This window comes from Cryptomeria japonica, chromosome 1 (assembly GCF_030272615.1).
Source record: "Cryptomeria japonica chromosome 1, Sugi_1.0, whole genome shotgun sequence".
Lineage (NCBI taxonomy): Eukaryota > Viridiplantae > Streptophyta > Pinopsida > Cupressales > Cupressaceae > Cryptomeria > Cryptomeria japonica.
Window position 1 is genome coordinate 220,296,133 of NC_081405.1, and position 72,089 is coordinate 220,368,221.

Genomic DNA, 72,089 nt, shown 5'->3' on the forward strand with positions numbered 1-72,089 from the left:
AGACGGCAGATAATGCCTTCACCTGGAACAACAGAAGGCTTGGTTTATGTTACATTGTTGAGAAACTAGTTAGGTTCTTTATCCATGGAGGGATCTCAGAGCTTAACTTTACCCTAAATGCAGAACCCCTCCCTTTAGCAGGATCTGACCATTTCCCACTCCAACTAATCTTATTATCTGACCACTCCCCTGAAAAATGTCCCTTCAAATTTGAGAGCATGTGGTTCAGAGATGATAACTTTTTAAACTTAATTGAGAACTAGTGGAAAAGCTCTGTTTTCTCTGGTTTGAAGATGTTTATTATCACAAGCAAGTTAAAGCTTATCAAAAGGAAGCTTTTAGAATGGAACAGGACTAATTTTGGAAATATTTTTGATAAAAAACTCCTAATAGAAAATGATCTTAAGAATGTTAACATTGAGGTTCTTGAGAAGGGGATGGATGAACATCTCTTCCTCAAAGAAAATGCTCTATTCTCTAAGTATGAAAAGACAATCTCAAATGAAGAGATCTTTTGGAAACAAAAATCAAGGGAGACTTGGTTGAGTGATGGGGACCGAAATACTAATTTTTTCCACAGTAGTACTAAGTAGAGGCAATGGGTCAATCAAATTTCTAAAATTAAGAATTGCCAGGGTTCCATCCTCTCTGAACCAGATGATGTTGCCCCCGAGGCAGCAAGGTTTTTTGATAAAATCTTAAACAATATTGAAGGCTCCAACCTCAGAGGCCAACTCAATATTATCAAGAATCTTCCAAAACTCATTAACGATGACCACAACAAAATCTTGTCAAAGAAATTCTTTGAGGAGGTTAAATTTGTCCTTATGAAGATGAATCCCGATAAGGCCTCGGGCCCGGATGGCTTTCCCACTGGCTTTTTCCAAAAATGTTGGGGTTTTATGGGGAAAGAGATCATGGATGCCTTAGAAGGTATTAGGAACTCTGGTAAGATCCTCAAAGAAATCAACAATGCCTTCTTAGCTCTCATCCCAAAAAAAGAGAATCCTGAAAGCTTTAATGACTTTAGACCAATAGCCCTTTGCAACACTCTGTACAAACTCTTAACCAAAACCCTAGCAGCTAGACTCCAGAATCTTCTCCCCATTATCATTAATGAAGAACAAACCAGCTTGGTAGCAGATAGATAAATCTATGATGGGGATTATAGCCCAAGAAGCCATTCATTCGGTCCAGCTCAACAAGGCCCCAAGTATGCTAGTCAAATTAGACATAAGCAAAGCTAACGACAAAGTTGATTGACGCTTCCTATGCAAATGCTTGGAGGCCTTTGGATTTTCCAAAACCTGGATCAACCTAATCTTTGAATGTATATCCACCCCCAAATTCTCAATCTTGGTTAATGGTTCCCCAGAAGGTTTCTTCAGCAGCTCAAGAGGGCTCGGGCAAGGAGATCCTATCTCTCCCTTCCTCTTCATCATCCTGGTTGAAGCCCTAGGTAGATCCATCTCTAAGGCCAAAGAGGAAGGTGGGATCCAAGGAATCCCCATTACCAGCGACCTCCCTCCCTTTACGCACTACCAATTTGTCCACGACACGATGCTTTTTGGGCAGGGAAGTGTAAAGGAAGCAAGAGCCTTCAAAGGCATCCTTAATTCCTATATGCTAGCCTTGGGTCAAGAGGTGAATCTGGCCAAGTTTGTAGTTTTTATGTTCAACATAGACCCCTCCTTAGGAAAAGTGATCAGCAATTTCCTGGAGATTAGTGAAGGAACTCTTCCTTGCAAATACCTAGGCATTCCCCTTGACAAGGGTAGAAGACCCTCAAAATTATGGGACAACTTGGTGGATAAAATCAAGTCCAGGATTAACACTTGGAAAGGAAAATGGCTCTCATCTGTAGGTAGAGCAACCTTGGTTAGATCGGTCTTGTTAGCTATGCCCATTTACCAGCTCTCCTTTCAACATTTATCTTCTTCTAAACTTGTAGAGCTCAATAAGCATCTTAGGACTTTCTTTTGGCAAGGTGCAAATGACAATCATAAAATATCACTCATATCTTGGGACAAGATATGAAAACCTAAAGAAGAAGGAGGATTTGGCATTAAAAACCTTCGTGATCAGGGCAAAGCCTTGGGTGCCAAGTTGGTCTGGAGGATGTTCAGAACCCCCCACCTCAAATGGGCTCGCTTACTGCACCACAAATACCTTAATGGAGGGAATCCTATCCAAATATTTAGAGAAACCAACCCTCCCAGAGGGTCCTGCCTATGGAATTTTATGATAGACTGCAGGAGGATTATCTCAAATAGACTTACTTGGAACCTGGGGTCCGGGGATAAAGCTCTTTTCTGGTTGGAGTCATGGGGCGGATATAAGGCTATTGATAATATCCATGACTTTGGTGCTACTCATATCCTTCTTGAATCTCATAGAGGACCCCTGTTAAACAACTATATCTCCCCTTTAGAGAATGGGACTGGTTGGCAGTGGATCGAGAAGGAAGATGAGGATATCCCGGTAAGGGATAAACAAAAACTTATGGCAATTCTTAAATCAAGGAACATTGCCCTAGGTCATAATAAGGACAAGCTCATTTGGGATGGCTTCCTAAGAGGAGAATACAACTCCAAGGATGGGTACTTTCTCATCTCCAAATCATTTATAAGACCTATGACTGAGCTTCCCTTGAAACTTTGATGGGATAAATACTGTCTGCCTAAGGCAGGTATCTTCTCCTGGCTTGCGGTTCAGAACAAGCTCCTAAATGTGGACAAATTTAGAAGAATTGGGTATGAGGGCCCTAGTGGATGTCCTCTTTGCGAGGTAGATGAGGAAGACACCAATCATATCCTCCTTAACTGCCCCTTTGCTCACAAATGTTGGATCTAGTTCACCAACAAACTTGAATGGTTCGTGGCCTTCCCCCACACCATCTTTGGAATTCTCAAGGCTTGGCCTCTCCTCAGGCGTGACTGTCTCTTTGAAGGTTTATGGACAACTCTTCCTTCTTCCATTATGTGGGAACTATGGAAGGAGAGAAATAGATGTCTCTTTAAAAATGAAAAACTAGAGGTTCCCAGAATCATTAACAGGATAGAGTCAGCTATCACTGAGCTCATAAACAATCGACTGTCATCAGGCACATTGAAGAATGCCTCTATCACTTATTGGGATGAAAAGATGAAAAAATGATGGGAAGTCTTATCCTTTCCTCCCTTTGTAGGTGATGGTCCTATTGCAAGTCTTTGATCAAGGGATGCATGCAGGTGGCAGCCCCTAGGCAAAGGTTGGGTGAAGCTAAACTTTGATGGGGCACCCCATGGCAACCCAAGGCAAGCAGGGATAGGTTGTGTTGTTCATAATTGGGAAGGCAAGGAACTAGCAACCCTTGCCTCTTTGGTCGACATCAACACCAACAATTGGGCGGAACTTATGGCCCTGGTGGAGGGTCTGCATTTATGTAGGAAAGTAGGAGTTAAGAACTTGTAAATTGAAGGAGATTCGGCTATAATTGTCAATGCTTTAAGGAAAGGTAGTATGCCTAATTGGAGACTAAATACTTTGCTGTCAAAAGCTCTTGACTTATGCAAAGATTTTGATAGGTTCACAGTCAATCATATTTATAGGGAGGGCAATAAAAGAGCGGATGAGTTGGCCAACTTGGGAGCCGATGGCATCAATCTCCTATCTGTGCCACCTTAAGGCAACCCCCTCTTTTGTTTTCATGTCCTAAGTGGTCATTAGCATGTTTCTCCTTTCATCCCCTTATGTTTCTCTTGCCCAGACTCTGTTTTAACCCCCTTATTTATTCCTCGTCCTGCCCCCTATTTTTATGTATAGATACTCAAACAAACATTCAATTTAAATATGCCCATATATATGTTCTCCTAGACTTTAACTTAGGGAGTTAGGCTCAATCCATGGTCGAATATAATCATTAAAACACAAATCTCAATCATAGATTTTATTCCTTTCCTTCATACCCATTTAGTCTTCCATCCTTTAGCCCAATGACAGGCCCCTCGTCTAATATTTTTGTATATACTTATCTAGGAACTTTCATTTTCAGACCCTCACCTTGATTCAGTCATCCATCCTCATATTCAGCCTCTCATCGGCGCGCGCACACACACACACACACACACACACACACACACACACACACACACACATATATATGCAGGTTTTATCTTACATTCTTGTGGCCCAGGACCCTTTCATGAATTATCTGGGACAGATAAGCACTCTCAACACATGTATCCTTCTTTCATCGAAATATTGTATTTGGTCACTATGGTTGTTTCCTCAACGATACCTATCTGTTATCCATTGGGTTTTATTTCGAAGAAACCTCGGGCTTCGGTGACCTCCTTTATTTTTCCACCGAAACAATTCTTCCATCGAAATCATCATGCCATGTTAGTGAATGGGTCTATTGTCTCACCAAAGCCTTTCTTTATCCTCCCTTATCATCCTCCACTGATAAAGTCGCATCGATGAAATCATGCGTATCGGAGGCATGCCTTTTCGCTTCCTCGAAACCTATTTCCTCATCGATACCTTTTATCAATGTAGATTCCTTTGGTTTGATTGACTTTATTCTTTCGATGAGAACATTCCTTTTGGGGAGTCCTTTTTATGTTACATCGAGGGTACTATCTCCTCGAAGACCTTTTCCCGTCAATAAAAACCATCTCCGCTCTCCTCGATATCTTTTGTCAATGGAATTACTGTCTTCGATGAGTCTTTTCTGAAGTTCATCGGTGCTTCCTTTCTTCGATGCCCCTTTTATATCGATGAGACATCGTTGGGTCTCATCGATATTATTTGAACCCGGATATCTTAAATAGGATGCTTTTACACCTGCTTGATGACTTGTGGGCTACCATGGTATTTGTTTTCGATCACTATGGTTGTTTCCTCACCGACACCTATCCGATATCCATTGGCTTTTTATGTCAAAGAAACCACGGGCTTCGGTGACCTCCTTTATTTTCTCCACCGAAACACATCCTCCATAGATATCACCATGCCCTGTCGGTGAATGGCTCTATTGTCTCACCGAAGCCTTTCTTTTTTTCCCTTATCATCTTCCACCGATAAAGTCGCATCGGTGAAACCATGCGTATCGGAGGCATGCCTCTTTGCCTCCTCGAAACCTATTTCATCATCGATATCTTTTATCAATGTAGCCTTCTTTTGTCTGATCGACATTTTCTTTCGATGAGAACATTCCTTTTGGTGAGTCCTTTTTATGTTACACCGATGGTACTATCTCCTCGTAGACCTTCCCGTCGATGAAAACCATCTCTTCTTTCCTCGATATGTTTTGTCGATGGAATTTTTGTCCTCGATGAGTCTTTTCTGAAGTTCTCGGCACTTCCTTTCTTTGATGGCCCTTCTATACCGATGAGACATCGTTGGGTCTCATCGATATTATTTGAACCCAGATATCTTAAATAAGATGCTATTACACCCGCTTGATGACTTGTGGGCTAATGGATGTCTCCTCATCGATACCTATCTGATATCCAGTGGGTTTTTATGTCGAAGAAACTACGGGCTTTGGTGACCTCCTTTATTTTCTCCACCGAAACACTTCTTCCATCGAAATGCCCTGTTGGTGAATGGATCTTTTGCCTCACTGAAGCCTTTCTTTATCCTCCCTTAAAGTCGCATCGGTGAAACCATGCGTATCAGAGGCATGCCTTTTCGCCTCCTCAAAACCTATTTCCTCATCGATAGCTTTTATCGAGGTAGCCTCCTTTTGTCTGATCGACTTTATTCTTTCGATGAGAACATTCCTTTCGATGAGAAGTCACACCAATGGTATTATCTCCTCGTAGACCTTCTCCCATTGATGAAAACCATCTTTGCTTTCCTCGATATCTTTTGTCGATGGAATTTCTGTCTTCAATGAGTCTTTTCTGAAGTTCATCGGTGCTTCCTTTCTTCGATGGCCCTTCTATATCAATGAAGACATCATTGGCTCTCACCGATTTTATCACCCTCCCTTATCATCCTTCAATGATAAAGTCACATCGTTGAAACCATGCGTATTGGAGGCATGCCTTTTCGCTTCCTCAAAACCTATTTTGTCATCCATATCTTTTATCGATGTAGCTTCCTTTTGTCTAATCAACTTTATTCTTTTGATGAGAGCATTCCTTTCGGTGATTATGTTACACCGATGGTACTATCCCCTCGAAGCCCGTTTCCCATCGATAAAAACCATCTCCGCTTTCCTTGATATCTTTTGTCGATGGAATTACTGTCATCGATGAGTTTTTTCTGAAGTTCATCAGTGCTTCCTTTCTTCGATGGCCCTTCTATATCTATGAGACATCGTTGGGTCCCATCGATATTATTTGAACCTGGATATCTTAAATAGGATGCTATTACACCCGCTTGATGACTTATGGGCTACCATGGTATTTATGAAAATGACAATTTCTTTTAACAATAGGGGGCTTTTTAATTTAACTTCACAGATAATCCTTCTTTCATCGAAATACTATATTCGGTCACTATGGTTGTTTCCTCACCAATACCCATCTGATATCCATTAGGTTTTTATGTCGAAGAAACCTTGGGCTTCGGTGACCTTTTTTCCACCGAAACACTTCTTCCATCAAAATCATCTTGCCTTGTCGATGAATAGATCTATTGTCTCACCGAAGCCTTTCTTTATCCTTCCTTATCATCTTCCACCGATAAAGGCACATCGATGAAACCATGCGTATCGAAGGCATGCCTTTTAACGTCCTTGATACCTATTTCCTCATCGATATCTTTATCGATGTAGCTTCTTTTTGTCTGATCGACATTATTCTTTCGATGAGAACTTTCCTTTCGGTGAGCCCTTTTTATGTTACACCGATGGTATTATCTCCTCGAAGACCTTTTCCCATCGAGGAATACCATCTTCGCTCTCCTTGTTATCTTTTGACGATGGAATTTCTGTCTTCGATGAGTCTTTTTTTAGGTTCATCACCGCTCTGCTAGGGTAAGTTTTAAGACTAGAAGGAGGCAAGACCTTACATTAATGAGCATAGGTATATAAATGTGCTGGTATATCTCATTCTCGAATATATGTGATCACGAATATATAGGTATTATTATTTATGTAGATATTGCCTTCTTTTAGGACTAACACTTTTCGAGCTATCCTCATCTCTATTTTACCTTTTTTGGTCCCCTATATTCTTGATGTTTTGTCTCTTGTTTTGTTCTTAAGAAGCTTTCAAGCTTTAATGTCTCTATGCTGCTTTAACTTAGCCTCGTAATCTTGTTAAGCTATGTATATTCTTTGAGATGGTAGCTCCCTGCGATCTCTTTGTAGGCATACTTATGGAATTTGCCTCGTTAATATTTATTGATTTTATGCTCTCCAATGGGTAATCACTCTTGCATTATGTGCTATAGATTTTTTGAGACTAATATTTTGAGTTGTGTATCCTAACAGGGTGACCATCCAGGCAGGTTTGATATATTGTATAAGTTGACCTGTTCGGTTTTCCTTTTCCTAACATTCTGGTGAGAGATTTTCTCAAGATTTTGTGCAGCATATGGAGCAGAGCATGCTTAACCCTGTGTTTCAGGAATAGCAAGAACTTTCACCCACAAATGGTAGCAACACCCCAAGAAATGGGCAATCTGATGCTCAATCGTACACAGAGGATTTCTACAGACAATCTTCATTATTTTGGACAAGTTCCCTTTGTGATCTTGTATCTCCATTTTGTATCGCATTCTTAATTTTTTTTTATGATCCTTGAGGGATCTAGGCTAGACCGGAGGTTTTCTTTCCTCCATTCTTTCCTACTGGTGCCCACACCGAATGGAGGTGTAAATGTAATTCTATCTATTTTTTAAAATTAATAAAATTCTTTGGCCTCGGCCTTTTATCGATCAAAAAAAACAAAAACAAAATTAATGAGACATTTTTAAGTGTCTACATTTGCCCCTCTTTGACACAATATCGAGACGACGTTGTTTCAAATAAAATGAAAATTTTCTACCCCAGTATGCCCCTATGACGCTTATAGTGTAAATATTCCCCCTCAGAAAAAGTTCTCGATTTTTTTTGAAATTGAGATCATTTTTTCGATACCCTGCTAGTGAGAAATCGTGTGAAGTTTCGCACAATTTTGAGTTTGTTTGAATGGTCTACAAGTACTTTTAAGTTTAGGGGGACCATGACCGTCGGAGTGGTAAAAACCCTAATTTTGAGCTATAAATAGTGATTAAGTCCTCTAATTTATCTCATTTGCATTCATTTGATTTTCTTGAGTTCTTAGTGCTTTTCGAGCCTTCCCATGAGTTCAGAGTGTCATGGCAGGTCATAGAGCGAGGCTACATCTTTCTGATTGAGTGTGGTCATATCAAAGACTAGCTGGTACAGGCAGCATGGTACATATCCTGAAAAATTTGCTCATTTTTGCATGTTTTTCCAAGTTTTTCCAAAATGATGTCAAACCAAATTTTTTATGTAAATGCGCATTTGTATTTCAATTTATGCGCAATTGTTAATATAGATGTGCATCTGCTTTTAAAAATTCACTTTTGTATAAGTGGTGCGCAATTGTCTTTATTCATTCACAATTGTCATTTGGGATGCACATTTATTTATATTAATTTATAATTGTCATTATTGATGCACAATTCTGCTAAATGATGTGCATTTGTCATTAATGATTCACATTTGTCGTTAACAATTCACATTTGACTGTTATCATAATAACTAATTCACATTTGTTGATTTTGAGATTTTTCCAAAATACTTAGTTTGAATTTTCGTCGTGCGAATAGGTTAACTGACCTTTTCTTGCGTTTCAATTGCAAGAGAATGTCCATGTTTTGATAGTCAGATAGACGAGGCCTGATGGTCTCGATCGATGAGATGAGCTACTTGATGAGGAGGTAGCATTAGTCTGACATTTGGGATTATATCATATCTTGTATCTTCTAGAGGTTATGGCCAACATGGCCATGATCACTACTTTAGTTGAGCGGTGGCACTCGAAGACTTGTTCTTTTCATTTACCCACCGGAGAGGCATTAGTTACTCTAGAGGACATCTGGAGTATTCTTCATATTCCCATTTATGGTTCTAGAGTGAGGTTTGATCACAGAGATGGTATCAAAGGTTTGTGTGGTCTATTTGAGTGCTCTGAGCAGGATTTGCAGATACGAGGCCATTATGAGATACCATGGGAGCATATGGATTATGATGAACTTACTTTAGTTCTGTGTAACATAGTAGCAAGTCCTCTGATTCCTGATAGGACACATGGATTTCCAGTCGGATGGGGTCATGTGATCCATGATATGATTGTACACAAACATGTTTTTTTCTTGGGGTCCTTACTAGCCACTTTATATCATTAGATCCATGGTATTGTATATCGGGGACAAAAGTCCATTGGGTGCGGGATTACATTGCTCCAAGTATAGGCTTGGGAGCACATAGCTATCTTTTGAACAATTATTCATGTTGATCTTGTTGATGAGTAGCCATATGCATATAGGTATACCGTTGGTATTAGACGTAGGTCTACAAGGAATACCCTCTACTGGAGACATCAGTTGGATATACTTCACAATTTCTCATGGAGACCTTATCTTGATTGCCCTGGTTGGGCTAATGATGCATATCGTTTTCCTTATTGTTGATAGAAAAGGTATCTGATTGGTTGGGATGTGGATAGTCACAAGGTTATTGGCATTCATCTTCCTAGTCGTGTACTCCATCAGTTCAGGGAGGTACAGGGAGTTCTAAATGTGACAACTTACTTTGCTCGTAGATGTCGAGAGATTGGAGATTGGGGGGTTTGCATGCAGCCTCATGTTGCAATTTCAAAGTTTGATTCTCTTCTACCATTACAATGGGATTGGTCAGTTGGGGTTGCAGATCGGGGTGCTACTCCTCAGTATGATGCTTGGTGGGTGCATCAGATGCAGGTGCTATTGACCTATCTAATAGTTCATATTTCTCCTCACCAGATCTAACACTAGAGGTCGTAGAGATGAAGAGGGAGAGGATGAGGTGGAGGATGAGAGAGGGGGAGGACAGATTGCATTGATTGCTGCAGTAGTGGAGGCGTTGGTTGAGCGGGAGGAGGAGGGTGGTGAGGAGGTATACATCGATGGAGATATTGAGTTTCTTGGTAGTTTGGAGGAGGAGGGTAGTGAGAGTGATGATTCTGAGTCAGGATCATCCATCAGTGGAGGTAGTGATGATTATGATGATAATGGGGGTGGGCAGGACATACGGTTGCCCGAGATAGGAGGTGCACCTACTGCAGAGGGAGGTGAAGATGGAGGTCAGGAGTAGGGTGGGGATGGAGATGATGATCTGTAGGTGCTGATAGCTCAGATTAGGAGTTTGGAGGATGACCTGACCAAAGTGCGACAAAGATGAGCTAATGATAGGGAGGAGTTTCAAAGGGCACACACTTCCTTAGTGGGTGAGAGAGATCGGATTTTATGTGATGTGGTCAAGGTATGTGTGGCATTCACAAGTTGAATGCTCCTATCACATACACCCACTAGAGAGATTCCCCCAAAAATTCATTGGATCACACCACAAATAGAAAACAAAGAAAAGGATCATGCTCATCATAGCTCCTTTAGTCACTTGGACATCCTTGGGTAGTATAGAAACATGATCTTTGCCAATTGATAAAAGATAAAAACCAAATTAGACAAAACTCAACAGCTTTACTGACTGTGCATTTGCTTTGATTTGTTTGATGTGATGGTTGATAATGTTTGGTTTCAGAAAGTTGCAGACCTCGTTTGAGACTGATTTGTCTGATTTCAAGTGTATCCTCTTCTATTTAAGACAAGATAATGATCACTTTGATATGGATATTGAGGATTGATAAGAATTGATCAGTTTGGTTGCAGATGTTTGATAAGATAGTTATATCTTTTGTTTAACTTCATACGAAGTGTTTGTTGAATATTTGGTAGGGTATTTGTTTCTCGCGAGACATTTTATTGCAATTTTTTTATTGTTTTCAAATTTTAGTTCTTTTCCAAAAGCTTTTTCGATGTTTTTGGATTTTGTGGATCATTTTTGAATGATTTGTTTGATTTTGTTGTTTTTTGATTATTTTTGGTATTTGTTTAGGATATTTTTACGATTTTTAGAATTTTTTCAAGACATTATATGATTTTTAGGATTTTTTCATGACTTTATCTAATTTTTAGGATTTTTTCATGACTTTATCTGATTTTTAGGATTTTTTTAGTTATGTATGTAGTATGTAGACCTATTATGACATGATGATCTAAGCGATGCATATGGAGATAATGAATTTTTTATATGAGTTATGCTAATGCAAGCTGCATGATGAAAATACAATTCTTATTTGAACAAGGATGATTGTGTGCATCTGTCATTCTGAAATGCAATAATTGAAGTAAAGGTGTGAAACATTTTAGAGATAGGAGTTCAATCCATTCTTAGAAGAGTTTAGACCATCCAACTTAACACACTATGTAACCAAGATTTATGAATGGAGGCGCGGAAAACTTCTCCATCAATTCTTAAAACTTTGATCTTCTTTTGCCCATGTGTGTGTATTTGAGTTTATTCCTACCCTTATAACCATTAAAGACCCTTGGAATCATATGTGACTAGCTACATGAGGTATGTTGAATTCAAAAGCAACCTGGATAGAGCCTCACTACCAGCAAGCTTTAAGGGCTCTGATGAGGTTATACATCATAATCTCTCGAATATTGCTCCATTGTCAGCAGGCGTCCATAGACCTAATGGAGTTATTCGCATGTTCCCTTAGTCAATCTTTTATTGTACAGTTTTGCATGATATTTCAGTTATATATTTTTGCTCATTTTCCTTGAGATGGATATTGGCATATCTCTTTTCTTTTTTCTTTTTTTCTTGCCTTGACTTGTAAGTAATTAAACCTACTTGGGTATGACAATTACAACAGCACTAAAGTGGAATATTGGATTTTTCACTAGCCACATGACCAACTAGGTATCCATAATGACTTAGAGTATGTGATTAATGTGTAAGATATATAGCAATTGATAGATGTTGGGTAGCAACCCTTAATAGTGAAACCTCTACACAACCATGGATAAAGCTCAATCACAAGATGATGTCTAAGAAAAATGACTAAAGAGCTCCTTAAAACTTCATTTTCAAGTATCTAGGAAATGAGACCTCCTTATCTCCCTTCAGTGCAGACAGGTGAATGACTTAGACAAACGTCTTTTTTTATTGATGTAACTAAATATGCAGGCAAATATTATATGCTATGAATATTGCGAATGCGATGCATTTAGGAAAGAAACTATATGAGATGCAATGCATTAAGGAAAATGCTATGCAAGCGTGAAAAGTAAATGCTAAATTAACCCAGCCCTTATATGTAATATATTTTTAGGTGAATGATGTTCATAGGATATGGGAGTGGATCTCCCTCCATTGTTGTTATATGATAAGCACCATTTCCAACTACTCTTATTATAACAAAAGGACTTAACCAGTTAGGTTCAAACTTTCCTAGTTTTTTGCGTTCTGCGAAGTTGCTTTGATTATCCTTAAGGACAATATCCCCTACTTCAAAGGAATGTGGTCTTACTCTTTTGTTATAGCTTCATCTCATTCTATTTTGATAACCTTGCAAATGATTCAGATTGCTTTGTCATTTTTCATCCAATAATTCAAGTTCTTGCAAATGGGCAATTATGTAGTCTTTCTCTGATATGATGTGTTTCAAAGAGACTCTTAGTGATGGTGATTCTACCTCGATAGGTAAAATGGCTTGTGAACCATATACTAAAGAGTAAGGTGTAGCACCAGTAGCTGTGCAGACACCAGTTTGATAAGCCTAGAGAGCTAGATTCAGTTGAAGATGCCAGTCTCATCCAACGTCGTTGACAACTTTCTTTAAAAAATTTAATATGGTTTTATTTGTTGCCTCATCTTGACTGTTGCTTTAGGGATAATAAGGAGTTGTAAAACGTTGTTGAATGTGGAATTGATCACAAAGTTTACTCACTTCTTGATTTTTAAAGGGTCATCCATTGGCAGTAACAATGCACATGGGTACTCCATATCTGCAGATGATATAATTCAATCTATGAACTTAGCTATATGTTTGTCTATTGTGTAGGTCATAGGGATTGTCTCAACCCATTTGGTAAAGTACTGAGTAGCTCTGAGTATGAATTTGTGTCTGTTAGAGGAGGTAGGATTTATCTTCCCAACAAGATCCAGTCCCAATTGTGAGAACGACCATGGTGATATAATCAGTTGAAGATCTTGAGTAGGTGCATGGATCAGGTCTCCATGTATTTGGCATTGTCTGCATTTTTGGACATACTTGTAGGCATCATTTTCCATTATTGGCCAATAATACCCGATTCTCAGCAACATTTTTGCTGATGTCAGACCAAAAGAGTGTGCTTTGCATATCCCATCATGAACTTCTTTTAGGGCAGTTTGTGCCTCTTCCACATTGAGACATTGGAGTAGAGTACCATCTAGGCCTTTTTTGTATGACGTATCAGCAATGATTGTGTGTTTTGTAGCTTGACGGATAAGTGTCTTTCTTTGATTACATGAGAAATTAGTAGGTATATACATCTCTGTACCAAGGAGATTCAGATCCCACTATCATGCAAACATATTCAACAGATGGTATTTCATATAATGGTACCATGAGTTGTTCAACTATGAACTCAAAGTGAGTTCCATTGTTAGGCATATCCAAGAGAGAGCCTATTGTTACCATAGTGTCAACTGCCTTATTTTGTGCTCTTGGGATTTGCTCAAATGTTATATTGGTGAACTATTGCTTTCTTTTTTCCACCATTGTTTGTAAGGTGTTAGCTTGTCATCTTTTGTATTGTAATCAACATTGACTTAATTGATGATAAGCTGTGAATCTCCATAGACTTGTAACTCCATGATTTTCCATTGTATGGAAGTATGAAGTCCTATTACTAGGGCTTCATATTTAGCTATGTTATTGGTACAAGAGAAGTTGTTTCTGAATGATTTAGGAATGGAATCTCCTTGAGGAGTTATGAAGAGGATTCTTGCTCCAGCTCCATGATTTTTATAGTATCCATCAAAATAAAATTTCCAATTTGTCGGTGCTGAAAGTGTGAATACTAATTCATCTGGAAAATCTACCACCATTGCATGACTATCTTGTAGGGGTGCCTCTACTAGTTGGTCTAATATGATCTGTCCCTTGATGGCCTTTCTATCGACATACTCTGTATCAAATTCACTTAGTATCATGACCCACTTGGCAAGTCTTTCGGTTAATGTTGCTCTATTCAGGAAGTACTTGAGTGGATCAAAATGTGCAATGAGGTGGACTTTATGACTCAACATATAGTGTCTTAGCTTTTGAGATGCAAAGATCATTGCGAGATATGCTTGTTCTATTGGTGTGTAGTTGAGTTCATATCCTATGAGTGTTATACTAATGTAGTAGATAGCCCTCTCTTTGTCTTGCTCATCATGATATGCTAAGAGAGCACCTAAAGAGGAATTTGTTGCATATATGTACAAGAGTAATGGTTTTCCATGTATTGGTGGTACCAAAACTAGTGTGGAAAAAGGATATTCTTTTAGTGTTTGAAATGCTTCTTGGCATTGTTCTATCTATTTGAATGTTACACCTTTCTTCAAAAGATGTTGAAATGGTTGGAACTTGTCTACCAATTGTGCAATGAAGCATCTTATGGATTGTAGTCTCCCTTGCAAACTTCTTAGTTGCTTGAGTGTAGTGGGTGATGGCATGTCTAGTATAGCTTTGACATTTTTTGGATCCATTCCTATGCCGCAGTTTGATACAATGAACCCCAAGAGTTTACCAGATGTTACTCCAAACACACACTTTTGGGGATTTAGACGGATATTGTATTGCTCAAGTCTGTCAAATATTTTAGCTATAAGATATCCAAATGATCATCTCTTGTTGTGGATTTAACCAGTAAATCATGTACATAGTCTTCCATGATTTTATGTATCATGTCATGAAATAGGGTGGTCATTGCACTCTGATAATTAGCACCGACATTTTTAAGGCCAAATGGCATCACATTCCAATATTAGGTTCCCCACATATAAGTGAAAGTTGTTTTATGTTGGTCTTCTGGTGCAATCTTGATTTGATTATAACCAAAAAAACTATCCATGAGTGATAGCATTTCATTTCCAACTGTTAAGTCCACTATCATATCTATGTTAGAGAGTGGAAAATCATCCTTTGGGCAGGCCTTGTTGAGATCCCTAAAATCAGTGCAGATTCTAATACCTCCAGTATGCTTGGTTACTAGGACTAGATTAGAGATCCATTCTGCATAGTCTATGGGTCTGATGAAACCCACATCTAACAATTTTTGTAATTCAATTTTGACCAACAAAGTTATGTTAGGATGCATCTTCCTAAGTTTCTACTTGTATGGTTTTACTCCTACAAATAATGGCAGGTGATGCAAGACCAACTCGAGATCTAACCCTTGGATATCATAATAAGACCATGCAAATTTAATTGGCCCTTGTGTGAAAATTTGAGTGAACTTTTCTTTTTCCATAGGATCCAGGGATTTTTCCAGGTGTATCTTGTGCACTGTTTCAGCATCTCCAATTTGATTTCTTCGGTTTCTTCAACTAGTAATGCTAATTGTTCTTTGCCTATGGGAAGGTTGTCCAATCTATCATGGACCATAAATTCTACTTTATTTTCATAATCTAGATTAGAAGAGGGACTTGCTTCTCCAAAGTATGCAGTTCTATCTAGGTCTATGGTGAAGCCAACTTTATGATCATCATAAGGGAGTCCACCCCTTGCACCCAAGAATTTAGTTATAGCTTCATCATTTTGAAACCAATCTAATTATGCTTGTCCTTCTTTCTCCTAGTCTATTAGGTGAGGATACATGAGACAAAGATCTCTTTCTTCAATAGGAGGAGATGTTTTTGAGATCATGCAGATTTTGTTGTTAAAAACATACTTGACTAATGGTGGGTAGATTGGTATGTATTTATATTCAATGTCGCCATCCTTAATTGGTTGGTTATCATAAGCTCTAAATGCTGAAAATGTGTTGCAACTATGTTTCTCCATCTGATTCATATTCATCAATTTCTTCAATTGGAGAAAGAAGATTTTCAGTTGTATTGATGATGAATGGGAGAGTATCCTGACTGGCAGGCTCTTCTCTGTGATAGAAGCTTCATTGAGTGCTTGAATAAGAGATATGGGTAATATTGAATTACCATATCTTGTTGGTGTTATCCTTATTTCTGTACTACTTGGTGATGATGGTGTGGAAGTATCTGATGCTAGGGCAATTTTTGTTTCCATCACTGTATTAACATGGGATGCTAGCTGAAAGATTGTTTGTAATGTGTTGTTTTGTCTTGGTGATTCAAGTTCATGATCTTCACTTGTTATTATTGGGGTATCTGGTCTAGTTGTTCTTCTTTTTTGTGTCAAACCAGTGTATCCTAATCCCCAATTCTTTTGATTCTCTGAAGGTAATATGGGCTTTATAATGCCTTGTGCATGTGCCCCCAAGCCTGTGGTTTCATCATAACCATGTCACCATAGCATCTTGAAACCATTACCATATTGTTCTAAAGGGAGTTTGATGTTTGGAGTATCATTTTCTTCTTTATAAAACCATCCATTGACATATTCATCTAAAGATTCTTCATTAAGCTCTCCCCATTTGATAAATGAACAAGAATCAGAAAAGCGGGCAATTTCCTTCCCTTTATCTTTGTTGGTTAGACTTGGTAATGTTCTACCAAAGGATTTGAGAGATAGTCGTGCTACTGGAAATGGCTCAGAGCATGAGTACTCCCCACACCCTTCATCTTTGATTTGAAGAGGAGGTGATGTAGATGTGTGGGATGATGATGCTGGTGTTTCTGCAATCTTTAGAGATTCCATTTTTATGTGGAGCAGAGCTACCTGATTGATTGGTACTTGATTATATGTTCTTGCTCTTAGGCAATTGCGGTGTTGAAAAAGGGTTTGGATCGCCATGTATGGTGATCTCAATGCCATTGTAAGGGAACTTGACACATTGGTGGGACGATATGCATGGCATGTATCCATGGGCATCCTAGTAACATGGTGTACCCCAATTCTCTATCTAAGACTTCAAAAGTGATATCTATGGTAATTGGTCCTACTTGCACTGGCAAGGTTACTACACCCTTGGAAGGGTGTTCCTCATCACCATAAGCTTTGATGTTGATTCTCTTGGTAGGATCAATATGATGTTCAGAGTAACCTAGAACTTTGATTAGATGCAAAGTGCATATATTGAGCCCAGCTCCGCCATCTATAAGTACTCTTCGAGCCTTCTTTTTGTGAATAAGAGCTTCTAAGTGTAAGGGATTATTGTGCATAGGCATGTCTGTAGGTACATCCTCTTTAGTGAATGTTATATTGGAAGTTGCCAATTTTCCAACCATGGATTGAAATGTAGTCTTATCTATATCTCTAGCAACAATATATTCTTGTAATGCCTTGTCTAGGACTTCCTTATGAGCCGATGAGATGTGAAGCAACTCGAACAATGAAATTTGAGATGGAGTCCTTTTCAATTGGTCAACCATATTGTAATTGTTTGTCAATGGAGGGGGGTTTGATGGTACCTCTTGCAATGTGACCTTTGATCTTCAGGTGATAACAACACAATCTCCACTCCTTGTATTTACTTTAATTGTGGCCACTATGTCATCTCCTGCACCAATTGCATTGATTGCATAATCATATGCAACATTGGTATAATTTGCATTATTTTGTGCATTTGAACTAGAAGCTTTCCCTTTATCATGCTTAGCAAAAGGGTATTTGCATATGGTGTGGTATATATTATCTGATCCTTTATTGGCATCCATAGTGATATCCCTCTTATCAATAAGGTCTTGTATCAGGTTCTTCAATTTGTAACAACTTGTTGTTTTATGGCCTTTGGAATGGTGGCATTCACAGAAATCATTGTCATTCCACCAAGTACGCTTGAATGGACTAGGTTCATAAGGTCGAGCCTTTGGTAAAGTTATGGCACTATTTTGTATCAACTTCTTGAGTGATGACTCAATCGGTTCCCCCAAAGGTGTCAAATTTATTTTTGGTGCATTGATCCTTGGGGGATTGTGATTTCTTGACTAAGCTGCATTGGTATTTGCATTGTTGTTTTAGTTTGATTTCTATTGAAAGAATCAACTGGTCCTAGAAGTGATTTCACTGGTTGAGCTCTATTAATAAACATGCATCTACAACCCCATCATTTGTAACATTCTTGTTCTTAGACCAAAACTCTGGCTTTTCATTGCTTGTATTCATGGCTGGTCCATTATCCTTGTGTTGTTTTAGTATTCCTTGTTCTAACAAGCCTGTCTCACACTTTGTGCCTTTTTTTGTGATTTCTTTGAAAGTGCCTATACATTGCATTTGCAATGGATATTTCACTTGAGGAACAAGGTTCTCGGTAAAAATATCTACTTGCTTAACTTTGGGAATATGACTGAGACATTTGTGGTATAGAGCTCTCCATCTTTGCAAGAATGTAGCAAATGCTTCACCTTCCTTTTGTCTAGTTGCACATAGATCCATTAGGGTAACCGGATTTTCTATGTTAAATGAAACGTTTGTGATGAATAGCTCAGCTAACTCACCCCATGAAGAAATCTTAGGTGGTAGATCTGAAAACCATTCTAATTTGGTCCCTCCAAGACTTTTAGGGAATAGGCACATCAATTATTTGTCTTCATGGGCCACCTCTATACATGTTGTAAATAATTCTTTGACATGATCCTAGAGATCACCTTTCCCTCTATACTTGTTGAATCTTGGAGTCTCAAAATGTGGCGTAAAGGGTAGCATGTACAAAGTCCTATCAAAATGACAAGGATGGAGATCCTCCATAGTATAGCTCTTCTTGTCATTAATTATTTGTATGTTGGTCATCTGCTTTTGGATATTTTTCACTTGTTGAGTCGAGATCTCTGTTTGGGTCAAGGGTGTATTGACCCTATAAGTATTTCCCACAAACAAAATAGTTTTTTAGAAACTTGGAGATTGTTGAAATGTTGACTGACCATATAATTGTGTGCCTTGGATCCCACCAGGTGGTGTGAAATATGCAAATTGTATGTTGACACTTGGCTGACTTGAGCTATTCATTCCTGCTGACCCTTGGTACACATTCTGACCACTATATGTGGATCCAATGGCAATTGATACTGTAGGTTGGGTTGAAGTATTCAACATGGTTGACATTGTAACACTTGGTGTGGTTTGAGATGTGATAATAGTGCTTGAAGATGCAACTGTTGATTGAGATAAAGTGGTTGCACCTTGAGTTTGTGCCACACTAGGTGCTCGAGTCACATTTTGGGTCAATGTTACCCCTGGTGGCGAGATTGCCAAAACATCAACACCTGGGGGTATCTTGGCCCCGTTTTGAACTAAAAGTGCAAGATATCAATCTCTATCATTATTGATGAATGCATTCAGAACCATGAGAAGTGTTGGATCTTGTTGGGCTGCCTCCAATTCCTCTTGTGTTAGATTATGTTGGATTTCATCTATGGAACGCATCCTGTTGGTGTTTGTTGGTAACTGTATACACCTAAAAATGCTCTAAATATAATTAATTAAATAAGTAATTATTTAATTAATCCCCCTTCCTAATTTAATTGAATTCATTAGCTATTTGATTAAATTCTCCATTTCATCTACTTATTAATAAATCTAAGGATTTATTTAATAGGTTCATTTCAATAGTCCCCTTTGATTTATTAATCCAAATTAATTAATCCTCCCCCCATTTAATTTAATTCTTCTAATCCCCTAATTAATTAAAACAAATCAATTTTTGAGTTGTTGAAAATTAATTAGTCTTTTCCTATTATTTGAATTTTCAAATTCAAATTACCCACATGCCTCCTAATTTCTAACCACCTAGCCTAACCCATTCCACCAAACTTTGAGTCTAACTAACCCTATCCTATCTTGCACATCCTAACCTCCTATGGTGTGGATATTCTCCCTTTGAGACACGTGGCACTTTGGCCACATGTCTCCTCTCTTGGAAACTTTCTCTCTTATGAGCAAGGCTCCTTGACACTTGTCACCATAGAGATGACAAGTGTCCCTTCCTCCAACCTCTTCTCCAACCTCCTCCAACTTCACCCTTGATATCTTCAAACTCAATCTTGACCGTTGTTTCCTGCCACCTCACCCCTGGCCTTGGAAATCCTATAAATATCCCCCATTTTGGAGCACCAAGGATCCCATCTCATTATCAATTTAGGCATTGTTACTATAGGCATATAATTTGAGCATTGTTGTTATAGGAAATTGCATTATCTTAATTTCATCATTTTCTAGCATAATTGTTGAATCATGTAGCTTAATCAATCTCTTTTCTAGCTTAATTGCATCATCCTCATAGCTTAGTCATGCATATCATTAGCTTAATTAGACTCTTGGAACAATCTAGCATAATCAATCTCATCTAGTTTGCATATCATTATCATTTCAAATCCTTCATCCAGGTGTAGTCAAGTCACTGGGATTGCTTATCCAGATCTGAGAGCAAATCCATACTCACATCTCTTAGGAGACGATAGGTCACTTTGTCATGGTTTATCTTTCATTTACTTTTAATTTGCTAACCATGCTTGTAATGATCTATTGAGTGTTTGTGTTGCAGCTGTAGGTATCACACTTCATAGACACGACATTTTGGCGCCCATCGTGTTTTTGGCCTCTTAGAATCATCAAATTTTTAATCTAGTAGGTTTCTGGATGGGTCTGATTCAAAATTTTGTACGAGTTCTCTTTCTGTCTCGTACGTGTAATACCCTAAAAATGGTCATCTAAACCATGAGCCCCTAATCTCGACAACGTCACCAAGGTCCTAACCAAAGGCAATTAAATAAATCTTGAGCACACAATTAATTCTAAAATCATCAAATGTCGAATGGCAAAATTAATCAATCAATATTAATTAAATATTTATTTAATTAATCGATCATTCCAAGTAAACCATTTTAAACAATTATCTTATTTATTTTAATTAAATATCTTTTTTGCATATTTAATTAAATAAATCAATTTGCCATTAAATCATCAAAAAAAAGGAATTTAATTAAATAAATCAACTGAGCACAAATCTTCAAAAATGGAAATAAATCAAAAAAAAGAATTAATTGACCAAAAAAGAATTAAAAATTTGAGAAAAGAAATCAATTGGAGATAATCTTGAAAAACAAATTAAATATTGATAAATAATCTCAAAGAAAGCAATTAAAACAATTGAATATTAAAATTGAATGAAATAGAGAATAAATCAGTTTTTCTTGATTTTAATCTTAATTTTAGTTCAACTTCCTTTAAAACTAATAAAAGCATCCAATAACATCAATTTACTTGGATTGTGCTTCCTCTTGGAAAATCTTGACCGCTCATCCGATCCCGGACTACGTACCCTCCCTTATTAGCCAAACTGTATGAATGAATGCACTTCAACTGGCCCATTATCCAATCGAAGTGCGGTTCTCAGGATCCCACTATTATAGATCCCTCCCGTTGCCATACCCTGGGATTTGTTTAGCCCTCTATTGGCATGAGCATGAGATGATGGTCATGACCAGATAGAGGGGTACCGGCTATTGGGACCTTATTTCTGGGGAGGTTGAGCCTGGAACCTTGCCTAGTTATCAAGGATGATTTTATAGAGAGCCAATTCCAGTCAAGTCAGAGGGGCAGCTTAATCCCTTTTGTAAAAGGTCAAGTCATAGGGGTGTTGAAGCCCTTTTCAAAGGTGTGACGTACTATTTTCCGCACCCGTTGCCTTACGCGCTCATTGTTGATAAATAAATATCTCAGTATTGCAGCTGCATGAGTGGATCGCATACAAGTATAGTCATTTCATTCCTGAGACGACGACCAACCCAGGATCACCATGACTTGTTGGAACAACAGGACCATGACTTGTTGTTGGACGTTGCCTTGAAGTAGAGAGAGTCCGGCTATGTGGAGGACAGCCTGAGAATTACTCTAAAGAGTAAGACGTTATATGGATGCTATGTGGAGGACAGCCTGAGAATTACTCTAAAGAGTACCACGTACTATGGAGGCATCATTTGATCTCAGCCATTGGTTTCTTTTTGAATTTTCTATAAATTCAGGCTCATCTCTCATTCAAAAGGGAGGCTGGAGAATATATTGTTATTATGTTGATTTTGCTCTAGGTTCATTGAGAATATTGCATACATATTTAGATCATTTATCTCATTTATTGCTTAAATCTTGTTAGATTAATCTTCCATCCATCTAGCATTAATATCATGCTCATATAGATGAAAATCCTTCGTCTTGGTGTAGTCTAGTCACTGGATTGCTTATACAAATCTGAGAGCAATCTTATACTCGCATCTTTTAGAAGGCAATGATTCGATTTGTAATGGTTTTTATTATTCATTGATTATATCTATCTAACCATGTATGTAATGACTTAATTGAAGTGTTGTGTATTGCAGATACAGATACAGGTCAACTTTTCACACACACATTTATGGCACCCACCATGGGGCTCGAACCCACAACTACAAGATTTCTAATGTTTCTCGAACAAATTTAATGTTTGGTTTTTATAACTAATAAACATGTGTTAAATTTGCAAATAAAAATCTTTCTTTTTTATTGTTCTTTTATGACAGTCAAAAATGGTCTTGGTTTGGAGAGCATCACTTTTTATTGAACCGTTGGATCACAACCACTTTTTGATATGTTGTTTAAAATAACGTTTTCTACAGGTTCACTGAAGGGATTTTCCTAAACATTTTGGGTTTGAAAGTTATGATTGACAGAGTGCAGGACTATCATTTTACTTATTCTTCTCTGACAGTAAAAAATGGTCTCGGTTAGGAGGGTATAACTTTTTATTGAACCATTGGATCTAACCCAAATTTTAACATGTTCTGTAAAACCAAGTTTTCCAAATTTACACCGAAGAGATTTTCAAAATTATTTCTGGTTAAAAATTTATAAATGACAGAGTGCAGTACTATCAAAACTGTCATAACTAGGATAGTCATAAAAAATGGAAATTCTTGTTAGATTAGTTTAATTTATAGTTTGCATGATAGAATTTTCTTTTGATGATTTTTTTTAAATGTTATTTTGGCAACTAATTTTGGGCTTTTAATGTTTGCAAGACACTTGTCAAAGAATCTATCGATCAAACATATGCCTGCCAAAGAATCAAGAAGAAAATGACTAATGACATATTGGTTTTGCAGGTTGCCTAAGGAGAATCGACTAAACATTGTGTATTCATTTAGTATTTTCTTAGGCACTTAAATTGATACCTGGTTAAAGAACAAATTTGTCTTTCGTATTTTCTGAAAAAATCTAAGAGGTAGGAGAGTATGCTCTTGTCTTTTATAGACAATCTGAAATATAGACCCTCAAATCTTTTTTCTATGTTTTGAGATTTGTGTACCTTTAGCGGGCTTGTCATAGTGGGAAAAAGTAATCACCTTGTGAGAATGACCCAAGTGAGTACAGCTAGACCTGAGCATTCCAAATCACTATAATAAATAGGCCTCTGGTGATTAAAGTCTCGGAGGATGGGATTATTTGAGTTTTCTCTTTGAGATCTCTCATATCGAGCATTTTGTAGGGCTTCGCGGTCTCAATCATGTTTACGTGACTACAACTTGTTTTGGTACCTTGTCGGGCTATAGGCCTCAATCATGCTTGCGTGACTTCAAGGGGTAATTTCAAATGAAATTCCTAACTAAGAACTATAATATTAGAAGCTACCTGATTCACCTCCAAAAGGTTGATAATCTTTGTGCAAGAGAGATAGTAACTCTCCCAAGACACTTGCCATATTGTGCCCCCATTAGCGTTTGGAGTCGGCTAATATGGCATTGAGAATCCATTGTGTGAGACTCAATGGCCATATTCTGATTAGCTATTAGGTGTGTATTCTGATTAGCTATTAGGTGTGTACCTAAGTTAGCAAGCAAAGGTTTTCTTCTCTAAGCCAACTTCCATAGGGTTAGCGTGTTGTGATTGGAGTTACTATTTATCTTGCATGTTTTCTATGTTTTCATCCCTGAAACTGAAAATTAAATACCAAAACTAGAGAAAACAACAAACAAAATCAGTGATAAACTTTGTCTGTGTCCAAACTGGTCTCTGTCAGTCATTGAAACATTAGTCCTTATCAAAAACTAGTAGTCGTCAATCATTGAAACTTTGTCTGTCAGAATCTCGTCTCTGTCAAATCCTCTATCATATGAATTCCTGATCTTGTCAGTCAAAACAGTCAAAATTGCCCAGATCAGTCTACAACGAGCCTAAAACTGGTTATCATCGTCCGGAGCATAAACAACCTTGATAGTGTACCTCTGTCATTGCGTTGCACGATTTTGTCGATCATCTTTAAGCTAGTTCAAACAAATATCTTATCGAACCTAAGTCAAGTTAGATAGCGTCTTACATAGGATAGATCATTCCTAAAACCAAACCAGATCTTAGTTACTTCTCTCAATCACTACGTTAAATGAACTACTAGCTACAATTTGATCTTGACTTCTGCAAAACATTTGGCTCTCGGTCTTGTCGGTTACAAAATGCCTGTTCAAACCATAAATTCTCGCAGCAAAAGAGACAAAGAAAAAGAAATGCCCTTTTTGTCAAAAAACAATCCATTCTTTGTGGAAAACCCCTTTTACAATAAACCGTCCTCGTCACAGATACCAGTTTACGACATACCAATATTTGGTCACCCCCTATCTCCCACCATGTCTGGGGAAAGACAAGAAAGAGAAGCTAATAAATGAGATACTCACGATGACTTTAGCAATCATGCCACTGACAGCGATTCCTCATCGACTGAATCTGAGCTTCCTGAACCTCTCGAAGTCGAAGTACATAAATGTTAGAATGATAAACAATTTTGAAAAATGATGAAGGTCATCATGGCTAGGGAAAAAGAAGACTATTTCTTAGAATTAGCAAAGCAAGGCACCAAACTCCCTACTGGTTATAATGTGGAGGCCCTCGTCGCTAAAGAGGAAGAGACACCATGGGGAAAAATAAGCAAACAAATGCAAACATTACAAACTGTGGTCACAAAATTACAAGACAAAGATAAAATGCCAAAACAATATTCTTTGGACACAATATGCCCATTCCCATTTGACAAAAACCTTTACATGTCTCCATTTCCTTCATGAGTTGATATCCCAAAATTTGACAAATATGATGGTACCTCAAATCCTCAAGATCACGTCAGAGAGTTTTGTGCCGCCTGTATGGAGTTCATGCATGATCAAACGTACCTCATGCGCCTTTTCCCAAGGAGTTTAGGGGGTCAAGCAATGGAATGGTTCTCAAGTCTACCCAAAGGAATAAAAACGTTCGAAGAACTAATCCAACTATTTTTACAACAATGCTCATAAAACATTCGACATCATGTGACTATGATAGAGCTTTGCAATACCAAACAAAAGACAGGAGAACCCTTTCTCACTTTTCTCCAACGATGGAGAAAGATGTTCTCTAGATATTCACGGACTATCCCAGATCTTGAGAAAATGGATATCTTTGTCAACAACCTAATCCCTGAATTAAAGTATAGTGTCCAGATGCAAGTACATCCTTCATTCAACAAAATGGTAGATAACGCCCTCAGAATGGAAGATGTGCTTATAAACAAGGGAGATATATCACTTTGGAAAGAAACATCACAAGGTTCTAGCTCTAAAGAAAAGAGCAAGTACTGGAAATACGGCAAAGATAACAATAGAAACATTGTTAGTGATGGAGTGGTAGATACTATCCAAGCAAAAACAAAATCCACAATATTTAACTTGGCCAGTGGCATGCAAGCACTCAAGGCAACTGAAACTACAACAGAGAATCCCCCACAGAAAACAAGAGAATGGTTTAAAGAAAAGCCTTGAGTCTCAGAACCTAAGGGTGATTTTACTCCTCTAGATGAATCATATGAATCTACTTTTAAAGCCTTATTGGCAAATAATCTGATAACATTGCTAGACAATTCTAGACCATATGACACAGAAATTAGACCCAAATGGTGGAGAGAAAACGAATACTGTGAATATCATCAGAACAAGGGACATAACATAAACAACTGCATGAAACTCCGACATGAAATCCAAGATCTCATTGATGCGGGCAAGATCTTTGTTGGAAATCATGCAACTAGTGCTGATCGTAAGGCCTTTAAGGATCCCTTACCAACTTATGAACAAGGAGATTCCTCAAAATCCAAGGGAGGAGCTAGAGTCAATTATACCTACACTAACAATGATAATGTGATCAACATGATTGAATATGCTCAACCTGAATATTGTAATGTGATCATAGTCCCAGATCACCAAAGTCAAGCACAATCTGCTAATGTCGTGACTCGTGCTCAAAGGAAGATTACTCTCCCAGGAGCTAGTTCCTCAACTTTCGATCAAACAACATCAAATCTACCAGATAGATAAACAGACACAATCATGGCCAAATCAAAACAACTGGCTTCATCGTCTTCTCCTGGTTATAGTATTTTCGAACAATTGAAGAGAACCAATGCTCAAATCTCCATTTTGGAACTGCTTAAGATCTCTTCTACTCATAGAGAGAGGTCTTGGACAAGGCTCTACTTACCACCAGTGTCCCTAAATATTTAGACGTAGATCGGTTTCAATATATGGTGGGTCACCTAACTTCACCTCATTATCTCACTTTCTCTGAATAAGATGATAACTCATTGAGTCACTCACATAACCAGCCACTACACATTGAAGCCATGATCCATAAACACCGAGTTAAACGTGTTTTGATAGATGGAGGTGTTGGGTTGAATATCTGTACATACAATCTACTGACACAGCTGGGATTTTCTGAAAATGTTATTGATCCAACAAAGAAAATAACAATCAAGGCTTATGATGAAGATGAAAGAACCTCTAAGGGTCTGGTGCGATTGTCGATCAGGGTAGGACCTATAGAAAGAGATGTCATTTTTCAAGTCCTGGATCTTCATCTTTCATACAACATCTTACTAGGTAGGCCATGGATTCATGAAATGAACGCAGTACCATCTATGTATCATCAATGCTTGAAGTTTCCTTATAATGGAGTTCAAGTCAGTATTCCTGCCGATACAAGTTATGCCTGCAATGCATTAACGTGGAGTGTTGATGCTTTTGTTCCTCATAATAGAGCGGCCTCCACAACTGAAAGTTCAGAATCTTTGCTGAAAGATTTACAAAAGAAATTGAAAATCACAAACACTATCATAGATGGCTACAAAATAGAACCTATACTCTCACTAATGTCTCTTCCTCCATCACCAAGACAGTCGGGAAAACCATCAGAGGTTATGAAGCCACAAGATTCAACTCCAAAAGTCATGTATGATGGTGTCTTTATATAGTCCTCTACTTCTCTTGCATGTGAAATAGAAGAGGATGATGTTCTCAAGTCACTTTTCAAAGAAGACAGTGCAAATAAAGAAATACGACATTGGGAGATTTCTCCGACACAATATGGTCCAGACTATAAGATGCTTAAATGCATGGGATATTCAGGTACTGGTCCTCTTGGCAAACGTCAAAAAGGTATTGTTGAACCTATTCAGTTACAAACTAAGTCTGCCAATGATAAATCTGGACTGGGATATGATCCAAGAAAGTCATCAGATCAAAATCACACACCCCACCATCAACGTAAGTGGAAGAAAAAGGTACTACCTTTAACAACACAAGAAATTAATACTCAACAAACTCATGAGGAATGTGACGGTGAACAAAAAGAATTGCCCACCCAAAGAGAGGAAATAGATGGTAATAAAGTTCTAGTTATATCAGCTATAATACCACAGGAAGTGGAAGTCCCAAAGGATATGAGAGACGAAGTATACAGAATCAAAGAATTGTTTGCACCGTTGAACATTCCGGTCACATATACTGGCAGAAAACAAGTAGATGATTCAGAAACTAATTCAAATGAGTATGAATGGGGTCCTGACCATCTCTCAGATACATCTACTACAGAAACCCCTGAAGAATCCAGAGTTATCACAGATGATGCACAAGAGTTGATACGCCTAAAAATGCAAAAAGAAATGGAAGAAATCATACTAAAAAGACAAGAAGACTATGAACGACAGATGGAGGAAGAAAGGACACAAGCAATTTCTTCACCTACTAACTTTGCCTCTAATGAGGTAGGACAAATCAGTTACAAAACTACAAAAGAAGAATTAGAAGCTACAGAAATAAGAACCAGTCAGCAGTCCAGAGGAAGCTGAATGGAAGAGACGACAGGGATTAACAGAACCGTCAAAGTCATGTCCACAAGTGTGTCAAATACAAGCAATCAATGAACCAAATCATGAAGGAACTTGCAACATCAAAGATGTGGGTGTTGATACTATATATACCTTTACTAAGCCACTTGAAGATGAGTCGGCAACTTCATCCTATGACTCTGATGACTCAGACAGGAGCTCTATTTATAACAACAACTATTCAACAACGCATTATGACTACTCTGTCATGAATGATGAGATATTGTCTACTGTCACACCACGGTATGTAGTCCAGTTTGAAGTAGGTGACGACACTATAAGTAGGTCAGTTGGGTTAGGTCCAATAAATACTAACATGAATTTCGATAATCATGTCGTAACTCTTCCTGGTCTTGAGACACATACGCAAGGTAGTCTTCTGGAACTCGACTGGTTGGTCCGAAGCCATGATGATAGTACCATGAACTCCCTTGAGCCTATTCCAACCTTATCCTTAATGCATCCGGAACTGATTGATTGTACTCTTTATAACCAACCCTTGAATGTACCTACTTTTTCTAATGACTATACATTAGCCTATTATCTCAATGCAGTTGAAACCATGTACTCCACCAGTGAACAGAATGAAAACATGACCGAAGCGGATATCAAGTATCTTAGTTGAAAAAACAAGAAAAATAAAAATAAAAGATCTGATGGCAAAAACCACATTGTGGCGGTGTCAGAATCTAAAAAAGAGAAAATAAAGGACGTACCTAAAGGTGAAAACCTCTCTGAGGCACTTGAAGGTGAGATACTTGATATACTGCCAAGTCATTTCTAGGAAAGATCTTCCATATTGATTGAGCCAACTCAACCAGTGAACATTGGGAGTCAAGAGACACCACACATCATTCATTTAGCTCAATCACTATCAGCAGAAGAGTTAAAAGATTTCAGCAACCTTTTTTTAGAAAAGAAGATCAAATATGCATGGACATACTTAGATATGCCAGGACTAGATCCTAATCTCATCATGAATCATCTCTCTATTACACTAGGAGTTAAACCAGTTAAGAAAAAACTCTATAAGATGCATCCTCATGTGGCATTGCTAGTGAAAGCTAAACTAGAAAAATTGCTAAAAGCTGGATTTATCAGAGCTATAGACTACGCATAATGGATATCAAATATAGTACACATATCAAAGGTAGACAAATCTATTAGAGTTTGCATAGACTTCAGGGATCTCAACAAAGCATGTCTAAAAGATGATTTTCCATTGCCCAACATTGACATGATAGTAGATATGACTGCTGGATATGAGATGTATTCATTAATGGATGGATTCTCTGGTTACAATCAGACCAAGATAGCACCTGAAGATCAAGAAAAGACAGCTTTCACATGTGCATGGGGAACCTTCTGCTGGAATGTTATGCCATTTGGTCTAAAGAACACAGGAGCAACTTACCAAAGAGCAGTAACCACTATCTTCCATGATATGATGCATAAAAACATGGAAGATTATGTTGATGACACCCTGGTAAAGACTATGAAGAGATTTACGCATATTCAAGAGCTAGGCCTCATACTAGATAGAATGGAAAGATTCAAGCTCTGATTAAATCCTAAAAAGTGTACATTTGGAGTAACATCAGGAAAATTGCTTGGTTACATAATTTCAAAAAAAGGAATTGAGGTTGACCCTGAAAAGGTCCAAGATATAATGAAAATGCCTCCACCCAAGAATATCAGTCAAATGAGAAGTTTACAAGGTTGTCTTCAGTCAATAAGGTGAATTATATCTCAGCTAGCTGACAAAGCTCAACCCTTTATGAAGGTATTAAGGAAAGGGATTCAATACAACTAGGATAAATATTGTGAACAACATTTACAACATATCAAAGATTATCTTTCTAATCCACCCATATTAATGCCACCAATTCAAGGTAAGCCACTGGTCCTATACATATCAGCTACAGATACTTCACTGGGGGCACTTCTGGCACAACAGGATGACAATAAAAAGGAATGAGCTATTTATTATATCAGCAGAACATTGGTGTCATATGAAATGAAATACACTATAATAGAGAAAGCATGCTTAGCATTGGTCTTTGCATCACAAAAATTAAGGCACTATGTGTTGGCACATTCTATTAAGCTAGTAGCTAAGATTGATCTGCTCAAATATCTTCTCAGTAAAGCAACGCTTACAGGAAGACTGGCTAAATGGGTCATGGTTCTTATAGAATGTGATATCGAATATGTGGAACGTAAATACTTCAAAGGAAAGGTTATTGCAGACCAACTTGCTAATGCTCCACTTGAAGACAGTCAACCTCTGCATATAGAATTCCCAAATGAATCAATCATGCACCTTACTGAACAATCATGGAAGATGTTCTTTGATGGGTCTTTCATTCAACATGGTTCTGGTGCCTGAATACTTTTTATTACTCCTCAAAATATTTAATTCCGAAAGCTTACAAGATTCTCTTCCCTTGCACAAACAACATTGCAGAATATGAAGCTTTGGTAAACGGGGTCAAGTTGGCCATTGAGTGGAAGATAGTTTAATTACACATCTATGGAGATTCTCAACTCATTATCAACCAAATCAATGATCTATATTAGACAAGAGATGAGAAACTGATGCCTTATAAGAGAATGGTGGATGATCTCGAGAAATACTTTACCTTCGTATCATTTCAGCAGATCCCCAAAACAACAAATAGAGCAGCGGATGCAATGGCCACTTTGGCATCTATACCACAACTGCAGGAGTCTAATTTTCGCTTTGAATTCCTGGTGGAAGAGTTACATTACCCTGCCTATGATTCTCCTGAGTCCCGGGTAGTCTATTCTATTATTGGACATGACTCATCTCGTTATAGCCACATTTACTCTTACCTATGTGACCAAGTTGTCCCTGCTAATCTTTCCCGAAATGGAAAAAAGAACCTAATCTGAAATGCGTCATGGTATGTCATCATTGCTAACGACCTATTCAGGCGAGGTTTAGATAATACTTTGCTTAGATGTCTAGAAACTAAGGAGTCTCAACACGCATTATTCGAGGTTCATGAAGGTGTTTGTGGATCCCATTCGAACGGTCTAACTTTAGCACGAAAACTACTAAGGGTTGGCTACTACTGGCCAGACATGGAGAAAGAAGCTGTAAAATTTGCTAAAACCTGTGAAAAGTGTCAACTACATGGGCACCTTATCCATGCTCCTGCAAGAGATCTCCTACCCTTTGTGACACACTGGCCCTTTCAATAGTGGGCATTTGATCTAATTGGCCAAATATATCCTGCATCATCTAATGGACACAAATTTATTGTCACTGCCACTGAGTACTTCACTAAGTGGGTAGAAGTGGTTCCACTCATCAAGGCAACAAGCAAACAAGTAGCTTTCTTTATTCTTAATTATATCATCGTAGGTATGGTATACCTTCATCCATTATAACTGACAATGGAGGACAATTCAAGAACAAAGATCTAGACGAACTTTGTGAGAAGTTTAAAATCAAACAACACTGGTCCTCAGTATATTACCCTCAAGGTAATGGACAAGCAAAGGCATCTAACAGAAACCTACTGACTATCTTGCACAGAACAGTGAACAAATCCGGGAAGGATTGGCATCTACAGCTCAATCTTGCATTATGGGTTTATAGAACAAGTATCAGAACACCTACTGGGGCTACACCTTTCTCTTTGGTGTATGGGTCTAAAGCAATATTACCTATTGAAGTAGAAATACCATCTCTAAGAGTTTCCTTGCAAGGTCTTGTTACTGATGAAGACTATAGAATATCTAGATTGCAAGAGCTCGAATTGCTGGATGAGCGCCGGCAAGTGGCATTTGATCATCTCGGAGTGTATCAAAAGAGAATGTCCAGAGGATATAACAAAAAAGTTCGACACTGAGAATTTTAGGTTGGTGACTTAGTTCTGAGAGAAAATCCTAAAAATCAACAGTTTCGAGATAACAAAGGGAAGTTTGAACCCAACTAGCTGGGTCCCTATATCGTTACTGCAGCTTTTGGCTCTGGTGCCTATCAACTCTCAACATTGGAAGGAGAACAGCTCCACGAACCGATCAACACCATCCATCTGAAGAAATTCTTCACTTAAATTTTCTCTACTCTAGCAGCCTATACATTGAAAAAGTCTTGAAGAAATCCTAAAAATCAGAAAAAGTCCTGAAAAAATCCTAAAAATCAGAAAAAGTCTTGAAGAAATTCCAAAAAAAAAAAAAAAGGAAAAAAGAGAGAAAATGCTCTGGTGAAAACCTGATAAACAGGCACCTTGGTAAAAAAATATATGCATCTCTGCCAAGCAAGTGAAAACCTGGCAAACAAGTGCCTCTTGTGCTCGAGCGCTCCATCTATCAACGCAATGTTGGCATTCTCGCTTTCATGCATCTTTGCTTTCGCTTGTACATATCTTTTGGTCACTTTCATGACATCCTTGTTCATTGGAACCCTCGTGGCTTGAAACCGATCATTGTCCTAGTCTTAGGTTAATTGACAAGAGCACATTATATGTCCTAAGTAGTATCAACCAAGTCAACCTTATGTCAATGAAACCCGGTCGTCCACTACGAGTCAGTTACCTATCTCCTGACTACTGAAGAGTTTTATCACTGAGTTAACAAGCAAAACAACAAAACAGAAAACAATCACTAAACAGTTTGAGCTATGCATGGAAATTTTCTTTGTGTGTTGTCTTTTATATTGGTTTTTGATTATTATCCCTCTGAGTAACTCGAGGAATTCTATCTTGACTAAGAGAAGCAAGGATTGGGGGCATAATATTTTCTTGTGTTTTTTTGCTTGTAGGAATGATCCCAATGATCTGGAAACATCTAAATTAGCTGGGTGTCTGTGATAAGAGCCTTCACATCAAGGTGAAATCGCCTCACATACCTCTGTATGCGGGAAAAGCGGGTCGATAGAACTCAAAATGCGAAAAACGGAGCTCTATGGAGCCTTTCTCACACACCCATAGGACTTCTTGGTGCAAGCTATGGAGTTATGAAGCATAACTCAGCTTCCCAAGGATGGTTCCATGGTTCTCTATCTTGCACGGTCCCTCAAACCAATGTTTTTGCTCTCAGATCACTGAGCAAAATGGTTTAGGGATGGTAAATGGAAGAACGAGGGATGCTTTTGTTGATTTTAATATGAGATGCATCCTAAGCTATGCATGATTCTAGAAATGCAATAAACTAACTATAAGATGACAAGGTTAGTAAACAAACTATCCTAGCATACTTACTATATTAGTTAATGATTTAAACTAATGGTAATAGAAATACTCTAAAATGCATATTAGATTAATTTCTAGTTTAAAGAGAGGCTAAATGATGAGCATAAATGGTATATGAAAGCTTGAATGTATTTGAGCATAAGTATGATACTACAAACTTGGATTTTAAAATGGAGGAATGAGAGCTCTATTTATAGCAAAAATAGGGCAATGGATGGCCAGGATTGAAAGGTTTAATCAAGGGTTGAGTTTGAAAGTTGGGAATCCATGTTTGCAATTGGCACCAATGAAATGGTGACAAATGTCAACATAAGAATGGTTGAGAAAAGGGGTTGCAGACATTAAATGCCTAAGAAGACCTCATGGTTATCTTAGGGGGTAAGGGTCAAGCTTAAGTTAAGGTTACCCATTGGATTAAGTTTTAATCAAAGGATAAACTCTTGTACAAATGATTAAGGGATAACCATGGTAAAAGCAACGAATGCTTGATGAGACCCTTGGGTTACATGGAGGTTGAGTTTAGAGAAAGTCTCTAATCATGCAAGGGGGTTGAGTTAACCATTAATGGTTTGTAAGAGAAAGTTGTTGGAGACTTGGAGCCTTTAATGGTTATTGAAGACTTTGAGGGTTTGAGAAGTGACTTCCCTTTGTTTAGGGATGTGACAAAGTTTAGAAGATGGGTTAGGTTAATTTAGAAGTGATTAGAAGGGTCTAGAAGAAATTAGGAATAGGTTTTAGAATGCAAGTGGGAGATGTAGGAGAATGCAAGTGGATGGAGGGATAATAGGATTTACTTGAAATAAAGTTAATTTAATTCAATTTGGTTGCAATTGGGAATAAATTAGATTTATTCAATTTAGGATAAACTTTTTAATTAAATTTGAATTTAATTAAAAATGGATAGAAAGGGTTTAATTGAATAAAATGATTTATTCATTAAATGGTAAAAAGAAGTCTAGTGAATTTAATTTAAATAAATTGAATAATTTACTTAATTTAAATAGAAGAATGTGGGTGATTTAATTAAATTAGATTTAATTAAATAGAGAAATGAACATAAAATATTCATTTAGGAATATGGTCATTTTTATACGTCTACATTTTGCCCCTCTTTGAAGTGACGTGTGTGCACATGTTGATTCAAAGAAAATTTGTCGGATATGCTATCAAAATTTGAACGATATGATGTTGTGGATATGAAAAATTGATTTGATATAAAAAATCGATATGATGTTGTGGATATGAAAAATTGATTTGATATAAAAAGTCGATATGATGATATGATAATGCCCCCTCAGGAGATCATTCGTGCACACAAGGCATGAATGATCTCTCGAAAGAAGAAGAATGTTGTTTGAAAGATAGAAGAGTGGATAGTGATGACATGCATGAGTTTGATAAGATTGATTAGATTAATTGGAATGAGATCAAGTCTGGTTTCAGGTATGACACCTCCTGTATAAGACATGGATGATCGAGCATCTAGTTTTAAGAATGATACTGCCTGTATAAGATATGGATGATCGAGCATCTAGTTTCAAGAATGATACCACCTGTATAAGGCATGGATGATCGAGTGTCTGGTTTCAGGAATGATATATCCTATATAAGACTGATCAAAACACCTGGTTTCAGGAACAATATATCCTGTATGAGAGCTGATCAAAACATCTAGTTTCAGGAAAGATACATCCTGTATAAGAGCTGATCAAAACATCTGGTTTCAGGAAAGATACATCCTATATAAGACCGATCAAAACGTCTGGTTTCAGGAACAATATATCCTGTATGAGAGCTGATCAAAACATCTGGTTTCAGGAACGATATATCTTGTATAAGACATGGTAGAAGATAGTTTGGAAGAATGATAGAAGATAGTTTGGAAGAATGATGAAGCTATGAAAGTGAAGAAAGATTCCATGATGATGTGATAGATATGCATGCGAGGGATGCAATGATGAATGATGAATGATATTTTGAAAATGAGATGTATGATATGATATGCAACTAATTTTAAAATGATATGCAACTAATTGTAAAATGATATGCAACTACTTGTAAAATGATATGCAACTACTTGTTTTTGAAGCATCCTCATTCTGCATTTGTCATCCTGATATAACCATATGTTATTTGCTTTCGAGATAAGTATCATCATTGAGCATTGATTTGTTTGGGATATGTTGAAAATTTATACAAGCATAATGGTATAATTGAACCATAATGACCTAAGAAAAATTTACATGATGTTTGATTTTGCAAGATAGCACAAGCGTCAAGGTATAATTGAACCAGGACGACCAGAGTGCGGATTGCGTAAACATACAAGAGTTAACCTTTGTCCTGTACAAATTTGAAATGTCCTCAGTGATATGCCACCTGATTTCTTCATAGGACAAATTTGCATGGTAAAAGACTTCACTCACAGATAGAAGACAAATAAAACATCACATTCCTTCCTTGCTTCTCTAGTCGTAAGACATCCTTGAGTCACTTAGGAGATATGATAAGCAAAATTAACAACCATAAGTAAGCATGCATGCTATTTGGAATGTATTCTTGTTAATTAAAACATCTTGCAAATAGATCTTTGTTTAGGTGAAATCAGTTCAAGTCTAAGATGTCTAGCCTTCTTGCATTGGCATTTGTCATTTGTTGGTTGTTCTGATCCTTACTGTCTTGCTACGTGTTTGGTCTGATGTTGAAAATCTTGTAGGCAAAATGCCCCCAGTGAGGCCAGGATTTTGCCCCTTGTTATTGATACGACTTTGATATTGATATGTACACTGATCACCAAGCCATGGTGGGATACAATTTGGATAACTGATTCAGATAAACCAATGACAGTGACTACACTAAGTATGTCCAAGATTGATAAGCATTTGTGAGTTTCCGGTGATGCCTCAGATGGGTGGATATGATATGTACAATATGATTTGTGAAACATGTATTTCCATCAATTGATAAAGATAAGGCTAACTAGAACAAAATCCAGCAGTCATGCTGATTGATGTCATTGTTATGATTTAGTTGATGATTGATAAGAATGTCTGGTTTCAAAGAGTGAGTACCCCGTATAAGACCGATCTGTCTGGTTTCGAGTGTACCTATCTCTGTATAAGACATGTTGATGTTGATGTTGATTTTGAGTAATGAATTGATTAACAAGACATGTGATCAGTTTGATTGCAAATTTTGAGAGTTTTTTTTCTGTTGTTGAATTGATTTGATGGATGGGCCATGTGTTCATGCTTTGATTTTTTATTTTTTTTGGTCGATTTTTAGTTTTTGGATATTTTGAATTTTTTGAGTTTTTTTGGATATTTTGATTTTTTTGAGTTTTTTTTGGATATTTTGATTTTTTTTAGTTTTTTGGATTAGAAGAAAGATGTATTTGGTTGCCCCAATGTATAGCAAGACAAGGAATATTATGAATGGATGACTGAACCATTGAGGTGGAAATGAATTTTTTGTGTTCATAGTTTTGATCAAGATCAAGGATGGAAAAGGGGATATGGATGAAGATAGGATATGGATAGGAGAAAGAAGATCATATATAGTTAGGAAAAGGGATATGGATTAGAGGATATTGATGAGGTGAAGCAAGATCGTAGATAGCACTGGATGATAGAAGCAATGAATAGATAGGATAAGGGATATGGATAAGAGTGAAGCAAGATTGTAGAAATAATTGGATGATAGAAGATATGAATAAATAGGATAAGGGATATGAATTAGAGTGAAGCAAGATTGTAGAAAGAATTGGATGATAGAAGATATGAATAGATAAGATAGCGAAGCAAGATTGTAGAAAGAATTGGATGATAGAAGATATGAATAGATAAGATAGCGAAGCAAGATTGTAGAAAGAATGGGATGATAGAAGATATGAATAGATAGGATAGCGAAGCAAGATTGTAGAAATAACAGGATGATAGAAGATATGAATAGATAGGATAAGAGATATGGATTTAGGATATGGATGAAGGTAAGGAAGAATAGAGTGGATGAACTTTGCCCCCAAGCATAGAGGTTTCCATTTACAAAAAGGTGATATGTAAGATTGTCACAACATTTAGCACCATTTGAATAAGTGTTCTTCAACTTTTCAAAGATAGAGACCCAACCCACACTTAGAACCTTTGGAAATTTCAACTTAAACATTTCTAGCAATTAGGAAGTAGACTCAAAAGGGAAGAAGAATCCCAAACTGGATCAAGGTACTTAGTCTTTTATTACCCATATGTGTGCAAGTGGGTTCATTCTGGCTCATGTGATCATTGTAATCTTCAGAATCCAACATGGCTAGCTACACTAGTCACCTTGACTTCAAAAGCATCCTGGATAGAGCCTCGCTGCCAGCGAGCATCCATAGCCCCGATGAGGTTATCGCTATAATCTCACAAATATTTCTCCATTGCCAGCCAGGCATCCATAGCCCCGATGGAGTTACTTGCCTGTTCCCATAGCCAATCATTTTGATATTGCATTTTGCTTTTCTTGATATTCATTTTCTTGCTCATGCTTTTGATATTTTTTTTTTTTCTTTATTTTTCTTGCATTGGCTTGTAAGTGATGAAACTTACATGGGTCTGATAATTACAATGGCGATGAAGCAAGATTTTAGATTTTTCACTAGCCATGTCTTCAATTTAAGAGATCACAATGATTTAGAGCAATCAATAAAGTGTATGAGATATAGTAATCAAAAGATGTCAGTACCAAGATACGATAAGTGGTTCTTTTCTGGATTGAGTGTGTATCCCAACCAAAGAAAATGTTAAAGAGGAACAACCTCGGATTCTGAAGCATTTCATGAATAGATATCTAGGAAAAGGACTGAACATTAGATTCGAGCATGGGCAAGTATGTGACAAAATGACACAAACACCTATCTCACAGATGAAAGATTTTATGCGAAGGATTGAATGATAGGGATGGAAAGAGGTGTTGGATTATAGATAGAATGTTTTAAGATTTGTGCGAGGATAGATAGAAATTTTTTCAGGATGAGTGTTGGTACTTGAGAAGTGATGAAGAGATGGAGGAAAATTGAATTTTGGGACAGAAGGACCCAAAATAGATAGAGGAAATGATAGAAGAATAGTTTTGGAAAGATGTTTAGATAGAGGGTTGAAAGAATTTCAAAGATGTGTTCCTTTGTTGATCTTGCTTGTGGATCATTTGAGGTGATCGATTAGTGATTGAGGAAGGTAAGGACCCAAGATAGATGGAAGGGATGAAGAGTTTGATTGTGGAATGAAAGGACCTAAGATAGATTTGGAAGAAGAGATTGACTTTGGAATGAAAGATTTGGAGGATGAAGAGATTGAGTTTGGAATGAAAGGACCTAAGATAGAGTTGGAAGAAGAGATTGACTTTGGAATGAAAGGACCTAAGATAGATTTGGAGGATGAAGAGATTACTTGATCTTGATCTTGACTTGGAGTAGGATCATTTGAGTTTGTGCTTTCCTCTTGATTTTGAATTAGATTAGTGGACGATATGGAAGGGATATCATGCTTTTTCTTAAGAGATGCATGTTGAATGGGACTCTGCTCTTGAGATGAAAGGGGATCATCATGGATGGAATATCAAAAGATTAGGGGATCATCATAAGATTCTTGACAGGTGGGATCTTGATCGAAGATGGGATCAGATTGGGAAGTCATGATATTGTGATCTTGATTTATGTTAGGACTTATTTCCTTTGACTGAGTTTCCTTTTTTTTGGTTTGATAATGAATGGTCATATGAATGATCAAAGTTGATGTTTTTGATAGGTTGATTTAGAGAAATTTACTCCTGTTGATAAGGGTCTTAGGACTAGGTTGTCTCTTCTTTAACTTAGTTTTGTGATGAAGACTTGTTCATCTCAAAATATGAGGAGTGGTCATACATGAATGATCAATGCTTTCCTTTGATGTTTGGATTGAGATACTTCATTTGGAAACTTAAGTCTACTTTTATCAAATGAAGGTTTAGATGCCCCCTCACGACAAAGTGTGTCAAATGATATGGATAAAGTCTCCCAATATGGAAACTTGATTTGACAACTTAAGGTTTAAACTTGGTATGTTGTTTGATAGAATCCTTTAGATGATGGACCTTTTGATCAAGGTGATGATAATACCTGATTTTGATAGGATAAAGTCTTATCTTTAGCTAGTTTTGGATTTGACAACTTTTGTTCTAAGACTGACTTGTTTGATTTGGAAATGATTTCTCTAGTGTTTTGATTTGATTTCTTATGATCACGTTTGATATTGGACCTGAAAGGATACTTGAGAAGTTTGAAAACTTTTTCAAGAAAGGCTTGTTTTGCTCTTTGGTTTTCTGAGTTTTGACCATGCGCTAAGCCAGAGACTAGATGTGCTAAAAAAAATTCTCAACGCGCTAGAGAAAAGACTCCACGCGCTACACTGCCCCTTGATACGCGCTAACTGGTTTATTTTTCTATTGCCTTGGTTCAAGAAGGTCATGTGCCAATATGGGCCACCAATGCGCTAACTGTTAAACCCTATGCGCTAAAGTTTGGCTTCCACGCGCTAAGCTAATGCTTCAACGCGCTAAACTGTTTTCAAAACGTGCTACTTGAAACTGCTAGAATTGGATTTCTATGAAGTGCTAATGTTAAGACTTAATGCGCTAAGGTGAAGGTCTAATGCGCCAAAAGATGGTCCCCACGCGCTAAGAAGTTGTTCTCATGCGCTAAACTGCCCGGATATATTTTGACTTGGTTGTTTTTCTGCGATTTTTGGAATTTTTAACACTTGTGATTTTGATGGATAATTTTGTTTTTGGATACTCAAGCTTACTAAGTTGAATAGATAAAATCTTAATTACTTGGTTTTATATTCCCCTAATCTTGTTGGATGAAAGTCTTTCCTAAAGATAGTTGAAATGTTGATAACCATCTCAAAAGATGTTTTGTTGGATTTGGAAATTTTCTCCACTTTATGATTTTTCCTTGTTTGAACTGACTTTTGAGTTTGATTGTTGGATACTTCGCAAGATATTTTAACATTTGTGACAAGAATACATAGCACACATGAAGATAATGATCATCCTAATGCTAAACATTGAGTGTATATTCTTTTGAGGATGTGTTCAAATCCCCGATGTTATCACTGGTTTGATTTACAACAAAACGCACATCAGATAGACTCTTTATTCAAAGGTCATTAACAATATCATAGCCCACTAGTCTTGATACTCCCTCAGCTCAAACAGCCTTGTCACCCCCTAGGGGGCGCCCATTTTTTTGCCTTTTGCCAGAAATTAACTCAAAGTGAATTGCTTCACAATTGAGTAGCTATCTTGGGAGATATATGGTGAGTAATCTTGGGGGCGGATTCTTCTCCACCCTTGCACTATGATATTGCCAATTTTTGGCAACTGACTCGGTTCAAAGTTTCTAATGCTAAGGTTCTTAATCAGGCTTCCTTTTCGGCCATCAGTGATAAACTCCCTTAGGAGGCTTCCCAACCTTTAGGACAAAGGATTTACGTATCTTAGGGATACTGGGGGAAGGCTAATCACTACGCACAACCATTGAAAAGGACTTTCATCACTTTCCACTTTTGATTATAGTGGGTTGGAACACTTGGCGTCAAAGTCGTTCCCCACTTAGGTCGTTCCCTTCACACTGGCCATAAATGGCTTTAAGAGTTGATTTCAACTCCTCGAGAAAGCAGGCCTGCTAAAGGATGTAAATGCTTTGAAGGAAAGAAAGCTTTTTAAGAGAGGTCTGGCTTTTTTATCACCCAGTTAAGGGGAGAGCATATACCTTCCTCTTTCGATTCAAGGCAATCAAAAATTCTTTTTAAACCTTCAATTCAGTGATTTGCTAACCTCTACTTGGAGATGTTGCTCCAAGAAAAGCATGGTGTTCCTTTTAGTTCCTCAAAGCAATGATTATTTAATCTAGTGAAAGAATCGGGTCAACAAAGCAAATTTATCGATGTGGTCAACAAAAGAAAATCGGAAAAGGGGAATAACTTCCTTCTTTTGATCTTGAACAAAACTTCGTAAGTGAGGTTCTTTCCTTTGCAAAATTTTAAAAATGAATCCTTTTATGCACCAAAGGATGGTGAGGTTCTTTTTAGAGCTATGTTTGCAAAAAAAAAAGTTTGTGTTGTTCCTTTTAGAACCTGAAATAAAGGTTTTCTCCTATGAAAGCAAGAAATTTTTTGATAGTGGTTCTTTTTATAGCCTAAAAACAAGGTGAGTTCAATTTTAAGAAAAAAAATCATATTTTAAACTAACATATGTAAGTTAGTAAAAATCTAACTAGCTTAATCTTAAGATGAAGCTCCTATCTGCAATGAAGTTGTTAGAAACCTGCCAAATAACCAATTAGATACCTCGGTGGACTTCTCCAAGTCTAATTTCTAACTTTCGGTTACAATGTTTGTTTTTCTCATTTCGGTCTGTGATGTGCTACAGAACAAACTGTACGCGCTACAAAATCACAGTAATGCGCTAAAATAAATCAGTGATGCGCTATATTGTCTTCGGGATGTGCTACTTTGTGTACCAGAGACGCTACTTTGTTTTTCTCCTGCGCCGAAACCTACAAAAAAAATTAGTATTCTTATGAGCTGATAAATGGACTTTACGCGCTAGGTGATGGACCCCATGCACTGAACAGGGAATTGGATGCGCTAGGTTGTTAGCCAGATGCGCTAGGGAATGATTCCTACACGTCGATTTTTATTTTTCGCGGACCTGCAAAAGTGGATATATTTCAAAACCGATTAGATATATGGGGTAATGCCCCATGGTGGGTGCCAGAAATGTATGTGGGAAAAGCGGGTCGATAGAACTCAAAATGCGAAAAATGGAGCTCTATGGAGCCTTGCTCACACACCCACAGGACTTCTTGGTGCAAGCTATGGAGTTATGAAGCATAACTCAGCTTCCCAAGGATGGTTCCATGGTTCTCTATCTTGCACGGTCCCTCAAACCAATGTTTTTGCTCTCAGATCACTGAGCAAAATGGTTTAGGGATGGAAAATGCAAGAACAAGGGATGCTTTTATTGATTTTAATATGAGATGCATCCTAAGCTATACATGATTCTAGAAATGCAATAAACTAACTATAAGATGACAAGGTTAGTAAACAAACTATTTTAGCATACTATATTAGTTAATGATTTAAACTAATGATAATAGAAATACTCTAAAATACATATTAGATTAATTTCTAGTTTAAAGAGAGGCTAAATGATGAGCATAAATGGTATATGAAAGCTTGAATGTATTTGAGCATAAGTATGATACTACAAACTTGGATTTTAAAATGGAGGAATGAGAGCTCTATTTATAGCAAAAATAGGGCAATGGATGGCCAGGATTGAAAGGTTTAATCAAGGGTTGAGTTTGAAAGTTGGGAATCCATGTTTGCAATTGGCACCAATGAAATGGTGACAAATGTCAACATAAGACTGGTTGAGAAAAGGGGTTGGAGACATTAAATGCCTGAGAAGACCTCATGGTTATCTTAGGGGGTAAGGGTCAAGCTTAAGTTAAGGTTACCCATTGGATTAAGTTTTAATCAAAGGATAAACTCTTGTGCAAATGATTAGGGGATAACCATGGTAAAAGCAATGAATGCTTGATGAGACCCTTGGGTTACATGGAGGTTGAGTTTAGAGAAAGTCTCTAATCATGCAAGGGGGTTGAGTTAACCATTAATGGTTTGTAAGAGAAAGTTGTTGGAGACTTGGAGCCTTTAATGGTTATTGAAGACTTTGAGGGTTTGAGAAGTGACTTCCCTTTGTTTAGGGATGTGACAAAGTTTAGAAGATGGGTTAGGTTAATTTAGAAGTGATTAGAAGGGTCTAGAAGAAATTAGGAATAGGTTTTAGAATGCAAGTGGGAGATGTAGGAGAATGCAAGTGGATGGAGGGATAATAGGATTTACTTGAAATAAAGTTAATTTAATTCAATTTGGTTGCAATTGGGGAAATCAAATAAATTAGATTTATTCAATTTAGGATAAACTTTTTAATTAAATTTGAATTTAATTAAAAGTGGATAGAAGGGATTTAATTGAATAAAATGATTTATTCATTAAATGGTAAAAAGAAGTCTAGTGAATTTAATTTAAATAAATTGAGTAATTTACTTAATTTAAATAGAAGAATGTGGGTGATTTAATTAAATTAGATTTAATTAAATAGAGAAATGAACATAAAATATTCATTTAGGAATATGGTCATTTTTATACGTCTACAACCTCGACTCTGCTTATTTGAATGCTATAGGGAGGTTCCCATCATTTCTTTGTCTATTTTGAGGGCATTTCTTTATTGTGCAATCCGGGTCCGTGCGTAATTTGTCCAAGGATATGAACGAAAAAGGGGTCATTGCAGACAAGATAATTAATATTGCACATGAAAAGAAATGAACTCTATTCTGCCTGCTATAATTGTAAAATGCTCAATGATGAAAATTAAGCTTTTCAAAGTCCAGTGACTAGGTTTAGGATTGCATGTCATTTTGCATATCATTTTGCATTTTATTTCGCATCTTGTGAATTTAGAGTGATTTCGGTATGGTAACAATGATCTCCTTATTTTCTGAATGAGCGCTGGAAGCTTCATCATTTTTTTAGCTAAGTGGTCTCTTTTCATCATTTCTCTAATCGAGTACTTGTGTATTGAGATGTTAGCTGCATACATGAGCATTTTATATAGATTCATACATTTCATTTTATACTTATTTGCATTCATATTATTGCATGAAGAAAAATAAACATTTGCATTACTAGTTACTCATTCTCCTCATTTATTCACATTCATTTATTTACATCAAAAGAAACAAAAATAAACACCCATATTCCATTTGCATTCATTCATCTATACTAAAAAGAAATGCATACATATAGAAGAACATCTCATAATCCATCAACACAAGTACGATGAAATCAAATCACGAGCTTGTAAATTGGCTGTCCTGAGTCCATTTTCGGGATCGAAATCGAAATCTGATGTCAACTCTCTCATCGAAATTTCATAAAATTTGGACCACTTAGCGTTTTTCATCAAATGCTCTTTCTTTAACTTTGCGCTCAATTTCAACGCTGAATCTCAATTTAATTTCTACAAATCAACTTTGCGCTCAATTACTTATCAATCAACGCAAAATTTTAAAAAATTCCTCTAAATCAATTTATGCTCAAAACAACTTATTATTGCTAAAGAAATTGCCTATCATCATGTACCCTCGCTATCTTTCGATTTCGCTCCCGATGGGGCATACTCATGACCTTATGACCTCACATCTTCAATGTCAAGGAAAATTTTCAAATCTTCATTGAAAGTCAAGTAAAACATCTTTTTCAACTAAAGAAAATCAATCAAATCCTCATCGCTAGGGGCATCTCAACTTCATCGCTTTATATCAAGTTGAGATCTCTCGATCATCTGAATCAAATCAATCTCTAGGGGCATATCAGTTTCATCGCTTCAAATCAAGTTGATATTTGTCTTCATCTGAATCAGTCTCTTAACGTTAATCAGTTTCATCGCTTTTCATCAAGTTGATTATTCATTTAAACTCAATCAAGGGTTTAAAGAGTATCTTTGATCACACTCAATCTAAGCAGGTGTTCAGTATTCGTCGCTTTGGATCAAGATGGGCAGTTTATCTTCATCGTATCTTGATCAATCAAGTTCAAGATCGATTTTTATCATCACTCACTATGTCTAGATCAATCAAGTTCTAGATCAGTAAGATCCGCTTCTTGATCAATCAAGTTCAAGTTCGGTATCTTTTGTTTTCTATCATTCCTAAGTTCAATCAAGTTCGAGATCGGTATCGCTTTAATCAAACTTCATTCAGCTTCGTCGCTTCGAGTCAAACTAAACACCTCGCTTTTCATCTAGTTCGTGATCAATCAAGTTTAGAACTGGTATCTCCTAGACATCAAATTTTCTTTGACCAACGCGCTGCTCGCACATTGATTCAAAGAGGGGCAAATGTAATACCCTAAAAATGGTCATCTAAACCATGAGCCCCTAATCTCGACAACGTCACCAAGGTCCTAACCAAAGGCAATTAAATAAATCTTGAGCACACAATTAATTTTAAAATGATCAAATGTCACATGGCAAAATTAATCAATCAATATTAATTAAATATTTATTTAATTAATCGATCATTCCAAGTAAACCATTTTAAACAATTATCTTATTTATTTTAATTAAATATCTTTTTTGCATATTTAATTAAATCAATCAATTTGCCATTAAATCATGAAAAAAGAGGAATTTAATTAAATAAATCAATTGAGCACAAATCTTCAAAAATGGAAATAAATCAAAAAAAGGAATTAATTGACCAAAAAAGAATTAAAAATTTGAGAAAAGAAATCAATTGGAGATAATCTTGAAAAACAAATTAAAAATTGATAAATAATCTCAAAGAAAGCAATTAAAACAATTGAATATTAAAATTGAATGAAATAGAGAATAAATCAGTTTTTCTCTATTTTAATCTTAATTTTAGTTCAACTTCCTTTAAAACTGATAAAAGCATCCAATCACATCAATTCACCTGGATTGTGCTTCCTCTTGGAAAATCTTGACCGCTCATCATCGTTTGATCTCAGTCATTGGTTTCTTTCTGAATTTTTTATAAATTTAGGCTCATCTCTCATTCAAAAGGGAGGCTGGAGAATATATTGTTATTATGTTGATTTTGCTCTAGGTTCATTGAGAATATTGCATACATATTTAGATCATTTATCTCATTTATTGCTTAAATCTTGTTAGATTAATCTTGCATCCATCTAGCATTAATATCATGCTCATATAGATTAAAATCCTTCGTCTTGGTGTAGTCTAGTCACTGGATTGCTTATACAAATCTGAGAGCAATCTTATACTCGAATCTTTTAGAAGGCAATGGGTCGATTTGTTATGGTTTTTATTATTCATTGATTATATCTATCTAACCATGCATGTAATGACTTAATTGAAGTGTTGTGTATTGCAGATACAGATACAGGTCCAATTTTCACACACACAGTACGAGCTCCTTTGTGCCCTCGTACGAGTATATGAGAATTGTCGTACGAGCAGGTGAGAATTATCGTACGAGCAGGTGAGAATTATCATACGAATTTCTGCTTCCATATTTTCAAAACAAATTGCATTTTAAGGTTTTCATGCTTCAATTTGATTACTAATAATGCTAACCCCGGTTTGTTTGTGAGTTTTTCAACAGCCTAGTTGGTTTTTGTAGAACAATTATCAAAGATTATGCTTGTCAAAGCTTCATTTCATCAAAACAAACATGACTACTAACCCATTTGTTTTGCAGGTTGCCTAGGAGGACTCAACCAAACTTTGTGTCTTCTTTAAGTTTTCTAGGCACACTTATTTTGCTAATGGTAAATGAACATCTTGTTTTCTATGTTTGAGAAGTTGTCTAAAAGGTAGGAGAGTATGCTCTTGTCCATTTGGACAATCAGAAATCCCGACCCTTGAAGCGCTTCTATGTTTGAGATTTGAATACCTTCAGTGGGCCTGTCACCGTGGGAAAAAGTAATCACCCTGTGAGAATGACCCAAGTGAGTACAGCTAGACCTAAGCTTTCCGACTCACTCTAAAAAATAGGCCTCTTGGGATTAAAGTCTCGGAGGATGGGATTATTTGAGTTTTCTATTTTGAGATCTCTCATATCATACATTTAGCAGGGCCTCACGGTCTCAATCACGCTTGTGTGACTACTTCTTGTTTTGGTACCTTGTAGGGCTATAGGCCTCAATCGCACTTGCGTGAATGCAAGGGGTAATTTCAAACGTAAACCCTTACTATGAACCCTAAGATAGAAGCTACCTGATTCACCTCCAAAAGGGGGATAATATTTGTGCAAGAGATATAATAACTCTCCCAAGACACTTGCCATATCGTGCCCCCATTAGCATTTGGAGTCGGATAATACGGCGTTGAGAATCCATTGCATGAGACTTAACGACCGTATTTTGATTAGCTATTGGGTGTGTGCCTAAGTTTGCAAGCAAAGGTTTTCTCTCTTAGCCAACTTCCTTAGGATTTAGCGTGTTGTGCTTGAGATTACTTATCATATCACGTGTTTGTTGTGTCTTCATCCTTAAAATAGAAAACCAGACATCTAAAACTGGAAAACATAAGCAAAACATCAAACTTCATTGATCAAAAATATGTCCAAACAAAAATTTTGTCTTTGTTCTGTCATCAGTCGTACGAGTTTGTTAGTTTGTCATACGAAACATCTAGTTTATCGTTTGGTCTAGTGATAATTATCGTACGAGTCAGCTAAGCAGAGAATTTTGTGTCATATTTTATCGTGTGGTCTAGTGAGAATTATTGTACGAGTCAATTTAGTAGAGAATTTTGTGTTATATTTTATCATCTGGTTCTGTGAGAAAGCTCGTATGAGTTTATACCTTTGTCATCCAAGATTTCTAGTTTGTCGTATGGGCCTGTCTAAATTGTCATCCGGGGTTGTATAAACTATCGTACGAATTTTTGTCTCTGTCAGTCCAGAGTTGTCTTCTTGCATGTCTTTTCAGATCTGTAATGTTTGCTTGGTTAATTTACAATGAGCATAAACACTTGATATTTGTCATTATGTGCTCGGATTGTATCCTTGGTTTGCTTGGTCAAGTTATCATCTGTCAAATCGGATTCTAGGAATAGACACCTCAAGATTTTCAGGTATTCACCTTCAACAAGTTCAAGATCTGAACATCTCAAAGTGCATTATCACCCTCTTTGATAAACTGATCACTCAAAACATAGTTTCTCATTAGGATCTATCATCCTTTATCACAAAACTATAATGTTTGGTTAGGACAAACTTGTCCCACATTGTAGGATATATTGTTCCTATTGGAATTGGTTTTTATCAAAATCATCATCATTACACTCCAAAACCGAAGATCGAAAAAACTTGCAAACTTTTAAACACTTGAATCATCTTTTTGTGTCATATCACTTTATCACATTTACATTGATAGTTGATCACTTATCGAAACAAATTTTAGACAATCGAATCTTAGCACAATATCTAAACACACATGTATGCCCGTTTTAACTAGAGTGTAGAGACGAAAGATCATAGAAACAAAAATCGAAACATTGGAAATAATTGAAGATTATAGAAACATGGAACCCGAAAATGAAATACAAGAAGAAGGGAAAATAACAGAACAACATCTCCGAGAAATCAAACAAGATCCTAAATTCGATAAATTTATGGAGAAAATATTGGAGAGAGAAAAAGGAAAATACTTCCTAATGTTAGCTAAATCTAGTGCTACACTCCCCCAAGATTTTGATGTGAGCAAATTAGCAAAAAAGAGAAGTGACTCTTCCCCTGATAACAAATGAAATGAGGATATTTTTGGTCTCAAAATTAATGACACATCAATTCTTGATAACACAAGAACTAATAAGGAAACCTCCATTCCCAAAAGGGATGACGTAGAAATTCTCAACCATGTCAAATCTAATGAAGACATAAGAAGGGGTCGAGATGACACAAGGAGAGATGAAGATAATACTAGAACACACACAGTCATGGTCATACAAGGACAAATCATATTGATAATCCTATCATAACTCTTACACAACAAATACAAACGCTTCAAACACAAATTCAAGATATGCAAAGAGGAACTGTTAGAAGATACTCACTTCAAGAAATCTATCCTTAACCCTTCGATAGAAATCTAAAATGATACCATTTCCCACAGGTTGTGAAACTCCTCGATATGATAAATATAATGGAAGCATTGATCCCCAAGATCATATACGATAATTTTGCACGTTGAGTATGGATTTTGCACATGAGGATACCTACCTGATGAGATTATTTCCAAAGAGCTTAAGTGGACTAGCTATGGAATGGTTCTCCAAACTTCCACCTGGAATTAGATCATTCACAGAATTGGTGGATAAATTTGTTTCACAATACTCTTACAACATTCAACATGAGATAACAATGCTCAATTATGTAACACTAAACAAAAGAGTGGAGAACCTTTCATGGCATTTCTACATAGATGGAGACAATTAGCTTCACGATATCCTCGAATGGTGCTAGAATACGAGAAGATGGACATATTCATTGACAACCTAAATTGACAAATGAGTTATCATATAAAAATGCAATGCCATCAAAATTTTGAAAAGATGATTGATAATGGTATCAGAATGGAAGAAGATATGGTAAAGAAGGGTGAGTTGAAGCTATACAAAGAAGGCGTTAATCCTCCTAACAACAATGTTAGCAACAATAACAATGATAAGCCTAAATTTTGGAATAGAAATAGAAATGTCGTCACGATGGAATAGTGGATAACAACAATGTAAAACCAAAACAACTAGTTTTCAATTTATCCACTCGCTCAGCAATAGCTCAACAAAACAACAATCACCAAAAATCAAATTTCAACAATTTCTTTTGAAGGAAATTTACAAACATTGGTGAGCCAATTGGGTCAACACTGAAGACACTTCTCGCAAACAAATTGATTACTTTGCCAGAAGGAAGGAACTATGAACCTCAAGTAAAACCCTCTTGGTGGAATGATAACCATTATTGCGATTTACATCGAAACAAGGGACATCACACCGATAATTGTCAGCGGTTGAAACATGTCATCGAAGATTTGATTGATAATAGAGTAATAACTGTGGATGAACATACGACAAACGAATCTCATACATATTTTAAAAATCCACTTCCAAACTACGAGAAGGGTGAATCATTAGCAACACATAATGGTAAGGGTAAAGCAAAGGTAAACTATGCTCATACATATGATAATGTGGTAAATGTGATTGTAGCTAAAGAAAAACAACATCAAGAACCTGCTCATGCTATCACAAGAAGCAAAGCTAAATTTCTTTTGCTGGGTCCTACCACTAACATATCATCCACTGCAAAACAATATAATCTAGTGGAGAAATTGCAAAAAAGGCCCGCGCAAATATCCATCTTAGAACTTTAAGCTTTCACTTGCACACAAAGAAAATTTTGAATGAGCATTAGTAGATACAACAGTGTCTAAAGATCTTGATATAGATCAATTCTAAACCATGGTGGGGCACCTCACAGCCCCTCATTGCTTATCATTCACTGAAGAAGATGACATGTCCTTGCAACATCCCCATAATGCTCCCTTGCATATTAAAGTCATCATTCATAAGATGCGAGTTAAACGTGTCCTAATAGATGGAGGAGCTACCTTAAATATTTGCTCTTTGAGTTTTGTCTGTCATATAGGTTATTCAGAAGATGCAGTCGATCCCCACAAAAAGATCACCATCAAAGCATATGATGAAGAAGAGCATCCCTCTAAAGGAATTGTGATGTTACCCATCAGAGTGGGACCTTTACAGAAAGACAACATGCCAAGTTCTAGACTTGGACCTATCATACAACATACTCTTGGGAAGACCCTAGATACATGACATACAAGTTGTTCCATCAACATATCATCAGTGCCTAAAATTTCCCTACAATGGGAAGGAAATCACGATCTCAATAGATTAAAATCCATTTCAGTATTGTAGTAATCTTAAACCAATTCAAGAGGTCATTGTTCCTCATAATAGGGAGACATCATCTTCAAACACGCAATCCAAAGAAAAATCATTTGCCTCAATTTTGTGAAGTATGGAAAAACAAATTCAGCTAAGAGATCGAGGGAACAAAGAATATTCAATATAACAATTACCACTCTTTCCTAAGTCCTATGGAAAACCATCAAACTCTAAACAACAACCAATTATGAAACATCTTCCAATATTTGATGGAGCATTTGTTAGTGTTGGGACCTTATAAGAGGAAATAGAAGACAAAGATGTACTACAATGGCTATACAAAGATGAAGAAGTCCAACAAAAGATCAACAATGTTTGCATACCTATAGAAAAGTATGGAAAAGGATTTAACATTCTTCAAAAAATGGGATACAGTGGAACAAGCCCTATAGGAAAAGAAAAGAAGGTATCTCAGAACCTATCCAACCTTACACTCAGCAGGCTACAGACAAATCAGGCTTAAGGTATGGTCAAGTTACTCTACTAGAAGACACATCTTCTAGCCAACAACATGAAGAATATGAAAACAGACAAGAACAAATTGCAATTGAAAGGGAAGAAGCATCTACCAAGAAACGAGCACATGAAAACATGAAATGACAAAAGAAACAAGCTTCAAATCAACAGGAAAAACAAACTAACAACACCTCCCAAGCAACATTAACTCTCAATCAAAACAAGCACGAACCTAGTATTACTCAAGGAGAACTCATAGCAAGGTTGATAGAACTCAATCTCAGTCCAGAAGAGGTTGAATATGAAAGAAGAAAAGATATAGCAAGAAAAGAAGAAGAAACAAATCAAACACTATATGAACAAATCTGTAGATTGCAAGTTGCAAGTAAGACAAATTCTAAAGAATGGGAATGGGATTCCTATCACTCTGAAGAATCAGCTGAAGAAATTTTCTTTGAAGAAGATGTAGGAGTCGATGTAGTTCCCACGTATGCAGGGAAAATGTTAGGAACTAGCCCACTTGAATTAGAATCACATTCGGCTAACTTGGACTTAATCGAGGATGATCAAGAGCTCCTTGTGCGAGGTCATTCTGATGAGAGTACCATTCTAGACATTGACATACATATCAAAAACTTTGATAGATCTATCATGACCCTTGATACCCTCAAAAATTCTCAACCTGATGACCCCCTACCTCTAATCCACCGTGAACTTATTGATTGGTAAAATGATAGACATATTGCCATTGATACCTTTCCCAATGACCATGCCATATCTGTATATCTTAAAGCAATAGAACTCGCAACAACTTTCACCAAGAATTTCAACAATGCATCTTCTAGTCAAGTGGGTGCCAAATCTCCCAGTTGCAAAATTGAAAATAAAGAAAACAATATCAGGTCTAATGCTGAAAACCATTTCTTAGCAACATTAGATCTGGAAAAAGTAAAAATAAAGGACGCATCTAATAGTGAAAACATCCTCGAGGCATCGAAAGATGGGAGATTTGACACTTTACCTGCGCACTATCAAGAAAGGTCACCCATTTTGATCAAACCAAAAGATGCAGTACAATAGAACAACGAAAGATCCTACATCCAACAACTTCTCTGACAAAACAAGAAATGCAACAATATATGGAATTCTTCAAGCGACAAAAAATCAATTTTGCCTGGTCATATGCAGACATGCCAGGATTGGACCCAAAGATTATTATGTATCACTTAAATGTCAGTCCAGGAGCCAAACCAGTTAAACAGAAATTAAGGAAGATGCATACACATATCACTATCCTGGTCAAAGTGGAACTAAAGAAATTACTGGATGTAGGATTCATCAGATCTGTAGCATATCCTCAATGGGTATCCAACATTGTTCTTGTTTCCAAACCAGATAAAAGTATCAGAATATGCACAAACTTCAGAGATCTTAATAATTCATGTCCAAAGGATGACTTTCCTTTGCCTAACATTGACATCATTGTAGACTTAACTGCTAGACACTCCATGTTTTCTCTAATGGATGGTTTCTCCAGATACAATCAGATTAAAATAGCATATGAAGATCAAGAAAAGACAACTTTCACATGTCCATGGGGTACTTTATGCTGGAATGCCATGCCTTTTGGACTAAAAAACGTGTGTGCTACATATCAGAGAGCTATGACAACGATATTCCATGGCATGATGCATATATTCATGGAAGATTATGTGGATGACATATTGGCAAAATCATACAACAAAGAAGACCATATAGGAATACTAGAAAATATCTTTGACAGGTTAGAACAATATAAGCTACAGCTCAATCCCAAGAAATGTGATTTGGTGTTACTTCAGGCAAGCCATTGGGATACATTGTTTCAGCTAGAGGTATCGAAGTAGATCCAGCTAAGGTCAAAGAAATCATGGAAATGACATCTCCTTGGAATATCAGTCAACTAAGATCACTTCAAGGAAGACTACAGTCAATCAGAAAATTTGTTGCTCAACTAGCAGATAAATGCCAATTATTTACTCATCTGTTACATAAAAATTTTCATTTCAAGTGGGACCATCAATGCGAGGACGCATTCAATAAGATCAAGGCCTATCTCATGCAACCACCCATCCTAATGTCACCAATTCTAGGAAAGACATTGTTACTCTATGTATCAACCACTGAAGTATCATTAGGAGTTCTTCTCGAACAAAAAGATAATGAAGGAAAAGAACGGGCCATCTACTACATCAGCAAAACACTAGTAGGATCAAGCTCAACTATTCCCCAGCAAAAAAAGAATGCTTGGTGGTAGTTTTTGCTTCTCAAAAATTAAGACATTGTCTACTATCTCACTCCATCAAGTTGATAGCTAAAATCGATCCATTGAAGTATTTGCTCAGCAAGGCAAGATTAACAGGATGATTAGCAAAATGGATCATGATCCTAAGTGAGTTTGATATTGAGTATGTAGAAAGAAAAGCTATCAAGGGGCAATTCATTGCAGACCAACTAGCAAAGGTACCACTTCAAGATGATCGTCCTTTACAGATTGAGTTTCTCGATGCTGATATCCTAATGGTCACCACAAAAACATGGCAATTATACTTTGATGGTTCATATACACAGCATGGATCAAGAGAAATTATTCTATTCATCACACCACAAGGTCATATAATTCTAAAAGCATACAAATTAAGCTTTCCATGTACCAACAACACAACAAAATATGAAGCTTTGGTTACAGGTATCAAAATGGGTATAGAATGGAACATTACACAACTTCAAGTCTTTGGAGACTCTCAACTCGTCATCAATCAAATCAATGATGATTATCAAACAAAGGATGAAAAGTTAATGCCTTATAAGAAGATGGTTGATGATGGCAAGAAATGTTTTGTAAAAATAACTTTTCAGCAGATTCCAAGGAATGACAACAAAGCAACAAATGCCATGGCAACACTTGCTTCTCTCCTTCAGACACAGGAAAATCAAGAGCATTATGAATTCCTGGTGGAAGACTTGTTTTACCCTGCACATAATTGTCCGGATTCCCAAACTATATGTCACCTTTTTGGGCATTATTCCTCATGCTATGGAAAAACTTACACATACCTGAAAGATAATATCCTCCATCCTGACTTATCAAAAAACCAAAAGAGAAACTTTATTTGTTGATCCTCCCATTATACTCTTGTCGTGGATACCCTTTTTAAACGAGGTATGGACGATACTCTTTTAAGATGTCTCGAACAAGAAGAATCTGAGAAGGCCTTACATGAAGTCCATAATGCCATTTGTGGCACTCATTCAAGTGGTCTTAATCTTTCAAAAAAACTCATACGCATGGGCTATTATTGGCCAACTATGGAATGAGATTTTTTTTAGATAACTAAAACATGCAAACAATGTCAGATCCATGGAAATTTGATTCATGCACCATCACAAGAACTTCATGCTTTGGCAAAATCTTGACCTTTCTGCCAATGGGGTCTTGATCTAGTAGGAAAGATAAATCCTTCTTCATCCAATGGTCACAAATTCATCCTTATAGCTACAGAATATTTTACAAAATGGATTGAGGCAGTACCTCTCATCAATACCACATGAAAACAAATTGTTGTATTTATCTTGAACTACATCATTTGTCGCTATGGAATACCCATGACCACTATCACTGATAATGGGTGACTATTCACGGATCAAGATGTTCAAGAGCTATGTGAGAAATTCAAGATCCAACACATATTTTCCACACCCTACTATCCACAAGGGAATGGGCAAGCGGGGGCATCAAACAAAACCATTCTGGAAAATCCTCAAAAAGATAGTGAATGAGGCTGGAAGAGATTGGCATATTCAATTGAACCTTGCTCTATGGGCCTACCATACCAATATCTGCACACCAACAGGTGCTACACCTTTCTCTCTTGTCTATGGATTAGAAGCAATAATACCAATAGAAGTAGATAGACCTTCTCTACGAGTATCATTAAAAGGCCTTATCCCAAATGAAGAACAATGAATATATAGATTGCAAGAGTTGGAATTGATCCAAGAGTTGGAATTGATCCATGAATGAAGACAACATGCCTTTGATCATTTAAATGTATATCAGCAAAGAATGTGTCACAGTTATAATCACAAGGTCAAACCAAGAACATTTCAAGTTGGAGAACTAGTACTAAAAGAAAATCCACGCAACCAGGCAGATCGAGAAAAGAAAGGGAAGTTTGAACCAAACTGGTTAGGTCTGTTTGTGGTCACAACAGTATTTGGGTCAGGAGCATATCAGCTATCAACACAGGACGAGGATCAACTCGAGGAACCCATCAATAACATGAATCTGAAGAATTTTTATGTCTGAAAAAGCAGAAAATCCAAAAACAATGAAAAAACAGAAAAATCCAAAAACAGTGAAAAATCAAAAAATACAAAAATACAAAAAAAAAAATTTTAAATGAGAAAAAGTGCAATAAAAACAGATGGTGAAAACCTGGTGAATAGGCGCTATCTGTCAGCTAGCTCTTCCATCTATTAGTTCATGCATCCTTCCACTTGCATTCATTTTTCATCCGTGTTTTTCATATCCATAATAAAGCCTTTGTATATACGCAGGCATCCCGGGTGATTTCTCATCATGGTTTGGATCATTGGGTATATCATAATGACTTTGTTTCTAGGCTTGGGGCAGAATCCTATACCTAGCTGGGGGCAAAAAATTTCATCATTTTGAGCCTAATCAAACAGGAAGAACAATAGTCCAGCAACTCTTATCAAGCGAAAACTGAGACACATCCAATGTTGAACATGAGATCAAATTGTCAACCATCAAACTATCACATGTCAGTCTAAGCACATCACACACTTTTTAATGGATGATATCTTTTGGATAATGATTTTAACATGCTTGTTCAACTTTTCTATGTTGATTTTCGCTATAATGATTTCTGAGTGACTCCGAGATGTCTCTGACTAGAGGAACAAGGAAGGAACATGATATTTTTTCTTGTATGCTTTCTATAAATTAATCATTAATATGTATAAATTTGTCTCGGGACATGATCATCGGAGTATCATCAAAGACATTTTCGATTTGTGTATAAAAATGGTTAATACTGCCTATTTTACACAAGCAACGCTCAAGTCATCTTGGTTCAATTATACCTCGATGCTTGTGCTAACTTGTAATTAAAAAATCCAGGAAAGTGGAGCTCAGGTCATCATGGTTTAATTATACCATCGATGTTTGCACTCACTTCCCACATTTTAAAATCAAAAGCTCAATGATGACAAAACGCAATAACCTAGTGACTAGTCCGGTCGTAGCTTTGCATTTTATTTGCATTTAGCTTGCATTTCATTCTTGCATGGGATCCTACAAGCTCATCTTATCCAAGATTAAATCTATCGCAGGAATCATCAAGGTATCATCATAAGTGCATACACAATCAGACTGATGACTCATCTCTCTTCAAATATTGTTGACCCAGCGCAAATTTTATGTTACCCCCTCAACAGAACCAACATCAACATATTTGAATCTTCTTGCAACCTAATATCAACTAACTGTCAGTTCTTTACCCAACCAACATTATCAATTCTATCAATCGATCGCATCTAAATCTATCCTATCATGTCTTATACAGGATGCATCTTTCCTGGAACCAAACATTTTGATCAAGTCTTATACAGGATATATCATTCCTAAAACCAAACTCTTTGGTCATCTTTGTCTTATACAGGAGGTGTCATTCCTGAAACCAGACTGCATCTTGATCTTATCAATCTAATAAATCCAACTCTATCAATCATCACAATGAGAATCACATCACCGTGGTCATAAATCTCACACTTTCATCAAACATAGTTGCAAAAATTGAATCATTTCTAATCGGGATATCAATTTTGCACAAATTCATACACTCCAAAGGTCAATTATCTCAATTGATCTCTCGAGGGGGCATCATCGTACAACAATTTATCAATCAATGTCTGGGGCATCCTATCGAACCAATATCATCATCAAAATGAGGTTATTCTTTGAATCAACGCATCATCACACCTCGCTTCAAAGAGGGGCAAAATGTATACACCTAAAAATGGTCTAAAGATAATTAATTAAATAAGAAATAATTTAATTAATCCCCCTTCCTAACTTAATTGAATTCATTAGCAATTTGATTAAATTCTCCCTTTCATCTACTTATTAATAAATCTAAAGATTTATTTAATAGGTTCATTTCAATAGTTCCCTTTGATTTATTAATCCAAATTAATTAATCCTCCCCCCATTTAATTCAATTCTTCTAATCCCCTAATTAATTAAAACAAATCAATTTTTGAGTTGTCGAAAATTAATTAGTCTTTTCCTATTATTTGAATTTTCAAATTCAAATTACCCACATGCCTCCTAACTTCTAACCACCTAACCTAACCCATTCCACCTAACCTTGGGTTTAACTAACCCTATCCTATCTTGCACATCCTAACCTACTATGGTGTGGATATTCTCCCTTTGAGACACATAGCACTTTGGGCATATGTATCCTCTCTTGGACACTTGCCCTCTTATGAGAAAGGATCCTTGACACTTGTCACCACAGAGATGACAAGTGTCCCTTCCTCCAATTTCACCCTTGATATCTTCAGACTCAATCTTGACTGTTGATTCTTGACCATTGATTCCTGCCACCTCAACCCTAGCTTTGGAAATCCTATAAATATCCCCCATTTTGGACCACAAAGGATCCCATCTCATTAGGCATTGTTACTGTAGGCATATCATTTGAGCATTGTTGTTATAGGCAATTGTATTAGCTTAATTTAATCATTGACTAGCATAATTGTTGAATCATGTAGCTTAATCAATCTTTTTTCTAGCTTAATTACATCATCATCATAGCTTAATCATGCATATCATTAGCTTAATTAGACTCTTGGATCAATCTAGCATAATCAATCTCATCTAGTTTGCATATCATTATCATTTAAAATCCTTCATCTAGGTGTAGTCAAGTCACCGGGATTGCTTATTCAGACCTGAGAGCAAATCCATACTCGCATCTCTTAGAAGGTGATAGGTCGCTTTGTCATGGTTTATCTTTCATTTGCTAACCATGCTTGTAATGATATATTGAGTGTTTGTATTGCAGTTGCAGGTATCACACTTCACAGACATGATAGTAACATTGCAGGTATTCTACCTCATGATTTTTGATTTGTAGATAAATCCACATTCCAAGTGGGATTGACCAAGGGATCATTGTTTGGACCCATCTTATCTTTTTGTGATCTTTTTAATGGTATCAATGTATCTCCAAAGTGATCTTGACTCTCTATGACTCACTATGACACTCTAAAATGTAAATGGTAGATTAAGATACTTATACAATGATTGACTATATATGTATGCAATTTATAAATGATGACCCTCTACTAAGTTCTCTGACAAAGGATAGGACTATCTACCATGAGTTTTTCAACAAATTGTCAAAATTCTTCTTGCTCTCTTTGTTTCTTGATTTCTTTTTCTAGTTTTGCATCGAGGCGCACAACTTTTCAAATTTCATTATCTATGACAACTTCGACTTCCTCATATTGGGGAAGATCAATTCTTACTTCCCAAGCAAGATTATCCAAACCATACATTATTTATAATTGATCATTGTTTGGCCTAAGATTGGGTTGTTTGAATGGAAATTCGCCATCTCCTTTTAGACCCATGCAAAGGATATGCTCGTAATACTTCTATTGAGTGATGAACCAAACACAAACTATGCAAGGGTTGACTTTGAAACTAAGATGGTAGATGTGGAATCTAATGTACCATATTGTGATATGCAAGACCAAGGTGGATCCTAAGATGGGCTTAGATGATGATAATGCAATGATTAAACGGATGCAATTTTTGACTAAGATTGAAGTTATTTCTACGTGAAGTGAGGAATATGAGGACACTAAAGAGACCATGCATGGACTAAATGCCTAGGACCTAAGATCACTGAAAGTACAACTTTCTCCATTTCTTGAATGGTGTAATGTTTGATTTTGATTTTGATGTTGATGTTGATGTTGATGCTTGAGGTTTCCTTTGAGTTTTGAGATTCTTATTGATGTTTTTGATAAAGTTGATATTCCACTTTGTAACATTTGATTATGTAGCAAAGACACAACAACAAAGCAATGGAAAACAACTTGACATAACCAAAAGAGAGCACCATTTAAAGGATTTTTTCAAACGCTTGTGGATGTTGAGATCTTTTTCAAAACCTCATTTTGTTTTCGATAAAATTTTGGTCATTCGATAACACATCATGTAGACTCTCCTATGGTCAAGAGTTCATGAATATTACCACAACCCACATCTTGATACTCCGTCAGCTCAAACAACCCTGTCACACACTAAGGTGTGCTCATTTTTTTGCCTTTGTCCAAAAATTAAACCAAAGAGGATCGCTCCTCAATTGGCTTGTTATCCTGGGAGATATATGGTGAGTGTCTTGGGGGCAGATTCTTCCCCACCCTTGCCCAGTGATAGTATAAGTATCTGGTTACTGACTCGGTTTGGCCTCTAGATCCTAAGGTATTTAATCAGGCTTCTGTTAAGGTGGTCATAACAAATAGCATGTTACACTCTGTTAAGGAGGTCTCCTAGTCTGTAGAGGTTACACTCCATAATTTTTAACGTACCATATAGGCACTGAGGGAGGCATAATGTCGTTATGACAACATGTGTCACCTAGTGTTTACAATTTTCATTGCAAACACATTTATTTATAATGGTTTAGAATACTTGGTGTTAGTCGTTACCACTTAGGTCGTTCCCTCTCACTTGGCCTTATGGGCTCTTCGGGAGGCAGGCCTTCTAAAGGTTTTATCCTAATGCAGAATTGACAAAAAGCATGAAAAAGGTGGGTCTGGATTTTTGGTCACCTAATTAAGGGGAGAGCATATACCTATCACCTTGAAAACACGGAAAGCAAAAGTTCTTTTTAAACCTTCATCGCAAAATTATCTATGCTACTTGGAGATGTTGCTCCAAAAAGACATGGTGTTCATTTTAACTGATATAGCAATGATGGAATTTGTGTTGTTCTTTTTAAGAGCACCAAAAGAAATATTAGCTAAACTATGTCCAACTATCCCTGCAAGAAACCATGAGAATTGTTAGCACATTGGGGGCTCACAAGCCTAATTTTTCTTTTAGTTACAATATGACTTCTCTTCCTATGGGAACAAAACACTTTAGTCACAGAGCATGCAAAGAATACAAAGAAGTAATGCTTTGTTGATACCTGACAAATGTGAATTATCATGTGAACAAATGCAAACTGAAATCAACATAAGTGTGAATTTTTTGTGCATACAATTGCGAGGTGATCTCTGAACAAGTGTGAATTTTCCTCTGCACAAATGCAAATTAAAACATAGAAATAAAAGATTTGACATGAACTGAATCCATTATTAAGTTTCCCATGATCTCAATGTCATCAAATATGTTAAATTTGTCCAGGTACTTGTGCACAATGTGATAATATAGGGATAGTGTAGTTGTTTCTTCAAGATCTTGAAATCTCTTTTCTACTTTAATCCACTATTGATGGGCTCTTATTTGTCTTTTGTGTTCTTTCCTCTTTCTGGAACCTGAAATTTTTAAGGTTACTCTTCCTGCCACGAGGTTAGATACATTTCATGCATAAAAAACAAATTTCCCAGAATTGAAAGAAATTTATGGGTTTGCGTCGCAAATGAATGAATAGCAGAAGTGACAAATAAAATTGAAATTTTGACCCTTCCCTACAAATGTGCATCAGTTAATACAATTGTTAATTACTTTAATAACAATTGTGAACGAATCTGATGACAATTGCGCATCAAAAAGAACAATTGTGAATTTTTATCAGCACAACTGCGCATCAAATTTTGTTGTTATGTACAAGACTTGCAAATTACAAGAAAAAGTCATTAGAAAGTTAGGTTCACCATTTTTTTCACGTTTAAAAGTCATATGAGCTAATTAGGAAATAAGGACGAATCACCAAATCCTTAACTAATTAAACAAACTCAAACATAAACCAATAGAAATTAGATGCAAGAATTGAATGAATAAACTATATAAAACTCCCTAATCTGCATCGTGGCTTCCATTGTTCTTCTCCGAATTGTGTATGAAGGTTGCTCTTAGGTATTGCATTGAGATTCTTGCATAAAGTAGACAATTATTTTGAAGACTGTGATTCTAGCTTGATTTGAGAAATTGATGTTGTTTATATAGATTTTCAACACCGATGAGGTGAGAAAATGAACTCAAGTCCTAATTGGGAGTGAACTGATTTAGATTGATCAGTCAACAAAGTTGATTGATTTGTTAACTCAGTTTGATTGAGTAGTCAACTAAATAGATTGGATAGTGAATTGAATAGATTAGCCAGTTGATTAAGGAGATGACTGATTTGATTGATTAGTCAAAAAAGGTGATTTAGAGTGAAAAGGGGAGATTGAAGAGTTAATTGATATGATCAACTAGTTATGATTTTCAATATGTGTTGTAGGACTTTGAATTTGAAATTCAATTTCTTTCTTATTTGGATTTGAATTTGGGTTTTCGAATGTTGAAATGCACATAAGATTAACTAAAATTTATTGAAATGTAGATTTAGTTAAATGTTAATTTGATGATTTGGAATTAGATGAAATTAATTGAAATTCACATTTGGGGAATTGTGAATTTGAGAGAAATGAAATTAGATGTAATTATTTGAAATCCACATTTGGGGAATTGGAGTAATTAATCAATTAATTTAAATAAATAATATTTAATTAATATTTGAGATAGGGTTAAGTGATTAATTAATTAAAGGATAGAAATTCAATAATTAGAAATGTTGAATGTGATGATTGTGTAGACACCTAGAATTAATATTTAATTAATTTAAGCTTGTCAACATAATTAATTGATTTAATTATGTTATACTATTCTTCTCAGTGTTAATTAAATCCAATTTAGTTAAGCATGTCACTATTGTCCAATAATTAATTTATCAAATAAATTAATTATTCCTCTATTCTTCTAAATTCTCATAATCCCACTTACCATTATTCTCCAATTTTTAAATTCCCACTCATGTCACATCAACATTGAACCTCTCAAAGACATTCAAATTTCTTTGAATCTCCCCATGCATCCTTTATTTTGAAATTTTTAATTCCTGTCCCCTTTCCCCAAGGAATTTTATATTCCTCTTTATTCTCCCAAGACATCCTTGATCCATGTCCACTATCTTGAATCAATCTTAGCCCTTCATGATCAAATCAATCTTGGCCCTCCATTGGCCTCCTCCAATCTATAAATTGGAGCCTCTTTTCCTCACAAAGGGGGTCTTCCATTCTTCTATCCTTATGCTAGCAATTTCTCCTCCTATCATACCTTCCTTCTAATCATCTATCAAATCCTTTTATCCTTCGTCCAAATCAAATTATCAATCCTCATCCATCAATAATCCATCAATTCAAATCCTATCAAATCCTAATCTTGTGAGAAAAGGAGAGAAATCCACATCCACATCAAGCAAGGAGCAAATCAAGTGGAGCATCAAAAGGGGCGCCTTCACTTCATCAAGTTCAATCTGAGAGAGAGGTGAAAGACAAGGTATAAATTTGGTTATTTGCATTTGTATTATGTGTTGTTTGATTTCTTTGCATTCTAACCTCATTTGTCCCTTTTGCGTCTTTTTCTCCTCTTCATTTTGGCACGCCCAGTGGGACCCACGTCCCTAAATTTAATATTTTTTGTGAAGTTTTTGTAAATTTTTAGTCACGGGTATTGGAATAGTGCAAGCAACTGCAACCTAGCACAATCGCCACAAGATCAGTGCGAGTGCTACAGACTTCGACACGTATGCACGCGCTTTAGCACATGCGATTTAAATTTGAAAATTTTAACTTGCCCTTTTGTAGGTCTGTAGATTAGTGTGAGTGTTGCAAGAACAACACATCTACCCATATCATCATCTCATCCATTTCCCTCTCTTCTATTCTTCCACATTCTATTTTTGTTCTATAATTAGTGATTAAAAACACACTAAAAAGGGAAAAAACTTTTAAAAATAAAAAAAACTAGTTAGTCTTTTGTATCTAATCCTCTGTTTTATTTTAGAAGTATCGCTTTAGCATGAGCACTCTGCGAATAGTGTGGGTGCTTTGTCAGATCCCGCTCTTATTTAAAAAAAATTGAAAATTGAAATTTTTGTTTTGTTTCTACTAGCCTCTTTCAGCGTGAACGCACGTGTTTCGATGTGACTTGCATCAGAACAGTGTGTCTGCCTTAGGTGTATTTTGCATTTTTTGAAATTTTCATACTTTTATGCATGTTTTTTCCATTTTCTGCTTTTGGGCCCCTTTGTAGCGCATATGCAGATATTTTAGTGCTTGTGCAGGCACTTCAGTGCGACTGTCTGTAGAACAACGCAAGCATTGTTTCTGCAGACTTTGGTTTATTAATCCAAATTTTGAGTTTTGCGGGTACTTTTCAAGCGGTCCAAGACATAATCCAAAAACTACTAATCCATTGTTTTTGTAGGTTGCCTAAGGAGATACAAGCAAACGTTGTGTTTTCCTTTTAATTATTTTCTTAGGCACTTAGATCTAATTAGGGGTAAAAGAACAATTTGCTTTATGTGTTTGAGGAAAGTGTAGAGGTAGGAGAGTATGCTCTTGTCTATATAGACAATCAAAAATCCAAACCCTCGAATCTTTTCTAATTTGTTGTGTATACCCTTAACGGGCCTGCCCTCCCGATATGGTGAGAGGGGAACGACCCAAGTGAGTACGGCTAAAACCCAAGCATTCCAACTCACTATAATAAATAGGCCTTTTGAGATGAAAATCTTGGAGGATGGACCTATTTGAGTTTATACTCATATCGAGCACTTTGTAAGGCCCCTTGAGGTCTAAATCACGCTTTCATGACTACATCTTGCTTGGTACTTTGTAGGGCTATAGGCCTCAATCGCGCTTGCGTGACTACAAAGGGTAGTCTTTGAACATAAATCCTCACAAAGATCCCTAGGAATAGAAGCCACCCGGTTCACCTTCGAAAGGTGAATAATCTTTGTGCAAGGGAGATAGTAACTCCCCCGAGAGACTTGCCATTTCGTGCCCCCATTAGCAATTGGAGTCGGCTAATATGGCGTGGAGAATACATTGCGTGAGACAACGACCGTATTCTAATTAGCTATTGAGTGTGTACCTGAGTCAGCAAGTGAAGGTTTTCCTCCTCATCTAACTTCCTAGGATAGTGTGTTGTGTGGTCAACATGTATTCATTGCTTGATATCTCTTACCAAGTCCATCTTTCCTCAAACCAACCAACCTTTCCTCTTTCAACCATCAAAACAATCCCCAACCAATATATCCAAGTAATTCTCCAATCCCCAATCCACTTTCATCCATTCAAGCAATCATCCTTCCATAACTAATATTTCTATCCAAATCATTCATCCGAGTTTGGGTAGCCTTTCCCTTTCTCCTAACTATTATCTATCCATTCTTACATAATCATTCTCCTTCTAATCCAATAAAATCTCAAAAATTCTAATCAATCAATCAATCCATCTTTCTAATCCAGTTATCCAATCCCTCATCAATCAATCATCCAATCCTTTAATCCAATCAAATCCAATCCATCATCAATTCCCATCTAAGTCCTAATCCAAGGACCAATCCAATCCAATCCAATCCAATCCAATCCAATCAAATCAAATCAAATCAAGTCCAATCAAATCAAATCAAATCAAATCTAACCAATTCTCAATCCTATCCAAATTTGCTAAGTCCTAGTCCGCATCTTCATCCAACATCACCACCTTTCTCACATGGCTACCCAAAGTTCACATCCAAACTTCAAGGCTTGGTATGAGTAGATGCTCATGGAAGCTCACGAACCACCTCAACCTACCTACCAAGTCAATCCCATAACCTCCCATCCATCTATCATATCCCCATCCATATCATCTCAACACACTATATCCAATCCTTGTCTATATCATATCTCATATCCTTCCTCTACCTTTGACAAGGGAAATCCATCTTATTCCCCATCCATATCTCCATATTATTCCTCATCCGCTTACCCCTCTAATCCAATATGTATACCTTCATCTCCCCTCCCATCCATATCCCAATCTCCATCCTTTTACAACACCTTCATTACCCCTACTACCCATCCAAATCCTTTACTCCATAATCCTCCAAGCATTAATCATAATTCCCCAATCCTCCATCTAATCCTAATCCTCCAAAATCCATATTATCCACATCCTCCAAGTCCATCATCCATAATCTTATCCAAGACATGCTAGCAAAGGAGACAAAATCCCCACCTCAAAAAAAAGTTGTCAAATCTCCTCAATTCCTCCATCCGCCCCAATCACATCCACCTCAAAATAAATCCCAATCCTCTGCACTTCATGATACCCCATTCCTCCATCTACTCACATTGAAGCTTTCGTATCCTCCTCCATCATACAATCCCCACAACCCTGAACATGCCAAGGGCTTGTTCCAAAGAATGCTATCATAGAATCCTCTCCATCTCATGATGCATCTCCCTCCACTCCATCTAATGATCCCATCCCCTCCACTTCCTCTCATGATAATATGATTCCTCCATCCAACCCTCTTCCATCTCATGATCCAATCACCCCTTCCACTCCATCTCATGATAACCTTCCTAGTCAAGATAAAAGTATCACTTCATCTCCATGTCATGATCCCAATCCATCTAAAGATCGAAATCCTCCTTCTACATCTCATCCCCCTCAAAATGGACTTGCATCTTCTTTCTGAAATAATATATCCTATTGGGAAAAGAAATGATCAAGATGTTGGTACATCTCCTATTCCTCCTAAATCCAAAGGCCCTTCATATAAATCAAAATCCCACCATCCCTCATCTTCCACATCCATTTTGGGACCCTATATTCCAAAGCTAAATCCTCCATTCCTTCCATCCATTTTGGGTCCTTACATCCCTCCATCCACCACCCCATCACCTCAAATAATCCCTAAGAAAGATCAAAAAAGGAACACATCATCGAATCCCTCCCAGAACTCTCCTTCCATCATCCCACCATCCATAAAATTCTTGTCATTCATCCTCATGCACCCATCCCATTGCAATTGGAAGCAATTTGGATGCCCAATCTAAAAAGCTTAAAGCTCAAAATCCACAAAAATAAAAGGATCAACATGTCCCCTTAAAATTAAATGCTTAAAATAAAAATATGATTCGAAAGAAAGAAAAATAAAAAAGGCCGCAAAGGCCCCAAAAGAAAAAATCAAAAACTACGTGGATTCCCAAGCTACTTCTAGAAGTAAACTGATAAAAATTGGCATCCAAATTTGCTAATCCAAAAGTTCCATCCATTCATAAGTCCTCCAATCCTCCATCTTCAAAATCCATTTTGGGTCCGTATGTCCCAAAATCCACCATCCCAACCCCATCATCCCCTTCTTCTATTTTGGGTCCTCATTTCCTAAAATCCACACTTTATCCTCCATCTAATTCAACACTCTCCTCTACTACTCCACCACCCTTCAAGGTGTGTGCCAATTTTGATCTTCCACAAATTCTTCAAAACCCCATCCATTATCCATCATCCATTTTTCACAATCCCATTCTGTTAGTCCAATCCTTTGTAAATTATCATCTTCCATCCCCTACCCATTTCATATCTGCAATTAATATTACCAACATCTACGAGCATACCTCTAGTTCAAAGCAATACTAAGGGATACCATCCATGGAGTTAGATTCTTGAGTCCTCCCTTCCTCCTTCATGCATCCACTATCTTCCATATCCACACATCCTCATCCTTATCCATCCAAATTATTCCAAAAATTAAAAAAAATTAAAATAAATACAAAAAAGAAAAAAGGCAAAAAAGTAAAGAAAAATCATTTCATCCAATGGTTAAAACCACTTCTTGTGGTGCCTTGCATAATTACCATGATGAAAACTTGGCAAACAAGCGTCATGTGTAATCCCCTCATCCTCTTGCACTCTACACTTGGGGGCAAGCTTTATCCATGCAATCCTACCATCCACATTCCTTATCTTCTATCTGCATCCTATCTAAGTCCATCCTCCTTTCCTATCTTTTATCTTTACTATTTCATCCATATCCTCCATCTCATATCCCTCATCCTATCAAAATGAATCCTCCATCCTTATCTTTGGTATTGATCATATAGAGGCAAAACAATGTATATGCATGCATGCTTTGGAAAAACAGAAGCCCTAAAACCTCTATCCATCCATATTGATTACACATTATCCTTCCATCCATACATCTTTATCCACCATATTTGCATACTTAATTCCACTACCCTTAGTGGGTCATTTTCCTCCTTTGCAATATAGTCCTTGGGTCTCCATCATCTTACCCTCCATTCCTCTATATCCTATACATATCCATCCACTCAATCCATCTGTCTCCTATCCAAACAATATCTCTATCCATTCATCCATCCTTTTATAGATCTTTGGTTCTCCCTTGTCATTGGTTCTAGTCCATCTATCCTATATCCACAGTCCCATTCAATCCAATCTAATCATATTACTCATCTCATCCAACTCAAACCATTCCAATCTGATAATATCCCCATCTATCTACTTGATCCAAACCCATCATATCATATCACCCAATCCAATCCTATCTAATCATTTATCCTTCTTCCATCCTATCCAATCCATCAAACTGAGCTTTTCTCATCTACCTGAGCTTACATTGACTTGTGCCTAATCCAGACACCAATCCATACTGTGCTAATCAAATCCAAGTGGCAATCCTCTCATCTGCAGACCTTGCACATCCAACTTGTCTTTTGTCACCCATTAATCAATCCACACCTTGCCCATCGGGATGAATCCTTCCCATGTCTGGCAGTTTATCCAAATCCATCACCTGCCCATCGGGCTGCATCCTTCCCTAGTCCGACAGTTTATCCAAATCCATGTCCTACTCTTGGAAAGATATGTTAGTTGATCATGTGCATGTTGTTTGCATGCTTGAGCTTTTCACTTTAATGTTCATCTTGTTTCCCAGGAGTATACTTCCTCATGGATGCCTTGATCATCCTATATCTTGGTATGTCTTGGTTGATGTATAATGGGGCATAGTTTTCATAGCATGGTGTGTTTGAAGGCTTTCCTTGTACGAACTGACACCCTTCATTAGTGTTTACCAACACTTGCATGATTATGTGCAAGGCATACTTGTTTGACTGAGCGTTAGTCCACGCCTCGGATCTTCATATCATCCTAGTTCTTATAATCAGTGGTGTAGACTATCCATGGCAATATCAAACCTAGGTTTTCTCTCTATATTTGCTCAACAAGAAATCCCATCCATTTATCATTTATTTATCTCATTTCATTCACAAGAATCCAATCCATCCTCGTTCCCTCTTTCATCATCTTCATCCTTTTACCACCTAGTCTTCTAATCCATTTTGAGAGCACACCCATGTTCTTCAAACCCGCATGTCCTCTCGAGGGGGCATACAACTACTTCCTTGTCATCCTTCCTCCTCGTCATTCTTTCTCATCTTATGACTGGGGCATCATGCTACTAGTCCTTATCCTTTTCTTCCACTATGTTCTATTCTTCTTTGATATAACATCATTTCACGACGCTATATCAAAGAGGGGCAAAATGTAGACACCTAAAATTAATATTTAATTAATTTAAGCTTGTCAACATAACTAATTGATTTAATTGTGTTATCCTTATTCTTCTCAGTGTTAATTAAATCCAATTTAATTAATCATGTTGCTATTGTCCAATAATTAATTTATCAAATAAATTAATTATTCCCCTATTCTTCTAAAGTCCCTCCAATAATTATTTCCTCTAAACCCACTCAGTTAATTAATTTTAATTAATTAACCTAGTCCTGTGATTCCTACAAATCACTTTTCCTAATCCTCACTCAACCTAATTAATCCTTTTAGAATCTCTCATAATCTCACTTACCATTATTCTCCAATTTTTAAATTCCCACTCATGTCACATCAACATTGAACGTCTCAAAGAAATTTCCTTTATTTTGAAAATTTTAATTTCTCTCCCCTTTGCCTAAGGAATTTTATATTCCTCTTTATTCTCCCAAGGCAGTCTTGATCCATGTCCACTATCTTGAATCAATCTTATCCCTTCATGATCAAATCAATCTTGGACCTCAATTGGCCTCCTCCAATATATAAATTAGAGCCTCTTTTCCTCACAAAGGGGGTCTTCCATTCTTCTATCCTTATGCTGCTAATTTCTCCTCCTATCATACCTTCCTTCTAATCCTCTATCAAATCCTTTTATCCTTCATCCAAATCAAATTCTTAATCCTCATCCATCAATAATCCATCAATTCAAATCCTATCTAATGCTAATCTTGTTGAGCAAAGGAGAGCAATCCACATCCACATCAAGCAAGGAGAAAATCAAGTGGAGCATCAAAAGGGTGCCTTCACTTCATCAAGCTCAATCTGAGGGAGAGGCGAAAGGCAAGGTATAAATTTAGTTATTTGCATTTGTATTGTGTCTTGTTTGATTTCTTTGCATTCTAACATCCTTTATTCCTTCTCTATCTTTTTCCCCTCTTCAGATTGAGTCAGTTTAGAAGAACAATTAGCTTAATTAAATAATTAAAGAATTACTTAATTAATTAGGATGAATAATTAGTGTATGATTAATGAGACATTTTTAAGCGTCTACACTTAGCATAAATCCTTGAAGTAAGAATAGTCATTTCAAACATGCTTTACACCATTAAAACTAATAAAGAAATAGTGGTGACATATAACAAAATAGAAACCGAGGAAGACAAAACCAAAAATAGTACAACGTACACATCATAATTTATAGCTAAATTGCCAAACAAATGATGTGAACTAGAAATTATTAAGCAAACACTAGAACTCGAGGACAACACAAATAATATTACCGTCTAGCCTAAATTAAACTCATCTCCAATAAATGAATACAATACTGAGGGTCTACTCAATATGGGATTTCCCACACTCTTTCCAAATGGAATTGCACTACAAATGCAACCACAAATTAGGGAAGTGTAAATGCACGAATATGCATTGCACTTGATGAGATTTAAGAGACAAAGATTTAGAAGGCATCAAAGGTTTCACTATTTTATCCTTAATATTATGATTTCCCATTGTAGCCAAGGACATACAATGATTTTCATTTTAAAAAATGTAGAAGAAAACATACCAAACACTATTGAAAACCTACATGCATACCTAAAAAATCTTTTTGATACATAATTAATTGAGCAACTTATGCACTTTGGATCTTTCTTCAGAGGTACAAGACCATATTGGAACAATTATTGTGTTGAACTAACAAACATTATCAACCAAATAGGGTTGTCCCCTCTATTCTTCACATTAAGTGCATCAAAAACAAATTGTTGAGATCTACAACAACTACTCTCAAATGACATGTCACTAGCAATGAAAACAAATAAATAGATCAATCCTGAACGACTCTCTTCTACAAACATCGGTCAAGGAGATAACAAAGGGGCCTTTAGAATTAGTTTTCCAGAGGACAGTCTATTACCACAGATCTCCATCCTTTGGGACATAGCCCTTATAGGTAAGTTCCCTAATAAATCTTTTGATGCAATGATCTTGAAAGATTGTGCTCTTCGCTTCTGGTCAGGACTTAATGATATTTTTTATATAGATAAAGGGAAGAGATTTTTTATTGCTATTTTTTCTTCTAAAGATTTAAGGGATAAATCTCACAAAGAGAAAGATTGGTTTTGTGAAGGATAAGGCTTGTCATCAGTGTTGTGGACTCCAAATTTTAATACTATCACATGGACAATTCACTTTGCTCCCTTTTGGGTTACATTAGCCTCTTTACCCTTAGAATATAGAAACCCTGATCTAATAAAAATATTTGCCAACCAGATGGGCATTTTTATTAGGCATGACCTAATACCTTTTGAGCAAATAGATCTCACAGTAAGGGTATGCCTTTTAATTGATTTAAGAAAACCCTTCCCAGGTCAGTTGATCATTGAGTCAAAATTTGGTGTCTGGTCGCAAGCTATTGAAAAAGACTGTCAATTTATGGTTCAAAAGAATGCTAAAAACCTAGGTCATTTTACCCACCAATGCTTAAGAAGGGATCATGATGAAGTGCAAATTTATGAATTTTTTTCCTCAGATCCAACTCTCTATAAGAGTCCTATCATTGACAACCCTCATCAAGAAATATCTATGATGATGAATATGAGTTATACTTTTCTTCAATGGTTCTATTACTTTCTATGTAATTCAAAAATATCCTCGACGTTGTTCAATTTTCAATCTCCAAGATCACAAAAAATGAAAAAGCCTATGATTCCTCCTTT